Genomic DNA, 72,089 nt, shown 5'->3' with positions numbered 1-72,089 from the left:
GGGCTCTTCTTTCCTGTGAAGCCCCATGCCGACAGATCTGTATACGGCTGTGAGGGTGCTGGTCAACCCCCTGGACTGTGAGCTTACCAGTTGAGCCATCTCACCCACACAAGGGGGTTCCGCTTGTGTGGGGCCCCCAACTCTCCATGGTAAAAGATAGAACAGCATCTCTGCAACTTTCCCACCCTCATTCCTTGTGAAGACTTGCAGACACCCAAAGGAGATCTAGATGCTCCATATGCCATAGCCTGGCTGCATGCATTGCGTGGAGGGGGGGGGGGACACTGGGAGGGAGCTTTAAACCCATTCAGAATTCAAGGTCCCAGTCTGGCATTGTGCCTTATGCAGGTCTGCCTGTGCAGGGAATCACAGAAAAGGAGAGCCCCCATTTTTAGTGACCCGGGATATTGGGGTTGCTGTTTTGGGGTGCCAGAAAGGGTGCATGTGTCCACATGGGTGGAGGTGCCTGTAGTGGGCATGCTCTGACAGCTACTCAGTGACAAGACCAGGAAAGCAGTCTGCAGGGTACCTGTCCCCACGGCTTTCCTCCACACAGCAACCTGGCTCAGTATTGAACCCCATGAGGGAGCTATCTGTGGAAGAAGGGGATGTTTTGCCAACAGGCATCATTGGTCTCCCCAGAAGGCTGGCTCTCTCATGAGAGGGTGAGCCTGGCAGCTCCAGGATCTGGAACCCCCTGGAGTCATGCTTGTGCAAAGATTTTTGGGGCCCACCATTGCCATCGCTACCAGAAGAAGTACTGGCATGGCAGGGCATTTAAAGGGGTTTGGATGCCATTTCCCTGCCAAGGGCGGGTGGCATGCTCTGAAAATGTAGGATTGTGCTTGGCACACTCATTGCCATTTGCCAGTTGCAGCCACTCTGCTGACATGCCGGCACTTTGCTCACACTCTGGCCCTGGATTTTGCTGGGATCGGCCTTGGTGGCTGAGCAGCAGGGAGGGGCTACCCTCTCCTGCAACCAGAGTTTGTCTGGCTATGGTTTGACGAACATCTGTGGCATGATTTACAGTTCCAAACTGAAACTGCAGATTCGCCAATCGCCAACTTCCACTTTCATGTTACGTATGAACCGATTTGATATCTGCAAGATCGGGGATGCAGGCTCCTCTCTGATGGAGGACTGTTAAGTATCTACATCAGCTATATTGGAAATGTGGTATCAGAATGGAATACTTCAATTTTTCCAAGGTTGCAAATAGTGGACATTGCTTTAAGTGTTAAAAATCATACTGGTCTGCATGTCTAGACCAACCACAACTAAAGCTGTTTCTGTATATCTATGAATTAATCTCCATACACATTATTATTATAGTGCATAAGAAATCAGTAATACAAGCAACTTGTTGGCTATATAACAGCTTCATAACTTGGTTATGCCCAATTCATACATAAGGACCCAGAGAATAAAGGATAATATGTTCTCTGATTGTTTTCCTCTCTCCACTTTCCACTCATTTAGCAAACAAGACATTGGAAGAATGAAGAAAGAGTAGCACATATTAAAACTGCTGTGATTTACCACTCCCATTTGCTTCGCTCATATTCTGCCAGGTATTTATCTCCTAATGGAGCTAAAAACGTTAGCTATAGTCTGTTAAAGGTTTCACTGAGCTCCATCTGGGATTTGGTAAATGGACTCTTATTCTCACATATACAGAGCTTCTTCAGAGAACATATTGTGGGCTTAGCAAGCAATAGCACAACATTTAATAATATGAATGCAAAGAAATCCAAGAAGAAAAATTAATAATGGACATGTCATACTGGTTGTTCTATCATCTATTATTAATAAACCTTGAGAATACATATCAGGCATATATCATACTGCTCAGAGAGTGTTCAGCACTTCAACACAAAAACTCTCTGCACCAAACAATCTGACCTTTTAACCTACTATGATAGTCATGATGCCCATAGCACCAGAAGCATTTTCAGACAACAGGTGTAACCCCTGGTTTACTGTGAGGCTTTACTGTGAGTTCTCATTTGCCCAAAACACTCAACGCAAAAAGTGGATGTCTGGCTTCCTCCTCTATGGTGTTCAGGACCATCTCCATTGCACTGTGGACTGCAATACTGGGTGCTGTGCCTGCCTTGGCAAAACTATCCCTCTCTTGCTGGGAGGTCGGGTGATGGCACACACCCACATAGGAACTTAAATTGTGCATGCCACCCACTTGGGGCATCCAGGAGGTTGGCAGTGGGTGGGAGTGCCCTCACACAGCTGCCAGGAAAAAAGGATGATGTTTGTGAAAGGGAGGGAACTTCCATTCTTTGTGCCTTGTCCGGGCATGGTTAAAGCCAGCTATTTTTGGCACTGGTCCTCCCTTCCACTTCATAGCCACGAGGTGCATTGGCATGGCCTATTTATGGCCATCTTGCTGCATACTTGCCTAGGTTCTTGGACAACTTGAACCCAGCTGTGTTGGAAGTGTGTATGCACCCCCTCTCTCCCGCATGGCCTAAGTTCCCAGCCATCAATTCCCTCCTTGCCAAGGGAGCCTGTGCAACCTGGGCAGGAAGCAAGAGAAAGCCTGTCTGCCTTTTCTATTTCTGGCACATCCATGGTTTTGCTTCACACCTCAGAGAGGGCCCTCCCAGAATTTTAACGCAGCCATGTGCATGCTAACCTTGGATGTGTCAGCACCACCACCCCCCAATTCCAGCACAAAGAGAAACAACCCCCCTTTTCCTTGGTGGGCTGACAATGGATGCGTGGGCTGAAACAAAGTGTGCTAAATGTTTCTAAACAAAGAAAAGTACCTTATCTGAAGGAACAGACTAACAGCCTCTTGGCAAACCTCAAAGAGACAGCATCTAAAAGGGATGATTTGGAACAAACATATGTGCACATAAGATGTCAAGAAATGTGTGGGTTGGAATGTTTGTGGTTGGGGGGTTATGAACTTTTGTGGTGGTTTAAAACTCCCATAACATGCATTCTGTACATTGATCAAAGCAAGGTGGGGTGCAGCAATGCCCGTTAAGGCACATTCACCTGTGCTGGAGCACAGAGACTTGTATGGAGTGATGAATCTATGGGGTAGAGGAGGATGGGGGTGGCAGTTTGCTTGGCCTCCCCTCCTCTCTGCTATACAGAAGCAGGGGCTTGTGCATGGAAATCACCTAAAGCCTCCCCACTCTTATCCTTTGTCTCAGCGCAGCTCAAGTATGAATGTTCCTTTCTTTTTGTGAGGGTAGTGCTTGCACCCAGACTGACTTTGCAACCAAACTCATTTGGGGTGGTGTGCAGGGGAAAAACCTTGTTTTGTTCAGGGCTTTGTGTGGTGGCCTTTGTGGAAATGTACCAGAAGGCTGCACCAGAAGCCTGGTTACCCTGGCAACATCAGCTCTCAACTGCAATGTCTCATAGTGACCACTGGGGGCAGGCGGGTTAGCGTCATGGATAAAAGTGCTGGACTCCTCCCCTCTTTGTTCTTCCAGTGCTAATCTCCATTTTGTCTATCCAGAGATGGCTGTTTTGGTCTCTCTCTTCAGCCATGAGCTACAGCTGAAATAAGCTGCAAGCTTTTTCACATTTGTTTGTAACCTTTTCTTTAAATAAATCCTTGTAGTTCTTCAATACTAAAAAACTGTCTCAAGGCCTCTTGCTTTGCTGCTTTCTTACCAAACTGCTTTTGCTCTGCAATTTGGTGACTGAACTGCCATTCTTCCTCTACAAAGGGTTATGGGCCCAGGAGCCAGTAAATAAAAGAGAAAAGCATAGAGAGTTAAATAGAAAGTAAAGCAAAAAGAACAGCTTTGAAAATGGAGACAGCACGAGGATTCCAGCTGACTGAGAAGTTACAAGGTCCTGAGTACGAGCTCTGGTCTTTCAAGATGGAGATGCTACCCAAGAGTCATGGATTTGGCAGTGTTCTGCACACCCAGCATCCTGTAGATGAAGGAAAGGAGTAGAAAAAATGGGACAGAGCAAATGAAATGGTATCAGGAATGATTTAATCTTAGTGCATCTAAGAGGCAAAGAAAATGCAAAGAATATGTGGGAAATCCTGAAGGGATTCTATAAAAAGGTCTGTGGTTTCCAAAGTGCATCTAGTAAGAAAACTGAGCAATAAAAGATTTAGAGAAAGAGAAATTCTGTCCAAGCACATAAATGAAATGTTAGAAATATCTAGGCAACTGCAAGCTCAAGAAGTAATCATGCCAGATGCAGATTTGATAGGATTGCTGTTGAATAGTTTGCCACATTACTTTGATAGTGTGACTAGTGCCTTGGAAGTCAAGGAGGATGCAGACCTATAATTTGTAATTAACTGTCTAGAGAACTTTGATTTGCACAGAAGGGATGATAGGCAACCAAAGCAAAGTGAAGAAAATGCATTTAGAACCTTGCAAAGAAATAAGAAATGCTTTATTTATGGAAGCCCCAAACACTTGCAGAATAAGTGTCCCAAGAATAAAGAGGCTGCAGACAAAAGACAAGCAAAACAAAGTTGCAAAGAGAGTGAGTCATCCGGGAACACAGAGTACAGAACTTACAAGCAATCAGGGACTAAAGCTAATAAGCGAAGGATATACCTTGCAAGGACAGATAAAGTTTTGGAAGCTAAGTCTGAGAAATGCAGCAGTGGCATTTTCATTGCCTCAGATGCTACAAGCAAAAGGGAGAGATTTATAAACCTAGATACAAGTTGTAAAATCCTTATATACTTGGCAGATGGAAAACTGATGTATGCAGAAGGGAAATGATCTGCACAGTTGCTCTGCAAACTGGAGAGAGGAGAAACTATCGGATTAACAATTGAAGAAGCTTTGTATGTGCCTATTCTAGAAACAAGTCTGATGTCTGTAAAATATGCTACAGAAAGGGGCTAGTAAAATTCTTTGAAGTAAAATTCAAAGAAAGGCACTGTTTCATTACTCATAAACAGAGATTGCTTATGAAAGCAGTTTTACAAGATAATTGATTGTTTGAAGCAGAATGTGTGACTGAAAAGGCCCAAACTGTGAAAGATTGCACAACAGAGAATGTCTGAATTTGTGGCACAGAAGGTTAGACCATAGAGATGCCAAAATGATATGTCAGGCTGAAAAGTTGGATTTGGTAAAGGGTCTAAATATAGCCCTCAGCAGCACTGAATCAAAATGTACATGCTGTATAAGAGCAAAAGCAACACGGCCTTTTTTTCTTCCACACAAAGAAAGAGAAACACAGCATCCTTTGGATCTGATTCATAGTGATGTTTCTGGAGTTATGCAAGTTAATACACCAGAAAGGAATAAATATATTTTTACTTTCATTAATGACTGTTCTAGATACACATATGCATACCTGTTAAGTGAAAAGGGACAAGTACTAGAAAGACTAAAATAATATGTTCCAAGAGTGAGCAACAAGATTGGGAGAAAGCCACAGATCCTCTGCACTGACAGTGGTGGCATGCACACTGGGAATGGTGTCATAAGATTCCTAAAGGAGGAGAGCATTGAACACCAAAAGACTGTTCCTTATACTCTGATGCAAAATGGAGTGGTGGGATGAAAGAACCGTTCTCTTATGGAAATGACAAGATTCATGCTTGTAGATGCTGGTTTGGCTACTAAATTTTGGAGAGAGGCAGTGATGACTGCTACTTACCCGCAAAACAGATGGCCAACAAAGGCCACAGGAACAATGCCACATGAGTTATGGCATGGCAATAAGCGCACTTGGAGTCATATAAGAGTATTTGGATCTAAAGCATACACCTATATACCAAAAGCCAAAAGAACCAAACTCTGCTATAGATCTGAGGAAGGAATACTTGTTGGCTATTCCATAGGATGTAAAGGATATAGAATTTTAGATCTTGCCACAGAAACAATTAACATATGCAATGTAGCAAACTTCAGTGATAATGAAAAACCAACCAATAGTGAACTGCCAAACTTAGAGCCCAATTTTCAGTTGGAGAAAGAATCAAGGCAATATGACCAAAAGGAAGGATCTACTGTAAGTTTTACACCTGACAGTGATTCAGCAGAAGAAGATGCTGATGACGAATAAAGGGTGCAGAGTTCAACATGACAAAATAAAGGAGTTCCTTCTAAGAAACCTTCCTACATTGCAAAGGGAAAAATGTTTCAAGAACAAAGCATGTGGAAATAAATTGATATTTTATCTGCAACTGAAGCACAAAACTGGAAGGAAGCTGTGAAAGAAGAAATGGAATCATTGTACAAAAATAACATGGACACTCACAGAGCTGCCTGAGGGAAGAAAGACTGTGGGGTGCAAGTGGATTTTTAAAATTAAGCAAAATGCAGAAAGAGATGTCCAGCGTTACAAAGTGAGACTGGTGGCAAAGGGATTCTTACAAATATATGGGGAAGATTTTGATGAGACATTTGTTCCCATTGTAAAACACACCTACAGCAGCAAAGAAAATGAAGTGGATCACATAGACATGAAAACTGCATTTCTTCATGGAAACATCACAGAAGGTATTTATATGAAGCAGCGTCCAGGATTTGTGGAACCTGGTAAAGAAAAACTTGTATGTAAGCTGCAGAAAAGTATCTATGGACGAAAGTAGACTGCAAGAGCCTGGAATGTCACATGAAACCAGTTGCTAAGAATTTACCCAAGGAAAGGCTGACCCTTGCCTGTACTCAAGGCTCTAAGACAACAGATAGACCTATATACTTACTTGTGTTGATGATCTTATAATTCGTTATGAAAATAGAGAGGACAGCCTTGAAATAATAAAGCATCTGAATAGTGAGAAAGAAGCAAAAGAACTTGTGCTTATTTCACACTATCTTGCGATACACATAGAGAGAGAAGAGGATGGAAGCTAATTGCTTAACCAAAAACAGAAAATAAATGATTTACTAGAGTATTTGGGACTTACAGAGCCAAAAGAAATGAGTACACCTGTGGCAACAGGATACCTAAAAGAGAAGGAGGAGAGCAAACTTCTGCCAGACAACAGTGAGTACAGGACAGTAATGGGAAAACTTTTATATGTAGCTATGATAACAAAACTGGATATAGCTGCTTCTGTGATCTTGAGTAGGAAAGTCAGTACACCCAGAAAAGATGACTGGACTGTGGTAAAGAGACTAGGCAGGTACCTAAAAGGGACAATCCAACTAAAATTAAAGTTGCCTGCTAGTGGTGGACCCAAATTAGTAGGTTATATGGATGCAGACTGGGCTGAGGATCAAACAGTCAACCAGTGGTTATGTATTCTTTTATGGTGGTGAAGCAGTCAGTTGGCATAGCTGCAATTAATCAATAGTTGCTCTCTCATCTACTGAGGCAGAAGCATGTCAAGAGGTAGCAAGGCTGCACAAGCAAATGTCGGATTTCGACATAGACGAACCAAAACCCTACTGAGATTTTCGAGGATAATCAAAGTTGTATCCTGATCTTACAAACTGAGAAAATTAAATTTAGAACAAAACACACTGAAACCAAATATCATTATGTGTGGGAAGCACAAGAAAAGGAACATGTAAAATTGATATATTGTCCAAGTGAACAAATGATAGCAGATGTGCTAACTAAGCCATTGCCCAGGGATCATATCAAAACCTTGAGGAAAAAATTGGGATTTATAGACTGAAGCATGAGCTGATGAGGAGGAGTGTTGGAGCTAAGACGCTGGCAGCATCAGCTCTCAGCTGCAATGTTTCATAGGGATCATGGGGGTGGGGGCAGGTGGGTTAGGGTCATGGATAAAAGTGCTGGACTCCTCCCCTCTTTGTTCTTCCAGTGCTAATCTCCATTTTGTCTATCCAGAGATGGCTGTTTTGGTCTCTCTCTTCAGCCATGAGCTACAGCTGAAATAAGCTGCAAGCTTTTTCACGTTTGTTTGTAACTTTTTCTTTAAATAAATCCTTGTAGTTCTTCAATACTAAAAAACTGTCTCAAGGCCTCTTGCTTTGCTTCTTTCTCACCAAACTGCTTTTGCTTTGCAATTTGGTGACTGCACTGCCATTCTTCCCCTACACAGCCCAGGTTGGTAAAACAGCTGTTGTTGAGGGGGAAGGGTGGTGGCTGGTTGGCGATTCTAGATATAGAATCCACAATTCATTCTAGGTAAGGGGTATAGCACTCAAACCTCCTCTCAGCTGCTGCATCAGACCACTCCATAGCACTCGCCACTTCCCTCCCAGTTTGATCTGAGACCTGTTTGTAGACCCACACTTTGCAATCAGAGAGGAGAGCTGGTCTTGTGGTAGCAAGCATGACTTATCCCCTTAACTAAGCAGGGTCCACCCTGGTTGCATATGAATGGGAGACTTGATGTGTGAGCACTGTAAGACATTCCCCTTAAGGTGTGGAGCCGCTCTGGGAACAGCATCTAGGTTCCAAGTTCCCTCCCTGGCATCTCCAAGATAGGGCTGAGACAGATTCCTGCCTGCAACCTTGGAGAAGCCGCTGCCAGTCTGTATAGACAATACTGAGCTGACTGACTATGTCTGACTCAGTATATGGCAGCTTCCTGTGTTCCTATGATCAGAGACCTGTTTCTAGGACTGCACCATATGAGGTGAGACCTCCTGTAAGACCTGCCTGCCTTTCTCGCACCTTTCCCGCCTCTTTGGTACATTTCACTGAGCAGTGAGCAGGTGGCCTGTAGGCCCTCAGCATGCTGCATGATAATGTCCTTGGCAAGCTGGAGATGGTCCGCATGCCTCCCGTTGCATAGCTGGGCTGTTCACTCTGCATTGGTCAGTGGCCTGTTTGGTGCAGATTCTGGCTGTTCCTCGGGCATGGCAGTATTTTGCGGGTACTTCTGGAGGTAATGGTTGGCTAGGATCTTCTTGGAGTGGTAATGCTGCATAGTGGGGGTATGCAGAGGGAAAACAGCAGTAAGACTTAGCTTTAATCAATCCTTTGGCAGAACCTGTCTAAAGGCACAGGCATGCTAAAAAATATTTCCCCTCCTCCCAAGGGTTGGGCATTGTCACTGCAAGACTGTGTGCTGTCTTGTCTAGCACAGCACAACTGCTCCACAAGGAGCCACCAAGTGCTGGCCTACTTTTTGGGACTGTAGTTCTAGATCAGGTTATAGGGTCTACCTTGATGCTGTGCAGATCTAGGGGAATGTAGGATGTAAAATCAGCATAGCAGGCCGCGCAGAGAGGATGGGAGGGAGGGTTGCTTCGTAAAAGCTCTGCATTGCCTCCCCCTTCCCCCATGGACTGCACATAAATGAGATTTTTGAATGGGAGGATGTGTGCTGCTGTCTGGGTCAGAGTGGGCAGATGGCTATGGGTGCTTAGAGGCACGGTGTCCTGCATCCCACATTTTCAAGTGACGCTTTGCAGCATGCATTTCTGCCCTCCCACTGCCTTTGAACATGCTTTCCTCCACATGCTTTGAACATGCTTTCCTTGACTGCTATCCATCCATATTTTAGGGATGGGCCAAAACACGATTCAGCATTTGAATCGTGGGCACATCCCTTTAAAAATTAGAGCTTACACAACCCTTTTAAATGGTGTCCATACCTGCTCCTTCTCTGATTGCTGCCATTGCCACAATCCCTGCACTCCCCTCAGCTATGCCCATGCACTGGCAACGCATTTCCCAGCTGCCACTGTGTGACACTGGTATGCACATGCAGTGCACGTAGTGAAGCAGCTAAAGACCGAGGACAATTGGTGGTGTGATGGTGGGTAAATGGGGGCTTGATCCCCCATCATGGTCTTACCAGCCCCACCCAGTTACTCTCAAATGTAGAATGGTCCACAAGAGGGTTTTGAACGTTCAATGTCTATGCCCGGGGCAGTAACCCGCAGGAATTCAGCCTTCTCACATAAGCCAGGAGGCTGTTTGACTGTACTAAGCTAATTTTAATATGTTGTTGGGAGAGCACAACAATGCTGTGCTCCCTGCTTTTAATATCAACACAATTTTATGTACTGCATCCAAAGAAGAGTGCCCTTGCTGTGCGTAGATTGGCACCCCACGGCTCCTATCTTCCATCTGTCCGGGACTCACAAATGGGAATTGTGGGAGGTGCACACTTTTTGCGCAGGTAGCACCTTTCCTATGCTGGCCCGCCTATGTTGAGGTTGCATGGAGTAGGAGCACAAGTTATCCGGTGAGGGGCCTCAATGTGTAAGGGGCTGACTCCCCACAGAATGCCAGTATGGCTTAAATCATCTAACATGTGAAGTGGCATGCTTCAGGACTTCTCCAACCTTTGGGCTGCGCGGTGGACGAATGCCTAAAAGTATACAGATCCTCTCTTACAGAAGTGGGGGTTGGCTTTTGAAGGAATTGAGTGGGGCGTACCTGCCCATTCCTGAGCCAGGGTGTGTCGCCCAGTAGGGTGATGGCTAGGACTTCAGAGTTCTGACCTGCTTCTATTGGCCCGCACTGTTCTCTAAGGGTGATTAATCACCTGGTGTTCCAGTCTGCCATGCCTGTGTAATAGTTAATAAAGTTGTGGCCCTTTTCATCCATATTAACTCTACTTGTCTTCTTGAGCTGGGGTCTGGGGACAATGTTTAATTCTTGTTTTAAAATGTTTTAAAATTGTTAATTGTTGTGTTATTGCTTTTAATTTGTTTTAGCTTTTCATTGTTTTACAAGTTTGTTTTAATTGTAAACCGCCCTGAGCCATTTTTGGAAGGGCAGTATATAAATCAAATAAATAATAATAAATATGACTCCCCACTTTTCACCATCCCTGTGTTTCTTTCCTATATTTGTAGGGTGGCACCCAGTTCCTCTGGAAAGCAGCAGAAATCTGGCAAAACCAGAATAGGCAGTATCTCTTTAAATACTCCAAATATGGGGTCACTGTTGCCAGGCAGAAGTGGGAAGAGAAAGAAAGATGGAGGATGTGTTGTGCTTTTGCTGAGAGGCAGCCATCAAGAGCCATGGCATGCATAGAGCTACCTCATTCTTGGCGGCTCTGGGCCACCCTCTCTATTATTACAATTCCAAAAGTAGCATGAAACTGAAGTTATGGCAGTGTCCACATTTGGACGTAACACTGCCGCCACCAAATCTCAGGTTAGAGCAGTGAAATTTGCTACAAACTGAAGGTTGAAACAAGGAGTTTGGAAAGGCAAACTTCTGGTCTCTTTCGCCTCAAAACCACGGTTGCATGCATTCAGACGTAATGGAGTTCCAACCTGTGCCCTGTTTAACTGTGGTTTTGTGTTACGTGTGAATGCAGCCACTACCTGTTGACTTGTTAAGCTACCAGTTTTTGAGGTACTACAGAACATTCACACAAGGTTTATGTTTTTTAAAAATACATTGTGAGATAAAAATGAAACATTACTTTAATATCACTAGACCTAACCATTTAATGTGCATATAATTTTCAAAGACCCTAAGTAGTAAGCACTAAAAGCCAATATTGGATTGTGTTTTCTTATGTGAAATTACTTTGCATTTCCCCGGAGAGATGTTAGAGATTTACTTGTATTCCATTTCAATGGAATCATAGATGATTACATAATATCAACACACTAAAAAATCAGAACAACCAGCGACGTGATGTCTGCCAATATATTTTCTACTAATTTGTTGCCTGGCTTCTTAAGGTTTTTATTTCTGGTAAGACTCACTTTCCTGAAGCCCAAAAACTATTCTACCTTAATTAAAGAAAACTTTTAGCCTTAGAAGCCTTTTGCCTTTAGCCTCTTTGTTTTGAAATTTCTTTAGGTAAAGTGCTTGAAACAGCTTGCTGTCAGCAGCCCTAAAACATTATCTCACATTTTACAATACTTAAAACGACTGTTTACAAGAAATAGGAGCTCAATTAAAACCTGTTTCTTCATAAAAACTAACTTTTAAAAATGTACACCCAAGATTTTGATATTTAAGGTAACAACTACACATTAGCTGTCATTCCATGACAGTGTGAAGCTGCTGAGGCTACAGTGTGAAGCGGAAGACTGGTGGGAGGGACTTCTTATCCCTTTCTCCTCATGCTGTATATCCACAGGATGGGGAGACCACCACACACACACACACACACACACACACACACACACACACACAGCCTTAAAAAATAATAAATGTAAGGCAGCTGTCACAAACCCAGATTTGGGACTCATCCAATTGGAGGATCAGGCAGACAGTTCAGAGAATGAAATGGTAGGAAAACTCTATGATCCAAACCCAAGATAGCCTATACCTCCAGGAGCCCCACACGAGGAGAATCTGGGAAACCCAGAATAGCATCTCTATCACAAAGAGCCTCAGCACTGTTGGTCTACTTGGAAGAATAGGGAGGCAAGCTTAGGTGCCTCCCCTAGAGTAGGGTTGGCCTGGGGATCCAGCAAGGGACACAGGTCTTGTTGGCTATAAAACAGCTTCAGATGGCATCAGCCTTATTCTGGTTCAACAGGTACCTCTGTGAGTTTGTGCGTCCAGCCTGCTTTGCTTCAAAACATGAAGTAAGGCTTGCTGGCCCACTCACCCATGAGTATCTATATGGGATTAGCTGGCTGACTTTAGGGGAATGATTTGCTTCTCTGCCAGACTGGTGCGACCAGACTTTTTGCCACCTACCCTATACTGTTACTGAAGGGGTATGATAGTGTTAGGTAGGTCTGTATTGGTCACAACTAATAGGTACAGTACAGTATAGGGAATAAATTATGGGATAGGGATGCTGAACATTCTGAGGCCCTCTTTGGGTGAAGAGAGGATTCCCAAGATAATTCCTCAAGGCTGAACTGTTTTCATGCCTGCTTGGTCCCATTGCACGCCACTGTACCCCCAGATTGAATCTTGGTGTTCTGTAATGATTGTATTACTGTTCTACTGATGAGGAAGCCTCTGCCTGAGTGCATTCCTCTGGTTCAAGGAAAGGAAATAGGTCATTCTGGCCAGGTTCTTCTTAGTGCTCCCAGGTCATTAGTGTGATCAAAACAGACTAGAAGATATCACTCTGATAGCCACTGCCCTAAGCATGCACAGAAAGTGTCACAATAGACGAAGCATCAAAGTACTGAGTTTGGAATGGTCTCTCTTTCTTAATGAGCAAACTCCTAGACAAGTCAAGGAACCAAGGACAAATTCCCTCCCATAGGTAAGACTTTTAGATTCAATCAAGTGAGCCATGCTGAAAATGTGTCCACCTCCCTCCTCTAAATTGCCTCACTTGGGAGATTCAGCCTTCTGTTTTAAGGGAAATGTGACCATCGCCCACATCATCCACATCTGACCATTGTCCATATCAGAAAAATATTTTCCTGATCACAGAGCAATGGACACATCCAGTTTCATGCCCACATGCTACTATGAAGTTTTTTGTTTTTTAAAAAAACCACTTTGAGTTAGTACTTTGTTCAGTTCATGGATACAGGATTCACACCACTTCATATCATTTTGTTTCCAAGGTTTGAAGTTCCCCATATCTCACTAACCCAATCATCTACCCTGCTAGAAGCCCAAAGATTGAGAGAATGGACATTCTGTGGATAAGTTCTAGAGACTGCCAAGCCTGAGAATCTTTGAGCTGCAATCATTATTTGAAACCACTATTTTTGGGCCCCTCAATTCCTTGCAAGTTGAGAATTTAGCTGCCGTTCACTTCCCCTCATCCCCTTTGCTAAGAAGGATCTGCTCTGGTTTGCATTTGAATGGCAGACATGTGTGAGCACGGTAAGATATTCCCCTCAGGGGGTGGGGCTGCTCTGGGATACCTGTATGCAGATGGCTTCAAATTCTCTCCTTGGCATCTCCAAGATAGAGCTGAGAGAGATTCCTGCCTTCAACCTTGGAGAAGCCGCTGGCAGTCTGTGTAGACAATATTGAGCTAGATGGACCAATGGTCTGACTCAGTATAAGGCAGCTTCATATGTTCCTCCCATCTCACTGTTGCACCACAAGGCAAAGTTGCAAGATGGGTAGCTATAGAACTGTCCCCCTGTTCCCATTTTCTTTTTCCCTTTCTCTCACTCCCATTTCCTAGTGCCCACAACTGTGTCCTCTGCCCCTCAGCACTAACCTGTAAATGTGTATTAGGGGCAACTCTATGCCATTCTTTATGCCATTCTGCTTCCCAAACAGCTCTATATTGGGATGACACAAAAATCACCCCTCAATGCAGTTGGAACTGTGGGCTCACATTCTCCATTCTGGATAACATTTCCGCACTTTCTTCAGCAATTCAGATAAGAGTGAGCATTTCCCAACCCACCATCCATAGTTTAATTGACTGTCAATAACCTGAGCAGAGGCAGCCCATTAAAAGCCAAAAATATATATCTTTGCACCTGGAACATCATCTCTGTCTCAAGATAAGCCTTAAGCCTAGTTATTCACATTTCCATGTACATTTCCACACGCTACTCTTGCCTTTTGTTTGGCAAGTCACACCCAAGACTGACCAGTTCATGCAACTCTGAACTTCATTCTACCTGAGTTTCTGCCCCTCCAGGGAGTGGGCATGACTTATGAATTGCTTCCAGGCATGTTTTGGAGTATAAGTACTCCTGGCCAAGCCACATGGCTGCAGAATCAGAATCCAGATGGACCTTTACCCTGCAAGTTTTCAAGGGTGCGAGTGGTAGCCTTTTGCTCCTCACCCTTTCTTTTCCCTACTTTCCTGTCTTTTCCTGTGAGAAGACCAGTCAGTGCACCTGCAAGTACACCTAATGCACCACAGGATCAAGGATAGGTAAAACTAACCTTCTGCCCCTTTAAGTCTCCTTGCCCCCTTTCTCTTCCCTCTTCTCCTGTCTTTAAGTACTTTCTACTGCAAGCCTTAACCTGCAATTTGGACCCTAAGCTAAAATGATTGTCAGTGAGATTCTTGTTAGGACTATCAGTTAAGATTTCATTGCCTTGCCTAACTTCTGCCTTCATGTACTCCTTTCATCTGCAAATAAATCTGTTGTATTACATTTCTGCCTTCTCTCCATTTTCAAAATGCAAAACTTGCTTAAATTGATACTGTAACAGGACTGCTCCCTCCAGCCAAGCTAATTCCCCACACTAAGCCAAGGCATAGTTGGAGTGTCTAGCCAAGCACTCTGGAGCAGTTCTTCTAACAGTTCCCTAAGGGAAGTTCACTGCCAGCAAATCTGCTGAGTCGCTAACCACTTCTTTTCACTTGTAAACCCCTGTTCTTTAATAAAACTCAACTGCTTTTAAGAAGCATGCCTCTGCAGTACTGTAACTAGGGTGTATCCTGTCCACAGTCAGCTTTCCTGGTATATCTCAATGCATAATTTGGCTGTATGTGGGTTTGCACTAAGATGGGTTAAATGCTCCACATTAAGCCAAAGCATAGCAGAGCAAACCTGGTAATAGATTTCTGGTGAAGACGGTGCATGTAGCCATAAACAGAACATTGTGAAGAAATTGGGATTGGGACTGTTTTAAGGGGTGCCAGCATCACCAGCTTCAAAGCCTTGTGGCGGAGTGTTGCTGCCAGGAGCTTCCTTGAACCAGTAGAGGGTTGGCTGGAAGAAGTAGATCAGTTTGTGAATGACCTACTGCTTGGAAACACGATGGAGTCACCCAACAAAGTGGAGCGAAGGATGTTGCCATCTTGGCTGTCTTCTTGTGCTTAGTTGCCCACACTGTAGAGTAGAGGTGATGGGTGTTGGTGTGAGATGAACCTGCTGCAGACTTCAATATAGACTCTTTGAACCCAAGGTGACATCATGTCAACTGGTGTGAAGGCAATGCTACAAATACATTTGCAGCCACGTACATAATAAAGGCACATTTGTCAGGAAGCCAGGAGAATTGATTGAAGATTCTTGATCAGAATACAGCTAGTGGCATACTTGAATCTGCTGATGTATAATAAGTGGTCCATATATTCCACAAGTGGATACCTACAAAGAGTGGGTGGGGGAATTTCACATTTCAGATTAAAAATAATATAGAATGCCGCCATTTGTCATCAAGTGGGAATGGTCAAGATCACTTTTTTCCATCAGAGTCTATCATTTTGTGTGATTATTTGTATATTTTATTTTCTTATTACTCTTCTGATGTTACTGAAACTTCACAATTTTTACAACAGAAAGAGAAGTCCATTGCATGTAAACTGGAAAAAAAATTCCAAATCTCTCCCCCTCTTTTGAATGAAATCAACCTCTTCTGTAAATAGCATTATTTTGGATGGTAGAACTTTTGAAAGGTCTTACTAATTTTGCTCTCCATATTTTTATTTATTCAGAAAGTGGATTTCTGGTTTGCAAGTTTGTCATTCCTGCAAATAGTTCCTATGATAAGTCTCACAAATAAAAATGGAGATGTCTGGAAACAAAATTGTTGCCCACACAAAACAACCCCTTTCCTTCCATTAGTGAATCTACTCCCCAAATATAGACCAATCTGAACATGTTCCTGTTCACAAGTGTTTTAATCACATATTCCCGTGTAAAATATTAAGGCTCTCATTGGGCCATTTTGACTTGTGTATCAATTATCTTTCCAAATGAATGAGGAAAAACATTAGCATTGTAATAGTCTCAGGAGCATTTTATTTATACCTTCTAGAATACTTTAATTAAATATTATTTCCAGTTTCATTGAGAATATAGGAAAACTCATCCACCATTGAATTCCTATTAATAAGAAACTGGATGCGATACAGGTTAAATATTCTTTAGTCCTTTGATTTCAAAGGGGCCAGATTTTTGTGTGGCCTCTGATTATGGCAGCTTCCTAGTCCACCATCATCTATGTCTTTTAAATATATATATATTTAAAAACAACAACTCAAAACCAGCTCAGTATTGACAAGCTCATTTGTTTGAGCTGTCCTATTGCTAACCCCTGCTAACTGGGCAAAGAAGCACCTTGTTAACGTGGTGATTCTCTTTATTTAGCAGGGGGAGAGTAACTGGCCCTATCTACCCCCAGCACAGCATCCCTCCAGTGACTGTTGCTCGTGGCTGTCTTCTCTTTCTTTTTATATTGTGAGCACTTTGAGGACAAGGATACATCTTATTTATTTATTTATTATTTCTCTTTGTAAACCACTTTGGAAACTTTTGTTGAAAAGCGGTATATACATTGTTGTTGTTGTTGTTGTTGTTAGTAACTGTATTTTCCCAGCACCAGTCATGGCTGTGCTTGGAAATTTTAGTTCCCACCTTGACTACCAAAAGAAATACACCCAGCTAAAAAAGAGGGGGATCTTTTAGGTCTAGAGGGGCACAGTAACCAGATAAAGTAGATTTAGAGTGGGAAGCAGCCACATAAAATGTTTGCTCGAAATGACTGAGATAACTGGTCCAATGAGAAAGAAAATATTAAAGAAAAGGCAGCATTTCCCCGGCCTCCAGAATGCCACGCTGATTGCCACAGTGGCACAGCAATCATGTGCACAGTAGTGCAGCACAACACAGGGCTAAAGAAGATCATGTGGGGGAAGGTAGGTATACTCCTGCTTTCCCCACAGCCCTCTCTAGCCACCAGGGATTTTGGTCGTGTGAATTACCTTGTATTACACATCCTCCCCAGAAACTATGATAAAGAATACTATTAATTAGCTACGATAAGTGACAGCAAAGAAGTCTGCAGAATCCACTCTTGAAACTAGTTAACAAGCTAAAATCCCACTTTTAATAGAACTGGCTTCAGTGGAACGAACTGAAAGCACAGGCTCATAAATTGTTTTAGGTTTGAGGTCAGTCACAGTCTCAAAAACTCAGAGAAATTTTTCAAGAAAAGCATCTCCTAGGAGTGTTTTAAAATGGAATATCCTTACAATGCTGTGACTACATGATCTAGATGTTTTCTAATGGCTGCATATCCATCATGCTCTATTTTCTGTGTGCTTCTTACTATTCATCCACAATCGGAGTTTCATCCTTCCCCTGTTACTTACTGGACTCACTAAATAATGCAGTCCAGATCTGCACTATAGACTTTGCCATCTTTGACTGAAATATTAGTAGTAAGCACCATAAGGGCTCGAAGGCCAGAAGGCTGATCTAGCCCCCCCCAAAAAAGATATATTTCCAGCTCCCACTAAAGCCTTTCTCTGATTTTCATCTATTGGTTTTCAGGTAGGAGGATGGATTTTATTCATAAAAAGAGATTTCCTGCCTCCTCAGAGTTTGAGGAGTTGTTGAGCTACATGATTTAGGAACTAGAAGTCATACATCATACTGCAACTGGCGGTTGCAGCACTTCACGGCTTAATGAGTTAGGTTAATCATTACAACATTTTTTAATTGACAACAAAATGCTCCTTATTAACCAGGCAACAGATTTTTAAAAAGCACTTTTCATTTTTAACAGGTATAAAAACCTTTTACAGAACAAATTCTAATTCTGACTTCTACATGCCTACATCTAAACACTAAGAAAGAATATGCTTTTCTTCAGAACCACTGTGTTGTATGGCTGCTTCCCTTGTAAACACAAAGCAATCATGCTTATTTAAAAAACCTTAATTAGGAAACAACTCCCTTTTTAGCCTACTTTCCAGAAGGCTTATGAGATCAACCGGCATTCTGCGTTTGTGTCCATCTGTGTGTCCTCCCCATCAACTTTGCAACACCTGGACCAATATGAACCAAATCAGGTACAGTTGTAGGGTCACCTCAATGGAGTAGTTTGTGATGATGTCATCCACCCTGCTCCAAAATGGCAGACACATAAACTTTTGAGCTGCAAGTGGGCTAGCCTGTGAACTGCCTAACCGTTTTGAACCAAATTAGCTACAGCTGTAGGGACACATAGGGATGCCCAAATGGCATATTGTGTGATGATGTCATCCACTCCAGTTCAAGATGGCGGCTGTGTGAACATCTGAGGTGCTAGCGGGTTAATTTGTGGACTGCCTAAGGGACACCCCAATGGCATCATTTGTAATAATGTCATTCACACCAATTCAAGATGGAGGATGCATAAACATTTGAGGTGCAGGTGGGCTAACGTGAACCTCTAAACCAATTTGAACCAAATTTGGTACAGCTGTAGGGACACAAAGTGACACCTCAATGGCAAAGATTGAGATGATGTCATGCACCTGAATTCAAGATGGCAGACATGTAAATCTTTGAGGCGCAAGTGCAATAACTTTAGGACTGTCTAACCAATTTGAACCAAATTTGGAACAGTTGTAGTGAGTGATGCACAGGGACACCTCAATGGTGCAGTTTATAATGATGACATCCATCCCAACCCAAGATGGTGGACACATGAACATTTGAGGCACAAAAGATCTAACTTGTGGACCTCAATTTGCACCAAATTTAGTCCATAAGTAGAGACAGTGAAAGGAAAGTAGGCTGATTAGTTCTTACTAGAAGAATTTGTTTCTCCTCCTCCTTTTCCTTTCTGACTCTACCCCCACACACCACACACTACAGGATCCCCACAGGGACAAACGTCTAATTCACAAAATATAAAATATTGCTAGATAGAATACAACACACTGTTTTATTCATAAAACCACCACCACCACCATTCTCATCAATGCACTGATTTTCAGCCAAATAAATCTCAAAAGAATTTCATCCATGGTGGCACCTGAAAAAAAAGGGGGGGGACACACATGCATTTCTGGGTAGGCAAGCAATGTTTCTGAAACAAAAAAGAGGGACAGGTGGGGGGAGTTTTTGTCCGAAGAGGCACTTGCCCCCTTGCCTGCCCTCTGGAGCCACTCTTGCATTTTATATAGCAAAAAGAATAAGAAAAATACTTTTCCAAATGGGCTCACAATCTAGAAAGAAACACTAGAAAGAAACATCAACTGCTAGAGAAATGCTATGACGGATTGAATGATAGGAGTTGATCTCTCCCTGATCAGGAGTTGATAAGAGAGCCACCATTTTTAAATAGGTTTCTTTGCCCATTTAACAGGTACATATGTAAATTCAGGCTGATTTGATCAATTAATTATTACATTTTCTTTATCAGGATTACATTAAAACCTTTTTTGTTGAGAAAGTCAGCATGATACTGAGTACTGGAAAGTTAAAGACCTTTCTTTAGCTGTCATATAGAATGGTAGCAGAGCACTCAGATGTAGAAATGATGGCGACTGCTGAGAGACGCCTTACTCGCACAAACAGCTTGATAATGGTGGCCAAGATTTCACATCTCACAAAAGAATCTTCTGTGCTTGAATGAAATAGATTTATTCCATCACAGAAAATATGACTTGGAGAGAACACTATTGCTGGGCCACTGCTGCTTTGCTTGCTGGTATGTTGTCCTGGTGGTTGTTACAGTTCAAAGAGGCTGTTCATTCTGGTTTTCTTTTTAAAAACAATTTCCATCTCTGCCTTTCTCATTCCCCCAGCACTAAGCCTTCCCATCACAGACATGAACAAATAGGACGTGATTCTTTGTACAGTCCTACCTACTCCTTCCTTTGCTTTTTTTTGTCTCTAATCTCTGCATGGTGTGTCTGTATTCAGATAGAGAAAATATGAATCTACAATTTCTGCTAATGAAAAGTAGCTTTCAAATAAAATAACTAAAATGTCACTTGTCACTGACTCTTCACTGCTAGATATAAGTGCAGTGACTGCCATTTGCACACTAGTTCTTATATAATCCACTAGTTCCATGCATAGAAGCATAGCTGAGATAACTTTCCCTCCTTTGAGAAGAAGAGGAGGAGCAGCTAGAGAGAGGAGGGTGAGGCTTTATTTATTGTATGGATATAAAGTCATTCTTCGTCAACTGCGAGGGTTCTGTTCTGAGAAAACCTTGTGGTTGGCGAATTTGCAGTAGGCAAGCCAGGGGTTTAAGAGAATTGTGGTTGCAAAAAGATGAAAAAAAATCAGTTAAAATAGAAAACATCCCCCCAAATCACAAGGAATGAGTAAGAGGAGTAAAGGGGACCCCTGAAAATGACCCCCAGCCCCATAAAATGACCCCATACCCCATAAAATGACCTGACCCCAAAATGCCAAACAATTTTGCCAAGCCGCAGATACTCAGGTCGCGGTTGGCGAGACCTGCCACAATTTCCCGGTTGGGATACTCAAAACAGTGGTTGGGAAACCCGTGGTTGGCAAGGGATGACTCTATTGCCCTTGAATTCAGGTAATCTTCATTGTGATTCAGTCTGAATGACTTTAGCAGAAAAGTAGCCTAGAAATTTGAAAACCAACTAACTAATTGAACTAGCTAGCTAAACAAGCAAAATTAAATAGCTACATGTTTTGAAATTTCTTTAGGGTTTTCTTTCTTCTGCTTCTCAAAGCAAAGCAATCAAACTAAAAATTATCTATAGGTCAGATTTGCTTGAATTTCTGAAAATGTAATTTTTTTAATTGTAATCATATATTAAAAGTATCTTGAAATCATGAATCTTACTGCTGGATTGAAAGGAATTTGTTTTTTCTTTGTTTCCCCCCTTTACTTAATATGTAGACAGTATCACAATTTTTTTCTTGAATAAGGTGCTTTTCAGTTATAAGGTAAATGCAAAGTTTTTAGATATGCAGATAGAAGGAAATCTAAGTATCACTACTATTCATTTTAAAGAAAACAAAGATGAGAGATATAAAATGCCCTTTATGTTCATTTCTTCTCCAAGTAAGAATCCTGAAAAAACTGCTTGGAAAGGGATATAATTCCCACTAAGATCTGACCATTGACACCTGTTCTGCCCGGGACACGTGTGTGTGTGAGAGAGAAAATATGTTTGGGGTATTGAAGATATGGGTTATTAATTTGGTGGATGGGTAGCTATTAGTTTGGTGGGTGGAGTTCAGTAAAATGAGGGGGGATGCCTCAAATACTTGGGGAGGATCTGCACTCTTTGGAAATAGCAGAAATAGTAAAGTTGGTACATAAGAAGAAGGAACAATGAGTGTTTTATAACTGCTTCCCTCATAGACACAAAACAATCTTATGTGGATTTAACTGTGACATTATTCCAGAAGCAACTCTATTTTCTCCTTCTCTTTTTTCTCCTGTTTCTTCTGACTCCACCTCTCACACTCTCTAGAGGATCTGCACTGGGACAATCTTCCAAACAACAAAATACAAAAGATTACTAGATAGAATAACACAGTGTGTGGACTGGTTTCAAAAGGAAATGGCTACAGGAGAACCTCAATATTTGTGGGGGTTCCGTTCTGGGCTGCAGCCACGGATATGGAAACTGCAAATATTGAGTAATGGGATCCTATGGGATCACAGGGGTTAGGTTCCCAGTCAGCCAAAAATGCAGGAGGGCACTTCTTAATGTGCTCTGCTGCTCCTCGAGTCATTCTGTGCCCCCAAATTGGCCCCAAATCGGCATTTATTTTCTATTTTTTTACAAATAGAAGAGCCATTTTACAAAGACGGGAGCCATTTTGTGGCTCCGTCAAAGAAAATTGTAGCCGGAAATGACTTCTGTGGTCATTTCCAACCACCTATGACCTGTGGAGACGCGAGGTCGGCATGTTCCCCACCTCCTGCATATTCTGAGGTCGAGTGTCTTTTTCCCTACTGTGGATGCATGAACCTGCGGATAACAAGGTCCACCTCTATTTGGTTTTTGGAACACTGACAAGTAACATAGACAAGTAAGCCTGCAATTCTATGCACACTTACTTGGAAATAAGCCTCACTGAACACAGTCAGACCTACTTTCAAACTAACATTCATTGGATCAAGTTGTAAATGTACCTGCAGCTGTATCTGCAGCATCATAAATGTACTAAGATAGAAAGACCTAAATATATTCTTGCATAACTATGTATATAGTTTCCACCCTAAGACTAAATCGCTTTCTAAAACTTGGTATGCATCTGGAATCTTGCTTCCAAAAAGATCATCCAACATTTTGGTTCCAAGTTAGCAGCATGCATGACTCCATTGGGTTTATAGTCATCTGTTGACATTTAAAGTATTGAATATAATATTTCCTTTCCCTTTAATCACACAGATGGTTATACCAGAAGGCTAGAAGGTGAAACCTAAAACCTATTTTTGGAAACTGCATTTTCAACAAGATTGAGGATGGCAGATTTCCTGTTTGGTCATGTACTACTTCTAGAGAAGGATGTGGGTGCATGCATATAATATTTTTTTATTGGAAACTAGAAGGCAGCTCCCTTAGTGACAAACATTATCAAAGAGCATCTCACAGTATTGTTGCTGTTGACTATTTATAGGGGCTTTAGACCTAGGATTCAACAAAGCAACTAATGCATAGCCATATAATAGGATTTCCTTCAATGGAAACATTTCCATTACAAGAAGCAAAGAAAAGTGGATTTTCTTACTTTTAGTCACAAAAGGTCAGTAGAAACAGAAAGATGTGGCAGAGCTGAACATTGCACTTGCAATATTCTTAGTCTTTTCAAATCCTTTTGTGAGCACAAATAGCATAAGTGGTGAATTGTCAATGCAGTACACACTGTATATCCGTAACTTGTTTACCTTTTATCCATATCTCTTCAGTTTCTGGTGGTTTCGAGTTTTAGCAGAACTCATCTTAATAACTGTTATAGTTCTCTACTGTCATCTGCTTCAAGCACTTGAGTAAATCTCTATGCCTGCCCAATATATTTGGTTTGAAATAGGATATTGTTTAGTATACAGAATGTCATTGCAGTGCTGGTCCTGCAAGCGCTGCTTAAATTGTTGGGTGTGCTATTCCTATTCCTTGGCCTGGGCACGTCCTTGTCTAGCTGCTGCTCCAGATAGCCAGTAGAATCTTAATCCTGGTCACCATAGGCCTCTTCTGCAGTTATGAGTGTTGCGGGCATGCATGCTTACAAGGGCAAAAGCGGGGAGAAAGTGCTGCCACCCAACTGTCAATTACCCCCTCACACCCAACACACTGATGGTGCTGTTTGTCTGAAACAGAAGACACCATAAGTGTGTTCAACAGCGATTCCATGAGAAGCCCGATCGTGGCCCAGCAGTCCCAACCACTGGTGCCAGCTCTCATCCAGCCCACCAATGGTGATCCAATAAAAAGCATTACTTTGCCAATGTTGAGAAAGTAGGAGCAGATTCAATTCTGAAAGTTCATTCTGCCTTTGTTTTTACACTAGGTGAATTAATCTATTACTAGCCGACCCTGCACAGAGCATCTGTGCGCTCTTTGGGGCCGGCGGTTACCTCTCCCCCGCCTTCTGCCCCAGTCTCCGCTTCTGGGCCCAGCCGCCTCTCCTCCCCACCGCCACTCCCCTGCGGCAACTAATCCTCCTGGGTGCGCCTCAACCAATCAGGCACATCCGCCGCCCAGCCAATTAGCTGGGTGCTGGGACGCACATTCCAAGGCACACCCAGGAGAATTATATATATAGATGACTCAGGCACAAATAGAAATTCTATTTTCATTGTTTTTAGTAGACCTTTTATGAAAATTGGTAAAGCTCAGAAGTATTAAGAAAGCATTATAAAATTTATGCTTCATTACATTTGCTATACATATTCAATGGACAAAGATGAAGTCCTGATTTTATTATTTATTTATTTATTTGATTTCTATACCGCCCTTCCAAATATGGCTCAGGGTGGTTTACACAGAGAAATAATAAATAAATAATATACATTATATAAATAATATAATGTACAATAACTGGCAAAATAAATAGACAGCCTTTATTATACAGTTAAAGCATTTGAATTTTTCAAGATTTTGTCCTAAAATCAAGATAATGTGTTCTATAATTATTGAATTTGGCAAAAAGAGTCTACTTGTTGAGAGGTATAATCTGACTCTGTATCAGAAATAACAGTTTGAAAATGTTGCTTGCAGTCTCCTCTTTCCTACCATGTTCATGCTCACCAAAAATATACCTTAAACTTCTCCTTTTGGCAGTTGGAGAAACTGTAAAGGTCTTTTGGTGCTTTGAATAATAAAATAAAATCATAGAAGATTAGAGCTGAAAGGGACCTTGGAAGTCTTTTGGTCCAAACCTCTGCCCAGTGGGAAAATTACCTAGAGCATCCCTAACAGTTATCTTGGAACATACTTTGTAAAATATGTTGTGTATTTCTAAAATATGATGGATTGACATTGCCATTTTAATCACTTATGTCAAGACTCCCAGGGGATGAGGTGGGCTCCTAGCCCTTCTTAAACTCCAGAATGACTGGAGCAACCCCAAAAAGGTCAGCCTCAGGAACAGCCAGGGGAGGAGGTTAGCTTGTCACCCGAGTCCTCCTCCTGGCTTGCTGCATTCAGCCAGTTCCCTCTCCTGGTTAACTCCTGGCTCCCATACTCAGAAGCAGCTCCTCCTCATCAGCTGCCTTGTCTTTAAATACCCCAGTACAGAGCTGACAGGGCTTAAAGACTACTTCCAGCCCCGCCCCCTTCCTGACCTTGCTTCCTGTTTCCTGCCACACCCAACCTAGCTGTCTCCTGCAGCTCTCCCTGCCTTGTCCTCTCAACCCCACTGGGATCCGACCAGCCTGGGCCCTTCTCATCCCCACTGCCCCCTAAAGGGAATGAACGTCTCAGAGGAGGGATGCCACACCCTTCTCCAGACTCCACAGGGCCACCCAAGCGACCAGGTAACATGGCATCCCGACAACCTATTTAATGAAGAGCTATTTAATGAATCACCTATTTAATGAAGAGCATGTTAGACAGCACATGGTTAATGCCAGATTAATACTTCCAAGAAGGGGCCTGCATCTCAAAAACAAACAAACAAACAAAATAAAATGCTGTGTTTGTGTGTGTGAAGTACTGCCATATACTTGTGCATGAGATGCTGCTGTGATAAAGTGCTGCTACACGTGAAGTGCTGCTGCTGTGGGCACTTGTGTGTGATATACTGATGAACATATGTTTGTGTGGAGTGCTATGTGTGAGTCTGAGAGATAGGAGCTGCCTTGACTTCATTTGAGTGGCAGTGTCTGGACCGGCTTCCTACTTCTAGTGATCTGCTCTACATCTCTCTTGAGATCTTTGCTGTTTATTTGATTTGTAGTCTCAACTAGCCCAACAGTGGACTATATTCTGGGGCTGTTGTAAGCCACTCTGGCTCATTTAAGACCCATGCCCTCAACTGGGTTGGATTAAGCTTTTTGCTGCCCATAGGCAGCCAAAGATTTGCCGCCCCAGAAGCAAGGGTTTCCCTTTATAAGTAAAGGGTGGGGGGAATTAAATGGTTGGTTTTTTAAAAAACCTTTAAGACTGCTGCTGTGCGGTGGCAGCATAGCAGGGACCGTGGCGAGTTTGGGCCTCTGCATTGATGTGGGAAAAGTCCCACCTGTGATCAGTTCAATGTCTTTGCACCATTTTGCTGGAAATTCAGAGAAGAACTTTATTGTTTAACGACACGGCAGGCTCTCAAAATGGAGACACACTGAAAAGAAGGATACAGTAACTAATATAATAACACTAACTAATATAATAATAATAACAACACTAACTAATATAATAACACAATATAAAATAATAACTAATATAATAACACTGACGTCATAAGGCAAAAACAACATGAGGAGAGGTAGTTAGTCCAATCACAGAGCATAGCATCAGTGGCCAATCAGAGAACTAGTACACAGTTTATTAAGCGTGTGCAAAAGGAATAAGCCAAATATGGTTATTACATACAGCACTTCCCTAGTACATGCACAGGCCAGGATCTGCCAAAAACTGTTTTTCCTTCATCGGCACACACGTATGCAGAGGCTTGAAATCGGCCTGACCTGTGTCATTTGGGAGGAAAGTGGGCCCATGTGTGGAGCCTTCTCACTGCTGTCTATGCCATCATTCAGTACCTGACCTGTCATGATTTGGGAGGCAGGCAGGCCCTCTAGGAGGTCCTGCCACCATTCCCGCTGCCGCCGTGCAGTGGCAGTTTTAAAAGGTTTTTTTAAAAAAGATTTAACTTTCACCCACCCCTCAAGATTTGCCACAGTAGGCAATTGCCTCTATTGCCTATGCGGTAATCTGCCCCTGCCCTCAATTGGGGTAACATAAGGATAAAAACAATGGCTTACATTGAATGCTTTGAACACTTATTGAGCCTTTAGATAAAATAATAACAGAGACCATATGGGTATAATTGAAAATAATAGTATCAGAGACAAATACGGTTATAATTAAAAAAAATAACAGAGACAATATGGACGTAATTAAAAATAATAATAAGAGATAATATGGATATAAACATTTAAAAATCTTTACACCAACCCTCACAAGCTCAACCAGACTTTGGTACTCCTACCAAACGCTTCCCATTATGCACCATTTGCCTTTGTTTCCTGGAAACTAGATGTAAGCCAATAGCCACAAGGACTAAAAAAGAAAAGTGGTAAGCCATCAACATTGTCTGGGATGGGGCTGCAGCTCAATAGTGGAGGATTTGTTTTGCTTACAGAACTTCCCAGGTTTAATCCTTGGCTTTCCTGGGTAGAGCTGGGAAAGACTACTGCCAGAAATTTTGGAGAGCTGCTGCCATTCAGTTTTGACAATACTGAGCTAGATAGAACAATGATCTGTCTACGTATAAGGCAGAGCCCGAGTTCCTATGTTTAATTGTGACCTGCTTCAGTTGTGACCCACGGCAAAAGTCTTTTGCTAATGCAACAAGGAAGCATAAACTTCCTTGCCCAGGCCACACAGAGGCCAATCGCGCAGGTCCAAAATGGCCGACACGTTGAGCTGAGAAGGCCAAAACCCAGCTGAACAACTGAAGAGCCAGCCAAACCAGCTGGAGTGGACCATAAGGAGAGCCGGTGGGGGGAGGGGGAACCTCCGCAGGACCCCCCCAGCTTCCAGAAGCTCCCCCGATGGGGGATAAGGGTTTTTTAAAAACATAAAAAGGTCTGCGAATCCCCCCTGGACTGAGCCGAGCTGGAGGTGTTCTAGGTGGTGCTGGACCGAACTGGCCCAGTAGAGTTCGAGTCTGGTCTGGACTTGAACCTAATCGGGCCAGCCGGTTCCATATACATCCCTACAAAATCCTCTTTCTCACAGTGCTCAGCTACATGCTTCCAGAAAGCTCCAAAGAAGTACAGCAAGAAAATCACAGAAAGCATTCCCACCCAGTGCCAATAAACTATTGTGGTATAGACTATTTTTATCAGAAGAGGCGCTCTTACCTCTGGACATCTGGGCTGACTCCAAGGGCCTGCATGCCCCGTGGGCCCCCAAATCCTTTAAAAGTTTGTCCTGGGTGGTGTGGACATGTTAAAAATGTGTTAAAAATACTGTGGGGAGGAGGGGGCTCCAAAAGCCTTTAGGTCCAGGCTTCAAAATTACCTAGGTACACCTCTGCTTATCAGGTACCTGTGTTTAAAACCAGGAAGTCACTCACTAGAAATTGCCAGGATTTGCCCCTTCCAACTTTGGCTTCAGAATTCTCTGTGGGCAGAATCAAGTTATGCTCTTAGCTAACTTTCCCTTAGTTAAACTGCAGTATCTTGGCCATTTTGCAATGCATTTGCACCACATTTTGAGGAGTGTTGACTCATGTCCCCTAGTCGCTGTGCACACAATTCATGGGGATAGGATGGATACTATTGATTTTATAAGCAATAGAATGTTCTGGGCTTCTAATGGCAGAATGTTGAAAATACTCTTCATCTTAACTATTTTGGCATGACTGTGCCCATATAATAATGGCTCTGCAGGCCTGCTCTGCTTTTGTTTTGGACCAGCTCTCTCCCTTGCTTGTTACTGGCAAAACTCTCTGAGAGTCTACTGGGCATGCTCCAATGTTAGTTAAAGGAGATGGGTAGAGGAATTAACTGCACAATTTAACAACAACCTCAACATGGAATTCTGTACCCTTATTTACCATTGCTGTTGATAAAAGTGATAGTAACACATGAGCTACACTTGTATTTAACTATACTATCTGAAAGAAAAGAATTCAATAGATTGTGTGTGTGCCCCTCCATACATCATTTGAAAGCAAATACAGGTCAGGAAGCAATTTCTTCTGCTAGTTCTTATTCAATTTTCATTTGAATAAGATTTTGTCCACTAGAGCATTAACAGGTAAATCTAATTTTAGTGTGAGCACAATGGTTATTTCTATTGAGAATTAAGCTAAAACAAAGAAAATTCCAATTGCAGTTGGTATTGTTTGATAGGATTTTTTTTTTTTTTTTGCAAATAAAACAAATCTAATTTAGAGATGCAAAGTTACTGGCATTCTCATTTATACCCCTAAGTACAGGCAAAGAACTCATACACACCAATTCCTAATACAATTAGGATTGGGATGTTTATCTGCAAGGTGGATCCCAGGGCTCCTCTCTCCGCGGCAACGTACCATCTCCCTCTGACATTTCAAAACGTTTTCATGACCATGCATACAGAAATAGCATAAAACAGACAACATATACACTACTCGAACTAAACGCTTTTGCAGTTCCTTCTGATTTTGTATCAATTACAAATGTGGAGATGAGCTTGCATTTTACTTGGTTAGCAATCACATTCATGAAAGTGGTACATTAACTGCTAGCCTGCTCTTATATTGCTAATGGTGTAAAAAGCGGATTCTATTGCTAAAAATAAAACTGCATTTAGAACTAGGCAGGTGGGGCAATTACGCAGTTTTCCCAACTGCTTATTAAAGCCCTCTAAGACTCTTCCTGTTTTGTTCATGCAGCATTGCACCGGTGCATAGGAGGTTGTACTGTAAGTGATGCATTAGGGCGTACAAGTATGCATGGCTCCCTGGGATTATCGACACACCTTCCAAACATTTCATCAATGAAAAAGGGTCATGCCAATGAATGTCTTGGGGATGTAGCCAAGTAACTTGGAGGCACAATTCTGAATAAAAGCAAGCCACAAATGGAAGGCAGGTAATACAGGCATGCAGAACACATTCCAGATTACCAAAGTAGATAAGCCAGGTCCATTTCCAGATGAAAATAGGGACATACAGTTGTAACATCCAGTTCTTATACCAAGGATTATTGCCCAAGTCCCTGACCCACTAGTACATATTGCTCAGCAGACTGGATCCCATCTCCTCCATACTGTGCTCTGCTTAGTGTTGTGCACTCATTTACATGCAGGTGCCCTTATGGCATTGGAGGTTTAATTTTTTTAGGAGATTCTGAGGATAGAGCTGAATCCTGGAGAATAACAACTCCAGTAACTCACATGGGAAAAACCAAGGCATTATCAAGAGACAAAAACAGCAATTTATCAGGGACAGATTCCAGCAAATAGAGATTGTCCCTGGTAAACAGGGGCAATTGAAACCTATGTATTTGTCCCTTCCATGAGGCTGGGAAGACAAATTCCCAGAGGGTAGGGGTAGGAAATGATAGGAAGGAACACACATTTCAGCAGATGAAAGGGGGAAGAGGAAGAAGACGTGAAAGTGATGGTAGTGGCAATGGATAATTCTCTGGATCTTTTCAGGAGCTATGTGAGTAGTATTTGCTTTACAGTTCCTAAGTAGTAGTAGGTCTAGATAGTTAAAATAAATTCAGATGTTTAGCCTTTTGGGTACCACTGAAGACAGATTACTCACATGTGAGAACAAAGTGGTTTCATTTCTTCATCAGACCATTAGGTTATACTGGAGCTAGTCTCTGTAGTATCTTCCCCTAGATAAGGTTGTTAGGCATATTTACAACCAGTCACTTTGTTGGCCTGACCCTGGGCCTGAAGGAGAACACAAAGTAGTTTTAGAAGTCTTCTTTATTCATACAAGACTGCAACAAACTCTGGGCAGCATGCACTTAGAAAACAGAAAGCTAAACCACAGCCAACCAAACACAACTTAATCTTAAAGAGACAAGACATACATACTACAGCCTCCCGGGTAAATCAGAGAGTTTGTTTTTGCTCAGTGTTGGGTTTTGGGTTTTTTTAATTGTACAAGATGTACCTTGAGGAATCTTTGGGTGCTGTACTTTTTTTCTCTGTGGGAAACATATTTCTTTCAGTTATTGAAGCTCCTATATTCTTTAATATGATACCTCATCCAAAAAGAAGGCGCCTGTGCTCCCCCCCACACACTTTTTTTAGTGTGATCTTGCTGGTTATTTCAAGGGTGGAGTCAAGAGCAGAGTGAGCTGATCAGAAACAGTTTTGCAAAGTGTTAAGAGCGCTCTAACATGGTCTTAATCTGGATTGGCCCTTGCATGTGTATCGTTATACTCCAAACCAGGAACTAAAAATCATGTGTATTTTAAGCCTCACTTAAGAAAAATGAGAAAGCACTATCTCAGAGAAATGGCAGGGATATTCACCCAGACAACATTCTTACTAATCTTAAACAAACTTCTTTCAACGGGCACATTTACATGACAAGCATTTGTGGCAATGCTGATACGTCCTAGGAAAGAGGTGAGGAAGATGTGTATATGCTCACCTCTCTTGCTTCCTCATCTCTGCTTTCACCTTTGGGCAGGGGTGTCTTCTACATTTAGATCTGGGAAATAATGGAACAAAGTGCTGTCTTATTCTTCAGGATCAGGTGAGGCAAAATTCCACACAATTATTATTATTATTATTATTATTTTTACATTTATATCCCGCTCTTCCTCCAAGGAGCCCAGAGCGGTGTACTACATACTTGAGTTTCTGCTCACAACAACCCTGTGAAGCAAGTTAGGCTGAGAGATACAATTAATATTAATGAATTGGAAATATACATTCGATTTAATCTTAAGACTTTGTAAAAGTGAACAAAAGAAAAGCTGGTTAAAATCTGTGGTGAGAAGTTTGAGTTTGGCAAGCTACAGTTTCTGAAGTGAGACAATTTTTGTTTCATTTCCTTTTGAATGAATTATAATAATGTAGCACAGAAAACAAAATGGTATTGTTTAAATCCACCCAAATAAATGTGGGTGGAATGCTGACGCCTATCTAACAGCATGTTCCTCAATTGTTTAAATATTTTTTCTTGTCATCTTTCCTTTGTTCATCAAGTTGTAACATTATCACTCAGATCACATCATGCCTTTGCTATTCATAATCTGTGGCCTCACTTGTAATGGCTTTATTAGCTTTTTTTGATTTGTTTCACCTACATGGGCTGCCTTTGTTAGTAGCCAATTTTTATTAGGTGTCACTGTACTTATATGTTTTGCCTTTTGTCTCCTGAAATTATTTTTTTGCACTTTTCTTGACAATATTTGTTTCAGAGGAAACAAATTTCAGCCAATGTATCTGGTTTAATTTTGCATGGCTGCCATTTTGTTTTGTGTGAACATATTTCAAGCCTCCCTATCTGTAAACACTTGAGCACTGTAGACTGAAAGTTGAGTGCTTTTATCATGAATAGCACGATACATACAACAATCTGCCCTGTGCCATGAAACTAACTTTGCATGGCTGTCATTTTGTCTTGTTTCAGGCCTCTCTATCTGTAAATACTTAGGATGATAAACTGCACAGTCCCTGTAAGTTTCATAGTTTTATCCCCAAAAGCATAACTATCTAACACAAAAAATTGAGAATTTCCTTTAAAACCTAATATTTTGCTATACTAACATTGGTTGACTTTTAACATTTGTTAAAAGTGTTGTTAAAATGTATACAATAGGACACTTTTTGATTGATCATTTTGTTTGAGCAACTTATTCTGTAACTATGGCAAATCAGATGGGTGACAGTGTGCATTCTCATCATGTAACCTCTAGAGAGATCAGTTGGGTTTTTGTGTTTGGTTTTAGTGTTGTTATTGGTACATACATTTTGTAATAAGAGAACTAACATCCAAGTTTGAATTCTGGGGCCCAGTCCAAAGGCATCTAATGTACCTTTTCAGAAGTTGCCAACTAACACTAAAGTACCCAGAATGATGGGGGCAATATGCTAAATCATTGTAAACCGCTTAGAGAGCTCCGACTATAAAGCGGTATATAAATGTAAGTGCTATTGCTATTGCTAAAAAAAAAAAAAAAGCCTCTTCTGCAACTGATGATAAAAACAAATGAGCTTCATTACATGATTCTGCCAACAATAATGTGCCTTTACATTTAAAGCATTCTAATGCAGTATTAACCGTGTATACAAAACTTTTGTCATGCAAAGTTCCTCAGAGTTTTAATCCATTTTCTCCTCAGAACTAGGGGTGTGCACGAACTAAGGTACTGCACAGAGAGGCAAGTGGGAGCGTTAAGAAAGAAGAGAGCAGGTCCTTATCTGCTCTTGGCCACCCCACGCATCTTCCTGCTGGGGTGGCACTCGGCCTAGGTACCCTTGCACGGCGCCAGCACACCCATGGCATCCACACATGTGTGGTCGCCATTTGTGTGTGCTCAGCATGGTGTTGTTGACCGTGCAAATGGCACCTGTGCATGTGCGGATGCCATGTGCATGTTGGCGCCATGTAGGGGTACTTAGGCCAAACTCTACCCTAGCACAAAGCTACATGGGGTGGCAGAGAGCAGGTAAAAATCTGTTCTCCTTTTTCTTAAAGCTCCTGCTCCTGACTCCCTTCCCCATCCTGAACTGGTGCTCAAGCTGCAGTTCATGAACACCCCTACTCAGTACACCAGTGTGAAATACAGGACTGAACAACTGGGCTGCACAACTATATTGCCACACAACTGTAGTCATCCTGCAAACGTTGGCCTACAAGCCCCATAATTCCTGACTATTGGCCACTGTGGCTCAGTATGATGGGAGTTGTAGTCCAAAAACAGCAGGAAAGTCAAAGTTGTGCAGCCCTATGTTATTACAAGAAGCTGAACAAATGTTTATTTTAAATTTAGACCTCTTCACTCTTTCTCTTGAACATCATAGGCAGTGGAATTCTATTGCCATATGAAGCTGCCGCCTTCTGAGTCAGACCATTAGTCCATCTAGCTCAGCACTGTCTACTGAATGTTAGTAACCCTCCAGGGTCTCAGACATGGGTCTTTCATAATCCTATCTGAGAGTCCCAAAACCTCTCTTGCCATATACAATTTGAGTCAATGTTGGCTCATTGCCTTTTGCCATTTGAGGCAAATGGCAACAAGCCACCTGGCCCCTTGCTGGCCTCACCCCCCTGGGCCAGAGCCAGTGTTGACATGCCCCTGCCTCTTTCACTGCCTCACCCTGCCATCTTCACTGGGTCCTCCCCAAAGGGGATAAGTTTGTTGCTGGAGGGAAACAAGAAACCAATGGGCTTCTATTGCAGGTGCTACAGCTGTGATGGCGAGAGGCCAGTGGGTGAAATTGCTGTGGATGCATGCAAGCTCCATCCACACTGCTTCTTTACTGGCAAGCAGCAGCAGATCCCTGAAGGAAGTTGTGGCCAATGAGGGGAAAGAGGGGTATCATTGGGGTCAGTGAGGAAGGGGCAGAGCAAGTAAAGGGTGGGTTCAGTGAAAAGCCGAGACTTGAGGTGGCAACAGCGGAGGTTAGATGAGGCAGAGACAGCAAGCAGGTGGGGTGACATCTGGGGCAGTGCACTCACATTTGCCACGCTGTGGCACATTTGCTGTCTGAGGCAGTCATCTCACCTTGTTGGGAAGGAATGACTCTTTCCCTACATGTTTTTAAAATTACTTTCTTTGTATTGGTTTGTTCTATGTTCCCTCTTGTTCTGTAAAGCTCTGCAGGGGTTAAAAGGTTGCAGCCTCTGATTGACAACTAAGACTTATGAGGTAAAAATTTGTGTTGCTGCTGGGTTTTGGAGGGAATGTATCTAAGTGATCTGGTTGGTTGTCTCCAGGCAGAGACAGAAGGTTCTGGTTGCCTGAGATAGGAATCATCCTGATTGGTTGGTGTACACCTCTTGTGGCGGGGCGGGGGAGTGGGAGGGGAGAATAAAAAGAGATAGTTGGGGAAGAGAGAGCAGCAGTTGGCTTGGCTGTGTGAGCTGAGAAGCGCCACTGCCTGCCCCCCTAGATACGCCCCTGCTGCTAGGCCTTTGCTTAGAAGGCAAGCAAGCTTGTTTGCTCTATGTTTTAATGATGCTCCTACTTCACTGAATTTTCCCCTGTTTGTTCCTGCACTGGGTTTTTTTGTGTTTTTTGGTTTTTTGAAGATTTTATTCCTGTAAACACCAGTGCGTGTTTAGACTGAGGGCCAGCTGAGGCTAAGCCCTCAGACTTGGCCTTATGGAGAAGCCACCTCTAAGTACCGTCACATTGGAAGATTGTTCCCTGCATCCATGTTCAGAATCAGAAGCAGGGCAGCAGATGTACTTTTCAAATATAGCAACAACACTTGAGCTTTTGTTCAGTGCTGCATTTTTATCACCAGAATAGCTATCAGTTTTCAAGGAAGAAGATGAATGACTGTGTCTCCCTTTGTAAGCCAGAAGGATCTAAGAGTGCAGCTCAGAACCTTCATATGTCTTGTATTTTGATGCACGTGTATGCATTAGCCTGCTCCAGCATGGCTTAAGGGATTTACTGTGTTCTATCTGTTTGACAGTTCAACACTACCATAGAATTTCTAATATCTTGTGTTAAAGCTCTACTTTAATACACTTTCTTTGACATCTGTGGCCTCATCCAGAAATCACAAAAAATGATGAGCCTCACAGTAAGCAAGCACAATATAGGTATTCCTTACTGGATTCCCACCACTGAAAGTTTTGAAATGTGCATATTCCTCATATTTTACTTTAAGTTGTTGTAGTTGTCAATAAATTTTGATATTTTTCATCTAGGAATATCAGGAGCCCGATTCACATGTTGTGTTCATTGTATGCACAATCTGTATACAGTGTATGTACAAGTTATTCACAGGTTATGTAGAATGCATGTATAGCAGAACGCTTCCTATCTGAATTCTGCATTTTAAGGGCCCTGTACTCAGATCCACTTTTAAAATGAATGCATGTATAGTCATTCACACAAAAACATATACTTGTATACAGATAGCTGAATGCATGTACAGCATAGCCTGAATAGAGCTATGGGACAAAACAGAAAAATAAAAATAAAAATTCAGTCAATATTAATAATAATAAAGATGGCCTCCACAAGGTATCCAAAATAATTTTAGATAAATTAATTTTAGATGGATTTTTAAAATTAAAATGCCTTTTTTCCTTCTCTGGTGCAGCCAGCTTTTGTCTTTGCTTCCTAGTAGATAGAGACGTATTTGAAGCTTCAGTTCAGTTACATCCAAAAGCTTGTCAAAAATATGCATGGTTTCACTGCTATTTTTAGTTAATCCTTGGAGCTGCAGTTGTGAATTTTAGAGCAGCCAAATCAGAAAGGCTGCAAGTGGGTTGTTGTTTTTTTACTGTTTGCGGCGGGCGGGGGGGGGAGTCTAATAGCCCTTTATACCCAAATACATTTTGATATAGTGTGTGTGTGTTGCGGGAAGAGAATGTGTGTTTCCTTCACCAAAGGAGTCCCCAAATTTGCAGATTAACATTCAATTGCCTTAGGCTGCAATCCAACACATACTTTCCTGGAAGTATGTCCCATTGAAGATGATGGGATTTACTTCTGTGTAAAAAAGCATAGGCTTGTGCGGTCAGTCATGCAAATTTTGAAATATTCCCGACAGTGTTCAAATTACATGGGAAAAGGCAGGGCCCTTAATGAAACCCATAACTTCCTCTCCTCCCAGTTTTAGCCAAGCACCTCTCCCTAGCCTTTTAAAACAGTAGTTTAGAAAGACATAAAAGGAGGACTGGAATGCTCTCTATTCCCTTTGTAATTTAAGCACTGACTTTCATCAAGCAACCTTTTTTTCTTTATCTAGGAGAAGTGATCTTCCTTACTGAGTCTCTCTCCCCACCACAACTCTGTTGTTTCATTTGTTGCTTAGAAACGCTCCAAATCCATAGCAACTGTAGAATATTATTTCTGGAGTCTGTCTATCCCACTGACAATCTCTCAAGTTGCCAATGCCCTGGGAAAAGTTATGGAATCCGGAAGTTATGTATGTCTCTGCTGCATCAATGGGACTTATGTGCTTGATTGTATACAATGAAGCTATTCACATGCACATGCAAAACCGGGCCAAGGGGAGCTGCCAGGATTGGGCCTGATCCTGGTGGCACCATGGCGGCAACCCTACCGATGGAGCTCCCTTCAAAATGGGGTTAGGAGTGCAAGTGCTCTCCTAACCCCTTTTTATTGAGTGGCTGGCAGAATCAGGGAGGGGAGATCCCCATAATGCACCCCACACTCATGCTGTGCATTATTGGAGCTCTGGGAGGTGGGGTAACGTGTCCCAGCCCTCGGAGGTACCAGCAGCAGCCACTGCTCATGTGGGCAGGTGATCCGCCTGCAAAGGAACGTCAGCTTGATTGTCTGTGGGGAGGTAAGCACTTTCAGGCTTTCTCCTTGCAAACCGGGTAGCCCTTCCTCACTGCTTGTGAGAAAGGGCTCAATGTGTAAGTATCAAGGACTTCACTGGGACATGTTGAGGGGTGTGAGGAGAAACATTAAAGTCCTCACACAGCAGAGTATGTTCTGGTGGTAAACTCAAGAGATTATGTGGAGATATTAGGTTGAGTTCCATAAACAAAGATTTATTAAGAAACTAAACATCACATACAGAGAGAGAGACATTGAACAACATACCCAAACAGGCACTAACTGATCAAGAAAGACCTATTAACATCTCATCATGCCTTTAATGGCCAGAAACTATTACTGCTGGCTAAGAGCAATGCTTTAGAATTCTCACTTCTAACAGGATAGGCATCCATTGTCTTGCACTGTGCCCACAGTTGTTGAGTGTGGGTTGGTCATGCTTTATTTTGGTCTGCCATAACCCATCCTTTTGTTAGTAACTGTTTTTCTAAAATACATTCCCTTTCTGCGTACTGGTTTATTTTCAGCTTTAGATTTAGAGTGAGAAGTCATGGGATTTTCTGATTTAAATTGTCTGTGATGGAGCCTTAATGGTTTGACTATTTTATATAATGCCACTCATATACTGGCTTCTTATAAGAGGGCAAGTTTTGCCCTGAGGGGACTTATGATCTCGAAACTGATATATGTATATATATACATGGCAAAGAGGCACCTTTTAATGTGGTGGTTCTCTTCATTTAGCAGGGGAAGAGTAACTGGCCCTATCCAACCCCAGCACAGTACTTCCAGTGACTGTTGCTGGTGTCTTTCTTATGTTTCTTTTTAGATTGTGAGCCCTTTGGGGACAGGGATCCATCTTATTTATTATTTATTTGTTATTTCTCTGTGTAAACCACCCTGAGCCATTTTTGGAAGGGCGGTATAGAAATCAAATAAATTAATTAATAAAATAACAAAGGAAGGGAAGAGGAATGGAGGCAGGGGTAATCAGTGGAAGAATATGTGATTGTTTCTGTTATCCATACTTAGTTATAGGAGTGCATAGACTAAGGTGTTGTGCCAAAGTCTTCATGGAAAAGGTAGTTTTGAAGAAGGGATTTGAAGGAACTAAGAAAGGATATTCATGCAGGTTTTGGGAGTCTGTTCCAAGCATAAGGGGCAGTGAGGGAGAAAGAGCAGAGTTGTCCTAAGGAACAGGAGAACTGTGTGTTGGGACTGCAATAGCAATGGATGATTTCCACTAGGAAAGTAAAAGGATAATTTTACCTTTTTGATGTCATTAACTCCTGAAAGGAGTGTGTGTGTGTGTGTCGGGGGGGAATGATATGCTAATCAGTTTTTGCAGACTTCCTCTTGCCTTAGGTTTGAACATACACGTCCCAGCTTTTGCATTCAGCATGATTAGTTATTACTAAGTTATCCTTTATAATTTTTTCATGTAAATTTAAAAATAAAATATGTAGTTACGGTTGTGGCTCTGTCTTAGTTTTTCAGACAGGAGAGAAGGAGAGCTGGTCTGTGGAAGGTCTTGTGGTGGCAAGCACTTTGTATTTTGTTGTCTTGCGGTCTGTGGAAGAGAGCTGATCTGTGGCTGGTCTTGTGGTAAAAGTGTGTCATCGAGTCGGTGTCGACTCCTGGCGACCACAGAGCCATGTGGTTTTCTTTGGTAGAATACAGGAGGGGTTTACCATTGCCTCCTCCAGCGCAGTATGAGGTGATGCCTTTCAGCATTTTCCTATATTGCTGCTGCCCGATATAAATGTTTCCCATTGTCTGGGAAACATGCCACCGGTGATTCATGTTGGGAATTCTCTCTGGTAAGAGAAATTCTTTTTCATTATAGCAGAGTGCACAGAGGCACAATGCAGCGGAATTTAGTTAGGCATGCGGGTATGCTGAGAGTAAAATTACTTGGAGCCAGTTCATACTTTCAAATCAATATAAGGAGTGTTTATTAGAGAACTCTTCTAGATAGGAAAGTGAAGAGATAGGATCTCTAATCTATCTATCTATCTGGATGCAGATGGATTCTGCATCTCTGCACACATGGTGCAGGGAGAGAGGAGCTTGCATGTTGCAAGGGAGAAGGAAGGGAAGAGAAAGGTGAGGAGGAAGTGGCAGGAAGGAAGGAAGTCCCTGAGATTAGCAATCTGCATATCAAAGGAATAGTGTCAGAGCAGCAGAGAAGGGATGACCAATGTCTTGACCTCTCTAGCCTTCTGACTCACTAGTCTTTCCCCCTCTGTCACTGAGGCATGAGTCAGTGCAGAGTCCTTCACTTCCAACAATTCGAACCAGCAACCTCTTACTCGCTAGGCAAGTCATTTCCCCGCTGCACCACTTTTTTTGCCATGCCAATATCTCATGTACAGGATTGCAGAGAAAGTGCAGCATGAAGTGGACTGTTCACAGAAGCAGTCCTCAACCATTTTATTTATTTATTTATTTATTTATTTATTTAACTAACATATTTTATACCACCCAAAACTTAGGTCTCTGAGTGGTTTACAACAAAAACAGAAAAGTTAAAACAATAGTTAAAACAGATAAATGATGAACAAAGAAATTAAAACATTGGTTAAAATTAATGACAGCAAAAAGTTAAAACATAACAATTTAAAACCTTAAAACACTATTTTAAAACAATGTTAAAACTATTAAAATGATATTTAATTAAAAGCCTGGGTGAACAAATGTCTTTAAAGTTTTTTTTTAATTGTCAAAAATTATCAGTACACGTACACATAGACCAGTTCACTAGACCATTGCATGATCCAAAATGTTAGACTCCAACCCAACATGATACAATATGACAATGCCATTATTCCATGTCAGCCCCTCCTGTCGTGTTGTGTCATGTCAGAGATGTGTAGGAAGAGAGATGTTCTTGTGGTAGCAAGCATGAATTGTCCCCTTTGCTAAGCAGGGTCTACCCTAATTTGCATTTGAATGAGATACTACATGTGAGCACAGTAAGATATTCCCCTTAGGGAATGGGGCCTCTCTAGGAAGAGCATCTGCATGCTTGCATGCAGAAGGTTCCAAGTTCCCTTCCTGGCATCTCCAGATAGGGCTGAGAGACTCCTCTCTGTAATCTCGGAGAAGCCACTGCCAGTCTACGTAGACAATACTGAGCTAATGGACCAATGGTCTGACACAGTAGAAGGCAGTTTCCTATGTTCTATACTCAGAACCAAACATCTTTGGATTGTTGAGGGTGATGAAGTTGGAGGAGCAAGGGTCATGGGAGTGTATCAGGGGATGAGAGAACCCAGGAACTGTTGTAATATATCAGTTCAATTCAATTCCTTTATTATGTTCACAGACAATCACATTGTAATATATCTGTATCTATTCATACATTTAGCTCCTTCAGAAAAGTTTCCCATCACTGGAAACAAGATGATTAAGTAAGAATGTAAGAATAGCCCTGCTGGATCAGGCCCAAGGCCTATCTAGTCAAGTATCCTGTTTCCTACAGTGGTCCACCAGATGCCTCTCAGAAGCCCACAGGCAAGAAGTGAGGGCATGCCCTCTCTGCTGCTGTTGCTCCCCAGCAACTGGTGGAGCTGGCTTAAAGCCATCAAACTAGTAGACATTGATAAGCCTGTTCTCTGTGAATTTGTCCAAGCCCCTTTTCAAACCATCCAAACTAGTGGCCATCAAATCCCGTGGCAGATAATTCCAGAGATTAATTATGCACGGTGTGAAAAAGTATATCCTTTTGTCAGTCCTAAATTTCCTGGTCATCAGTTTCATGGGATGACCCCTGGTTCTAGTGTTGTGAGAGAGGGAGAAATTTTTTTTCTCCGTCTACTCCTAATCCATGCATAAATTAATACGCCGCTATCATGTCTCCATGTAGTTGCCTCTTTTCCAAACTAAAAAGCAACTGATGTAACTGAACTTCAGGACCCGAAGGGATGGGGTCACACTTCCCCAAAAGGAACAGGTTCGCAGTCTGGGTGTACTTCTGGATTCACACCTCTCCCTGGTTTCTCAGGTTGAGGCGGTGGCCAGGGGTGCTTTCTATCCGCTCTGGCTGATATGCCAGCTGGGCCCGTTTCTCGAGATCAATGACCTCAAAACAGTGGTACATCTGCTGGTAACCTCCAGACTTGACTTTTGTAATGCGCTCTACGTGGGGCTGCCTTTGTACATTGTCTGGAAACTTCAGTTGGTTCAGAATGCGGCAGCCAGGTTGGTCTTTGGGTCATCTCGGAGAGACCATGTTACTCTTTTACTGATGGAGTTACACTGGCTGCCAATAGGTTTCCAGACAAAATACAAAGTCTTAGTTATAACTTACAAAGCCCTAAATGGCTTAGGCCCTGGGTACCTAAGAGAGCGTCTTCTTCATTATGAGCCCCACCGCCCATTGAGGTCATTTGAGGAGGTCCGTCTCTAGTTACCGCCGACTCTTTTGGTGGCTGCACAGAGATGGGCCTTCTCGGTCGCTGCCCCGAGATTGTGGAATGAGCTCCCTGCTGAGATACGATCCTCCCCATCTCTGGCAATTTTCAAAAAACACCTGAAAACCCTTCTTTTCACCCAAGCTTTCTCAGCTTCCTAAATTGTGGGGGTTTTAATTTCTGGTTTATTTTAAAATTCAAAACCTGATTTTGGGGGTTTTAATCACTGCAATTGTTTAATTGTTTTAAATTGTTTAAAAATTGTTAATTGTTACATTGTTTTTTAATTTGTTTTAGCTCTTTACTGTTTTAGTGGTATGTTTTAATTGTAAAACGCCCTGAGCCATTTTGGAAGGGTGGTATACAAATCAAATAAATAAATAAAATAAATAAATAAATCAAGCCCAGATCCTTTCTGTTTCCCATCCCACCAAACTGACGTGCCTTCCATTACCTGTTTGGCCTTCAGTGTGATAACTAATTTCACACCTGATTGATTTTGTTCAGTAGATCAGGCCCCTAACTATTCAATAGACAGAAAGTAGTAATTGGCGTGATAACAAGCAAAGCAATATCACAGCTTGCTTGTTGTGCTGGGGGTCTCAGAGCAGACAACATGAGGCCTTGAGCATCCTGGGGAAGTTTCAGTAGGCCTCTCTATCTTCAGAGTGGATTGTTGAATCCATTCTGGATAGTAAATCTTCCCTAAAGTTTGGGTGAAACAGTTGTGCGCATGGTTCTACATAGTCAAGGAAGACAAAAGCACAGGTGATACTTATCATCTGGACATGTGGTAAATATGAAACATATGCCAAATTAATTTAGTAATAATATTTTATGAATCTAGAAATACTATTGCATCCATACATGAACTGGATATGTATTCACAATAATGATTTACTATAATGTGTACAATAAAATCTGTTTGACACTTTTCAATCTGTTTCCCACCTTGGACAATGGGTATAGAGATTGAGCTGGTCTTCAGAACTGGAACACATAATATTGTCATGAAGATCTATATTGACTTCCATCCCAATGCCTTATATCCAGTGGAAGATACCACATTGTGTGCATTTTCCTTTCCTCTTTGAGAATTGTGATGTTTCTGGGAGTGGGGTGGTGGTGGTCTAAAGTGGTGTTTGAACATGAAATGTGGGATTGTCCTGTGGCATTCTGTTATCTCAGTTTTAATTTGCATACCAGACAAATGGAAAGGCAAAAAATTAATTTAACCAAAGCTCTCATTCCTATTGGCTGGTGGAGTGGAGTGGTAAGAAATTGAGCTATCAATCAGGACAAATCTTGCAGACTTGTTGTCTTACAAGATTCCTTGTCTTGCAAGATTTGGACCAGGACTTCCCTGGTCCAGATCTTGCCTTGCTATAAACTCATTAGGTCAGCCTTAGGCCAGCCTTAGCTGCAACATAGGGAATATAATACTCACTGCCTTACATGGCTATTGTAAGGATTACATCAAGATAACACATGTGAATCACACGTCATGTCATCAAGGCTGTTTCCATACTATGTCCTTTATCTTACAATCTGTAAACAGAGGGTCATTGTAATCAGCCGTTTAGTTCTTTTACTCTTCACAGATGACCACCACCAACTTTTTCTTAAATATATAACAGTTTTATTTTAACAACTAAAGAAAGTTTTATTTTAACAACTAACGAAATACATACTCAAGGAGCTTCAGAAACCCAACAGCCATCTTAGGGTTTCTCACAGACCACACTGCTAGGAGTTTCTTCTTCCCAGAGGCCCCCTGGTAGTAGAAGCCCTTCCTACAACTATTAACCTTTTCTGTACCCACAGTTCTGTACATGCACTTCACTACAAGGGATTCTAGTAATCAAGATGTACAGTAACCCAGAGGTCCAGATTCAGAATAATGGACAAATCTGAGTGTCCAAAACCAGCCAGTATTATTGTATACTAGTGGTTCCTCTAATTTTTTCCATCTGTGTGCAGAAAGAGTTTTATCCTGGGTGGCAGTATCCAGACAGTGTGTGCACATGTGCATTCAGAATGGGGCCTTCCTTATTCAACCTGAGCGGGATCTAAAATTAACTGAGCGGACATAAAAAAACTTGTGAGCACACACATGTGTGCGTGCCTTAGAGGGAACAGTGCTGTATACTGAATATACAATCAGGGGAACCAGTGAAATGATAAGTTTTGATTTAGGAGAACTGTGCTGAAGTCCCACTACTACCAGTGATTCTTGGTGGTCTTAAGAAAGCCATGTTTTCAAACTTAGATCCTATACATAAAATGGGCATAAAAGTGAACCTATGTCACAGATTAGTGAGGACACACATATTCAAGATAGTAAGGCATATTGAACATGAAATCAGAGGAAGAAAGGAGCAGGGTGGAAGTTTGGGCTATGGAGTAAGCTGTTCAAGGGTTCTCAAACTTGAGTCCCAGAAGTTTTTGTACTAAAGCTTCCATCATCCCCAGCCATAATGGCTTTTAGCCATTGTGGCTGGGGATGTTGGGAGTTGTATTCCAACAACATCTGGGGACCCAAGTTTGAGAACCCCTGGATTGAAGCAATGTCAGCATATTGGAAATGTGGGAAACTATGAGCTTAGATAATCTTATTTTTGCAGCAAATGATTACAATGAAATATTTAAAGAATGTATTTGTAATGAATATTCAGGGAATCAGGTAACATAGTGGTGCAATTCTCTTCCCGCTCCCCCAGTATTAAAAAAAATACTGACTGACACCCAGATTAAGTTACTCAATAGTGCTACTCAGGAGTTAGTCTAAAGGATTACTTAATTTCAATGGGACTTTCATCGAGTAATTTAGTCAGGATATCATCCATTATTTTTTTGTTAATATATTTTATTGTGTGCAAGTTCATTGTGCCTTGTTCATATTCTCAAAACTAAAATTCTGCTGCAAAAGTGTAGAATTCCTAAAGCCCTCACTATGATTAATGTAGAAGACAAGAGCCTTTCTTTGAATAGCTTTTGTAAAGCCTGAAGAAGACATTTCATAACTCTTGAAATGTATTTCTTCTCTATGTATTGAGTCTTCAGAAAGACTGGTGCATTGCAAGCCAAACCTGTGAACACAGTCAAGGGAAAAGACAGCTACTGATAAAGACAGACCCAGAATGCTTCTAAAAATCCAACTTTCTCCTCCAAAATCTTTAGTAAGACTGTAGAGAAAATGGGGCATAATATAATAACCAAAACATACATTTATTGTCATTAATAATTGTTATTCTTTTAAAACATTTTAAATGAACAAACTACTTTGCCATCCTTATATCAGAATTTTACACATGATTATTTAAAAATATCACAACATGTTAAATGGGCTAGCTAATCCTATAGTTTCAAAATGTTGGGGACTGCTGAACCACAGTTACAGGAGTGTTGCACTAGTAAAATGTAGTTGAGATCATATCCTATCTACTCCCAGAAGCAATGCAGGATACAGAGACAGAGGGGGGAAATAGGGGGGAAAAGGCATGGGGGACTCCTTTTTTTTTTTTGCAAAACAAGTTCTCTTGGGAAAGGGCAAAGACCCTTGTCCCTTTTGGATCTTCGTGAGGGCAATTGTACAGGTGCAAAAGTGGCAATTGTATTGTGCTGTACATGTGTAATAATCATGTGTGAAACGTTCTCTGAAAGAGTGGCACTCCCCTGCCGGGCAGGGGAATATCACCTTTTAGTGTACAGTCAGGATTCCTCCCCCTCTCTTGGCAAAATACTTGCCAAGATACGAGAAATAATTGCCCTGGGCATTGTGCTGTGCCTTATTGAAGTGATTATAAGGAGGGCTGCTACAGTGCTGTACATGGTGCAGCCCTCTCTGTTTCTTGGTCAAGCAGCCGAGCGTGACCTCTGCTTTAGAGATGAGGGGAGTGGGGAAGACATATGTGGAATGGGAATATCTTAAATCTCATGTTGAAATGTTTCTGCTAATGCATATTTGCATAAATATATCAGTTTTATATTCTTACGTTCTTGTGAGTTCTGTTGTTGTGTGTACCCTCAAGAACCCATGTGTTAAATATACTGCGTGTGTCATGGTGTTTTTCTGTATCGGGTGATGATGCTTAACTGGTAGGGCGGTGGGTGGGGAGAGGCTCCAAAGACTTTTAGGTCCAGTCTCTAAAATTACCTAGGTGCACCTCTAGTTACAAGGGGTACCTTTGGACCCCTCTTTGGGACCTTGTAGGCTAGGTTGTAAAACAGGCAGTTTCTCAGAAAGTAACAACCACAGGTTTAAAAGTCAGAATAAAAATATATTTTATTCAATACAGATTAGAGACATGCAGGTGATAGAACACACGGGTATTCTCACGTTTCACAGACTTTTGGGCTCTAATACTTGGCAGTTGCTATACTGGTTATTTAAATGTACATCCTATACTGAAGAGTAGGGGAGAGAAGAGGATGGAAGGTATTGGGGATGAGAAGGAGAGAAATGGATCTGGGCAAGATCAGATAATGAAGGAAGGTAGGACCAATGAAGAGATCCAGGGAAGGAAAAGAGGAGAGAGAAGGACAGACTGAAACCAGGGATCTGGGAAGGAAGTGGAGGAAAGTGGGAGAGAGACCCAAATAGCAATAGCAATAGCACTTACATTTATATACTGCTCTATAGCTGGAAGCTCTCTAAGCGGTTTACAATGATTTAGCATATTGCCCCCAACATTCTGGGTACTCATTTTACCGACCTCGGAAGGATGGAAGGCTGAGTCAACCTTGAGCCCCTGGTCAGGATCGAACTTGTAACCTTCTGGTTACAGGGCGGCAGTTTTACCACTGCACCACCAGGGCTCAAATGCATTTGTATAGATGAAATAGATAGCATTGGTTCTGAGATCCAAGAAGGGAGTAGAGAGAATAGAAGCACAGATCCAACTGAGTTGGAGGAGTAAGTTGAGTCAGTCTTGAGGACAGAGAAAGAGGGGAGAGGGAGAAAGAGACACAAACAAGTTTGAGTAAAGAAAGTAGGTTGAGTTGGTCCAGAGGACCAGAGAAGGAAGCAGAAAAGAAGGGGCGGGGGAACCCAAACAAGTTCAGGTAAAGAAAGTAGGCTGAATTGGTCCAGAGGACTGGAGATTGCAACAGCTGCCACAGCAGCATCCTTAGCAGCAAGCATAGCCATACATTCAACTAGAGCAACTTCAGCCACATTTTGACTGAGTATACCCTGCAATGCAGATTGCAAAGTAGAGCAGAGCGGTGAGTGAAGCACAACTTAGTCTCAAGGCCAGACATGGTGCTCATCACAACAATCATCAATAAATATTATATACACACACAGACACACACTGTCCATTTCTCGCCGCAACACTATCTCACAAATAAAACAAACCACAACTCAAGAAAGGCAGACAAGCACCCAAGTTCTACCTCTGTCAATCTGAGATCCAGCAAAGCCAGATAGTTATAGCAGCAATAGCACAGCAAGCATGTTATTCTCAGTGCTGAGAAAAGAAAACCACAAGATCAAACCTTCCTTGATTCCTTCCTCCTCTTGTGATATAAGGGCTCTCCTCTCTCTGCTTCTCATTTAGCCTCCAGTCACTTTGAATACATTTTGAAATTGCCTCCAAAAGTGTTTCCCCATTGCCAGCCAATGGGGGCACAGTTGCCCATGACAACACTAGATTTGGATGATCACAAGCCAACTCAGAACAAAGAGATCACAAGCCAACCAGAAGCCATTGCCAGAAAACCAATCAGCAAGGGAAAAACAGCCTGCCAAAGTGGTGTTCGAAACACTCGAAATGCCGCTTCTCGCCTCCGTGCCCGAGCGGGTGAGGCGGGAGGCGGGGTTGTGCACCCGGCACCAGGAAGCAGACGCGGAAGCGCCATCTTGGCCCCCTCCACGTGACCAGGGATAGCCCAGTCAGGAGAGGGGGCCGGGGGGAAAACAGCATAGCCCGGCAGCCATCCCACGAGCAGTCTCTCTGCTGCCGGGCAAGGAAGAGGAGCGATCGCTGCTTGCTCTGAGCGATCACGGCTTGCTCTGAGCCATCGCTGTCTGCTCTGAGCGATCGCTGATTGCTCATCTCGGCGGTAGAGCGGCAGCTGAAAAGGAGCTCCTTTTTGCTGAGGCTTGCGGGCGAGCAGGGGGCTGGGAGGAGGAGCGATCGCTGCCCAGCCACGTGCATGCAGGCCGGGACGAGGGCTCTTCCTCTCGGCGGTTAGCGGGAGCGGCAGCCGTGATCAGCCACAGCCAGGTTGATCGCAAACGTGCTCCCTTTTTGCTGGGGCTTGCCGGCCAGGGGACCAGGGGAGCAAAACAGCGCGGGGGCGGCAGCGGAGATCGGCCGCGTGCGCAGGCCGATCACGTGACACCCCCCCCACCAGGAAGGAATCAACAGGTTCCAACAGGAAGGAATCAACGGCTTTCCCACACGTTGCAGCAGGAAGGGAGCAGCTGTGAACAACGGGAGACCGAGCAGACAAAGGCCTTTCTCAAAGGCCTAGGGTGATATACGGGGCTTGGGTCTTTATTTCATCTTCATTGCTTGGGGAAGGCGGAAGGGGGGCTTCTTTCAGGGAGTTCTGAGGGAGTTGATGTGGAAGGATTATTATGTTGGATTGATTGTTTGATTATTGGGGGGCTAACAGATGGTTAAGTTGTGGTGGGAGCATCAGGGGATTGTATTGTTTAATTGGGGAGCTGTGTGATAAGTACCTTGCAGAAGGACTGAAGCAGTAAATCTACGACATTCTAAGTCAGTCGAACAGTTGATATTAAATTTAATTTAAAAAACAAACAAACAAACAAACAAACAAACAAACAAACAAACAAACAAAAAACTACTGTTCTGGGGGAGCTAGCATTGATTGTCCTCTTTGCTAAGCAGGGTCCCCCTGGTTTGTATTTGGATGGGTGACTACATGTGGGCACTCCGAGGCAAGGTTTTTCCCCTTTAATGGTCCTTCAGTTGGTGCTATATATGGGCTCCCATCAGGATAAAACAAAAATAAAATTAGAATAAAATAAAAGGATTGAGAGGGAGAGGCCTTAATAGCGTGTCTACTTTGCCCAGAGGGTGCTAGGTATCCTAGACCAGTGGAACATTTAGAAGAACTGGTATTGTGGTAGCAAGCAGGAATCGCCCCCTTGGCTAAGCAGGGTCTGCCCTGGTTTGGGATTTGAAGGGGCGACTACAAATCAGGGTTTTCCCTTTTAGGGTTGCAATATATCAGCTCTCAATTGCTTATTTAAGAATAAGCACTCATTTAATGATAATAAAATAATAAGCGCTTATTTAATTACAATAATAATAGCAAAAGTTACAGCGATCTCACCCCCCCCCCTTTTTGTGTGTGTGTGTGCTGGGCATCAGTGCCAGCCTCTTTAAGGGATTCGGCAAGGCCTGCTAAGTCATGCCAACAAGGAAAGGGCCCGGCAAGGAGAAGGGAAAGGGAAAGGCCCCGGCCCCTAAGCGGCCTCCAGCACGGCCCAGGGAGCCCGACCCCTCCTCTGGATCAGAGGATGAAGGGCAGCTGATAATGGCGAGGATCTTGTCTCGCTTAGATGCGTTGGAGTCCAGGAAAAAAGCCAATCGAGGGGAGGGGTCCAAGGCGGTTGGAAAGCAGGGGGCAAAGAAAGCAGGGAACCAACCTAATAAGCAGCTGCAACTTTTACAGTCCATTGAGGCGAGGCTGGACGCGCTGGAGAGTGGTGAAGGGGAGGCAACTGGATCAACAGAGAATGCCAGCCGGAACACCTTGGATGCAGATGTTGGGTCCTTTGGTGAGTCCGATTGGGGATGGGGCTATCCACCTTGGGCTGGGCACCTGGCGAGCGTGTGGGGGGGGATGCCGGCATGGCCCGTAGGGCTAGGTTACTCAGCACCCCCAGTTTCAGGGACAGCGGTGGTGCCGGAGAAGAAGGCAGAACCAGAACCACCTGCACGACAGTATCAGCTCACACCCTGGGAGCAGAGGTGGCAGAGCGGTAAGGCGGCCAGTGCAGACCCAGGGCAGGTATCTGAGGGCAAGGAAACAGCAGCCACGAATGATAAGATTGAGCATTACCCACAGGGGGAGGTGTCCCTGCCCCTGGGCGATCACTTGTTGCTCGCCACCAAAGAAAAGATATGGAGGAACGAATATGTCGATATGTTCTCATTACTGTTTCGAGAAACAGAACCCAGAGAGGGGGAGAAGGGGGATCGGAGGGACAGAGAAAGAATCAGATACAAAACAGTTGATCGTAACTGGTCTAACTGGCTGGCCGGTTACATGGTGTACATGGGGGTGGTGCTGCAGAAACAGCCAGCACGGGGAGCATCCATGGTGAAATATTTGGACATAATATATCACGCTTTCTCGGAGTATAGTGGGCCCGCTTGGGCTCGCTACGACGAGGCCTTTAGACGACACTCAGCCATGAACCCAGAGCTCCCATGGGATTGTCAGCACCAACAACTCTGGATGAGGATCATGGGCCCCAACCGGCCCGGGGGTGGGGAATTCTCTGACAGTGGACACTTCATAGTGAAATCTGCTGCCACACCCACCAGGGGCCAGATGCCAGGTGCAGCGGGCCAGTTTCGTCAGCCTTGCTGGGAATTTGCATCAACAGGGACTTGCTCGCGCCGCCCGTGTCGTTTTCGGCACGCATGCACTATCTGCGGAGGCACTCACTCATCTAACTTCTGTCCAAAGGGCCGCTGGCCCCGGCCCGCCCCCAAAGATGGGCCTGCCGCCAGGAAAGGTGGTAGTCCCGCTCCGGCAAAAGGGACCTAGCCCCATAAAGCTGGGTCCGCTGTTGCAGCTGTTGCAACAATACCCAGTAGTACAGGATAGGGCCTATCTGGGGGAAGGGTTTCAAAGGGGTTTTCGGATACCTTATCAGGGTCCAAGGGTTAGTTCCTGGGCAAAAAATTTGCGTTCAGTTAAAGGATTGGAGCAGGTTGTGAGGGCAAAAATTGATAAAGAAGTACAGGAAGGGCGGGTGCTGGGCCCCTTTCCTCACCCGCCCTTACCCAGCTTTAGGGTTTCCCCTCTGGGGGTGGTGCCTAAGAAGGCAAAAGGGGAATACCGTTTGATCCATCACCTTTCCTTCCCTGCTGGCGGATCAGTTAATGATGCCATACCTCACCAGCTGTGTTCTGTTAAGTACACGACTTTTGAGGCGGCAGTGGAGATGGTTCGAGAGCAGGGGAAGGGCGCGTTGATGGGGAAGTGTGATATCAAGTCAGCCTTCCGGCTCCTTCCAGTCCATCCAGATGACTTTGACCTCCTGGGTTTTTCTTTTGAGGGCAGCTACTATATTGACAGGGCCCTGCCCATGGGCTGTTCCATCTCTTGTTCTGCCTTTGAGCGTTTCAGTTCCTTTTTGGAATGGGCAGTCCGGGAGAGGGCAGGGCTTACCTCGGTAGTGCATTACCTAGATGACTTTCTTTTTTGTTGCCCTGGGCCTCTATCAACCTGCAAATATCTAATGGATACGTTTCATGAGCTGGCAAAGGAACTGGGCGTGCCATTGGCGCCGGAAAAAACTGAGGGTCCAACCACTCGGCTGGCCTTCCTTGGAATCGAAATAGATACAGTGGCTCAGTGCTGCCGCTTGCCACCAGAGAAGGTCCTTGCTCTCGAACAGCGCCTGAGGCAGCTGCTTGACGCCAGGAAGGTCACCTTGAGGGACTTACAGGTTATAGTGGGACACTTGAACTTCGCGTGCAGGGTGATTGCACCCGGCCGCGCCTTCCTTCGGAGGCTCTGTGATGCCACTAAGGGGCTTCGGGCCCCGCATCACCGGGTGCGGGTAACACACGAGCTTAGGGAGGACGCCAGGATGTGGGTGGAGTTCTTAAGGGATTTCAATGGCATCTCCCTGTGGCGGTCCAAATTCCTGCTAGAAGCAGAACTCCAAATCCAGTCCGATGCAGCAGGGGGGCACGGTTTTGGGCTTTTCTTCCGGGGGCGGTGGTGCGCATCCAGGTGGCCCCCAGCCTGGATAGAAATGGGAGTGACAAGGGATATGACATTCCTTGAGTTCTTCCCAATAGTGGTTGCGGTGCACATCTGGGCTAGGGATTTTGAAGATAGGGCTGTCCAGTTCTGGTGTGATAACATGGCCACAGTGCAGGTGATCAACTCGGGGACTTCCAGGAGTCCTCGGGTGATGCGCTTGGTTCGCTGCTTCACGCTGCAATGCCTGCGCCACAACATTCTTTTCGCCGCACGGCACGTGCCGGGGCTGGATAACAGCATTGCGGATGCGCTCTCTCGGATGCAGGAGGAGCGCTTCCGAACTCTCGCCCCAGCAGCCAGGGAGCTTCCCGAAGTTTTTCCACCCCATCTATGGAACCTTGGATTCTAGAGGCAGAGGAGGCCATTCGCCTATCCCTAGCACCTAGCACAAGAGCGCGCTATGCGTCAGCTGTCCGTGAGTTTCATGCATTTAGAGTTGACACAGGGCTGAAGGACCTATGGCCCATCCCGGTTGAGCACATAATGCGCTATAGCACACATTTACATGGGAAGGGCTTGGCCGTGGGGTCCATTGGGGGTAGGTTGGCAGCACTGGCTTTCCAGGCAAAAATGAAGGGGTTTGCGGACAACACGGCTGACTTCCGGGTGCGCAGGATGCTCGAGGGATGGGCGCGAGAACACCCCTCTCAACCAGATACAAGGGTCCCTCTGGCACCAACAACACTGCAACAGGTGCTCCCATTTTTTAACGATATTTGTTTTTCCAACTTCGAGGTACGGTTGCTCAGGGCTTCCTGCCTTGTGGCCTTCTTTGGTGCGTTGCGAATCAGTGAGCTGGTCGCCTCTTCCAGGTCTGATACATCAGCGCGGGCCCTGCAGTGTGGGGATGCCCGGGTGGGGAGGGATAAGGTGGTGTTGCGCCTGAGGTGGTCTAAAACCGACCAGAAGGGCAAGGGAGCCACTATCACCCTGGCAGAGGGGACTGATAAGAGCCTGTGCCCAGTGAGGGCCATGAGGGATTACATGGCCTTGCGTGGGGAGGGAGAAGGCCAGTTGTTCCGTCATGCGGACGGTACACCCTTGACGCGATTCCAGTTCTGGGCCCTGGTTAAAGAGGCTTTGAGGAGAGCAGGCCTGGACCCGCGGGTTTATGGGACCCACTCCTTTCGGATAGGGGCAGCATCTTCGGCGGCGGCGGTGGGGCTGCCGGAAAACCGGATCCAGGACCTGGGGAGGTGGCGTTCATCCGCATGTCGCCGCTACATACGCCCACTGCCAAAGTGACGGCCCACGGAAGTAACATCCAATTTTGTCTTACAGACGGTCAAGCGCTTCCCTTCCCTTTGCGGATACTCATCTACGGGCACAGCTATGTGTTCTGGGCTGGTCGGCGAGCTCGGCAGACCAGCTTGGGTACCCAGTTGGGCCTGGCAGGAGCGGCCGAAGTGGAGTGGATGGGGCGCCGAGGAATGCTGTGGAACCTTTTCCTTCCACTTCTAGATGAGTACATCGCAGCAAAGGGGGCACCGCACATCTTGGTTGTACACCTGGGAGGCAACGACTTGGGTTTGTTGCAAGGCAGGGCCCTGAGCCTGCAGGCAATCAGGGATTTTCAGGACCTGGCGGCCCGGTGGCCTGAGATGCGGTTGGTCTGGTCTAACCTACTCCCACGGACATGCTGGAGGGGCCAAGGGGGCCCCCTGTGCTTCAATAGGGCACGTAAAAAAGTCAATAAGGCAGTTGGAAGATCTATCACCGCCTTAGGGGGGGCAGTAATACAGCACCCTGACATACGAGTACAGGATGCGGCCCTGTATAGAGGGGATGGAGTGCATCTCTCTGACCAGGGGAATGAGGTGTTCCTCCGGGACTTGCAACGTGGTCTCCAAGAGGTGATAGCGGGGTGGGGGAAGCGGGGCTAAACAGAGGTTTGCCCCACTTCTGTGGCAGGAGAGTGCGGGTGTTGGGTAGGCAGATTCAGGGATCGGTGCTTGGCTGGAGGGCCAGTTGGGTGAGGGGGGGTCAAGGAACAGCCTTTCAGGGCTTTGACGGCCCGTAAGGTTGGGAATGGCCCCCACTCGGGGGGTGGGCGCGACTCACCGGCTCAGAGCTTTGACGGCTTGGGTTGAGGGTGTGTCGGACCACCCCCCCCTCGGCGGGGTGGAGCCCCGCGGTGAGAGGAGGCCAGGACTTAGAGCCTGGCCAAATCAGGACCCGGCCCTTCGCCCTGGCGTGGGGTGCTCTTCACTAGGAAGGGCCACCACGCGAGACTAGTACCCGCACTCTAGTGTATTGGGACCTCGTTGCAAGTGTCGCTACCTCTGTACAATAATAAAAGTGGCCCTTATTTACTCCAACTAAGAGTGTCCTGTCTTCATTGGGGGGCCTGGGGGTGCAATGCCGCTTCTCGCCTCCGTGCCCGAGCGGGTGAGGCGGGAGGCGGGGTTGTGCACCCGGCACCAGGAAGCAGACGCGGAAGCGCCATCTTGGCCCCCTCCACGTGACCAGGGATAGCCCAGTCAGGAGAGGGGGCCGGGGGGAAAACAGCATAGCCCGGCAGCCATCCCACGAGCAGTCTCTCTGCTGCCGGGCACCCACCCACCCTCCCGGTACTCAGTGAGGGATAGCCGGTCGCCTACGGGGGCCAAGTAGGAATTTTTTGGGTCGTGCCAGATTGGCTGGGGGCACGGCCTTTTTTCGCCTACTTCTCACTGAGGCTTAGGAGCTGTGCCAGGGGTAGCCATCGTTACCTATGGGCGCTGGGTGGCAGGTAGGCATTGAGAATTGATCGGTCACTTGGCAGGAGAGTGCGGGTGTTGGGTAGGCAGATTCAGGGATCGGTGCTTGGCTGGAGGGCCAGTTGGGTGAGGGGGGGTCAAGGAACAGCCTTTCAGGGCTTTGACGGCCCGTAAGGTTGGGAATGGCCCCCACTCGGGGGGTGGGCGCGACTCACCGGCTCAGAGCTTTGACGGCTTGGGTTGAGGGTGTGTCGGACCACCCCCCCCTCGGCGGGGTGGAGCCCCGCGGTGAGAGGAGGCCAGGACTTAGAGCCTGGCCAAATCAGGACCCGGCCCTTCGCCCTGGCGTGGGGTGCTCTTCACTAGGAAGGGCCACCACGCGAGACTAGTACCCGCACTCTAGTGTATTGGGACCTCGTTGCAAGTGTCGCTACCTCTGTACAATAATAAAAGTGGCCCTTATTTACTCCAACTAAGAGTGTCCTGTCTTCATTGGGGGGCCTGGGGGTGCAATGTTTTGAGTGTTTCAAGCACCATTTTGGTGGGCTGTTTGGTGAGCTCAAAACAGGTCCTTTATTTTAAGGATGTTTTGAGCTTAAAACACACAAAATGGATCATTTTGAGCTCGAAACATTTCAAACTCAAAATGCCTTGCACATCCCTATCATAGGCTACTAAAGCCTCATGAATAGGGTTCTGTTTTGCAATCCAGACACTGACATGGACCTTTAAATCTCTCACTGAAGGAGCAGAGAAAGACAATGCAGCTGTGTGGTTCCTCTTGCTCATTCTTGATCTCATCTCCAGACAAAAGTATTACTGTCTTAGGGGCTATGAGAACCAGTTCTTAATTTTAACCTCATGCCATCATTACAAAGATGAAGACTAGTGCAGATAATTAATGAGCCAGTTTCTTAATAATGCTTTACCTTGACCGTGCCATGAATTATCTCAGGCATAGCTCCTGTTGTCCATAGTGTGAAAGCCACAAACAAACCAATAACAGGGCATGCATGCATGTATACGTTAATTGAACATTAATGAGTTCTCAGATATTTCTAATAAACCTTATGAAGTGTTTTTAAAATGCGTTTAGAGATTTAATAAGCAGGTTGAGAAAAAGAAATGTGAGCAGAAGAAAGTGAAGTTGACTTTTTGTCTTCTGTTTTCCTTTTGTGTGCAGTCCCTATTACCTGCAATCCAGTAATTAGTGGTGAAAATTTTACTTCCATTAGGAGGCAGTGAGATTGCTGAAGAAAACATATTTGTGAATTTAGCCTCTCTCACACAGATCAAAGATCATATATATTCATGCTGGTAATGAGTAGGTGATGCACTAATGTTCTGCAGCAGTCTGAACTTTGTTTTTGCAAATCCTTTTGATTTTTCACTAATTGGTTTTAGCACCACTGAAAAGGTGCTGAAATCAGAAGGCAAGAAATTGTCAGTAGTAGGTGGAGAAAGGAAAATTTTGATTCTCACCATATGCTAGAAACCTTAAATCGTTACAACACAAGAGGGGGAATCAGGACTTGTTGCTTTTTTATCTTTAAAACAGACTCATTACGAATTATCTATAACATCCAAAAATATGCTTAACTCTAATCATTAAAAGTCTCAGCTTCACGGCTTTTATTTTTATTTTTGTGGTAACAACTTTCCACCCTGCTTGTTTGCAATGTGCTGTGTATCCTTCTACAAAATGTGTGGGGAAGAATGTAGTAACAGGGAAAATAGATCCTGAATAGCATATGCTAAGTGCCAGTTTTCTAATTTACTTCAGATGCTTCTTCAAAAGACAGCAAAGCAGTAAACTGTAGTCAACCATCCCAATTCATCCAGTGAGAACAGGGTTCTACACTTGTGTCCTTAGCTGGCTGGGGAAATGCATGCACAAATAGGTACTTTGTTGGGATTCCTCCACCTGAACCAATAGCCAGGATTATGCACACATCACTGTTCTTACAAAAGACATCATCTGTCTGTGCTAGAGTCCCATGGGGCAAAACAGCAAGCCTGGAACCAGTGACTCAGTGTAGGAACTGTTGACCCAATGATGTCAGGGGATATATAAGAGCCAGAAGCCAAACGTCATTTCCTTTTCCTGGAGCTCAGGCCAGCCCTGATCTGAATCAGGTGCTTGAGCTAGTCGCCTGCTCCTTCCGAGTAAGCTTCCTGGGAGGGAGGCCTGAAGTAGCTATATGAGCACTTCAGCTCCAGTGCTGGAGTTTGGCCCAGGCATGGAACTCTGATGCTGAGGTCCTAGGAGTGACAGGGGGTTTCAGGATCAGAACATAAGCCTTGAAGTGGGGCATTGAGGACTCCGCCACTGAGAAAACTGCATAGTTGCTCTGGCTGCTCGGGGATATAGGGGTGTTTTTTTGGTCAGGGCTGGAAATCTCAGCTGAGTTATGCTCCTCCTCCAAGAAGGTCATCTCATGGTCAGAGTCTATGTGGGTCTATCAACAGTTTGAGAAGAGGAGCAAGGGGCTAGATACTTAGCCCCTCTCCTGAAGCTGATTAGTGGAATTTTAGTTTTTCAAGAAGGGCAACCTAGCTGCTCCCTGGACAGAGTTGGTTGGAATGGACCCAATTATATACAACTCCATCATTATCTATGGTTACAATGGCCACATTCACACCTATCGTGAATCTGGAGATTGCAAACATTTGGTTAATTTTTCTAATTGTGAATTGCATCGTAGACGTTCGTCCAACTACAGGCTGCCTGCCTCTGTTTTCTTCCTGGTCTGCTGAGTCCACATCCCAGCAAGTGCCATAGTGCTCACATCGCCAGAATGTGGGCAAGGCATCAGAATGCCTGCAGAGCGGCCACCATTGGCCACAATCTTCAAGGGGGCACGCCGAGCGCACTTGTGCCTTTTCAGAATAGGCCACCTGTGCTCAGCAGGGAAATCCGTTTAAATGCCATGCAAGCCCTTCATCTGACAGGGATAGCACCTCCACCCTTGCAACAAATTTTGCACAAGCAAGATTTCTGGCAGTCAGGGTATGTGAAGGAATGAGGCCTGAACTACTCCTTTTTGTCGATAAGATTTCTGTACTGCAATTGCTTTACTGACTCCCTATGTTAAAAAGCTGTGCAGTGGTCAAATGTTCACAGCTCCTGTTCTACAGTTTGGTTCTGGATGGAGAAGAATTATACTGGTTTCATTTTGGATGTGTTTTAAAATAATGGAGGGAACTTGAGTTTTGATTGGGTTTTTTGGAAAAAAAACTGGAGGGGGGGAAGAGAATATAAGGAGGTTGCCTTCAGCAGTGTTTTAGTGTAAGTTGAAGAGTTCAAGTGAAAGAGTGCAAGGAGTGCAAGTTGCTGTCAGAGTTGGCACGGAGCAACTGCCAAACACCAGTTTGAACCCTCAGTTTGTAGTGATTTTCACTGCTTCAAACTAAGGTTTTGCAGTGCCAGCGTTGTATTAGAATACGGACACCACCTAACCGCAGTTTTGTGCTGTTTCTGGAACCGTAACCATAGAGAGTGCAGCCCAGACCTGCCAGGGATCATGCCTGCTCCATACTTGCGGCACTTCTCACTGACTGCCATTCTGAGCACTTGCCCCGCCCCATCTTCAATCTAATAAAGCAGTTGCTCAGCATCAGGGATGCCACCACGTCCCATCCCAAGCTTGTAAGCCTGTCAAAGAGGAAGGTCACATGGGAGCATGCCCTCTTCCCACTCTGTCTCTTGTTCCCCCCTCGTGGCAATCAGGAGGGAAAGGGGATGGGATGGCAAGACGAGCATTATTTAGTTAGTTAGTTAGTTAATTAATTAATTAATTGTTGCATTTATATACCGCCTTTCATTAAAAACAACCTCAAGGCGTGCTCTGCTCTCCTAAAATGAAACAAATATATTTTCACAAGCACAGGCAGCCAAAGTGGCAAAATAAACAAGGCATCCCCAATAGGATGGCAACATATGGCAGGGCGGCGATACCTGGGGTTGGGTTTCAAAGGAAGCTGCACCCAGGAATTCTTCAATGGCTCAGGTCTACAATGGTGTTGGGGAAGGGGGGCCCAGCCTCTTACCCTTGTGTTAACACATGCAGTCTCTAGGCTTAGTCATGAGAAGTTCTGTGCAGCAGGATCAGCACTACCTCCAGTGAAATGAGAGATTCCTCATATGTTATGAGGATGGATGCTGCTCCTGAGCGGACCACTTTCTCATGAGAATGGAAGGACATGGGGATACCCCTTCACAACTCATGAGATGAACCATCCAGGGGGATCAGACAGAAACACTAATAATGTGTGACAAAAGCCCTTCTCCAATGGACCGCTCACTGATAAGAGTGTTAGGCCATGGAGACACGCATACATGCCGGATGGATGGGCAGATGCCAAACCAGTTTGTTTCAATCTGAGGTGGTTCGGCTGCTCAGTCATGAACCAAACCAGGGGGTAGTTCAGTCAGCAATCGAGCCAAACCAAGCCCAGTTCGGATTGACAAGTTTGTCGTTGAACAGGTGGCGGGGGTGAAGAGAGAAAGAGAGGTAGTTAAGTGTCTTACCAGCCAGAGCCACCACTTACTTACTTACCACTTACTCCCCGCAAGACAGCCCATAGCAAAGTGCATACCACGATGCCTCCTCTAACAACCCACCCACATGGCAGTGGTGTGGTTCTGGCCTCAATTCATTTGCAGAGGCCCGGAAGTGCACCACCACTTCACAGGCGGCTTGTTAGGAGACATCGCAGCACAAGCTTTGCTATGGGTTGTGCCATGGGGGCAAGTGGTAGCAGCAGTGGCTGGGTAAGTCACTTAACTACCTCTCTGACCGCCCCCTGCCACCCCTTCCAGGCCTTCCAGGAACCCTACCCCTTTACTTGTAAAGGGGAATTCTCACTGGATTCCCCTTTACAAGTATAGTCATGCTTGAACATGGAGCACCGGCTCCGTTTACCTTAAAGAAGCCGCCCACCGCACCCCCGGAGGCACGTTTACTAGCCGCGCCTGGGTGAAGGACTTCTAGGAGCACACTATGTTTGTATGCAGACAGTGACAGTCATTTGTGTACAGCTGACACATGCATAATAAACAGGGACATCTTTCTCCTTTTTTCAGTCAGCTAGCTGGGCAAAGAGGCACCTTTTAAAGTGCTCCTACTATTTCTGACAGTATAGAAATGTGGTAGATGATAAAAGTGTGGCATAGAATAATATTATACTGTCTTAAGGGCCACAAGTCATTGACTTCAGTGGAACTTTGGCATGCATAAACAGCATGCATTGGGTTCCAGTGCCTGATATTAATAGCATTTTAACTAGTGCCTGAGTTAATAGCATTTTAACTAGTATGTGATATCTAATAGATTTGAATATGTTTTATATACTTCTACATTTCAATAATTTTAAGGGTTGACACCAAGCACAGTGTTACGTGTCCATAATTTTGTTCAATGGAGCTGCTGCGCCCTTCAAAGGCTGTGCTGGGGTTGCATAAAATGGGTAGCTGCACAAGATTTCTCCAGATTTCCACATTCAGGACACTGAATTGTCCTTGTGCAGCTGCCCATTTTGTGCAGTCCCACTACAAAGCATTATGAACATGTGGCATTGCACTGGATGTTGGCCATTGTCTTTATTGCTTTGCATAGCTAGCCTCAAGCTCTAGGAACATAGGAACACAGGAAGCTGCCATATACTGAGTCAGACCATAGGTCCATCTAGCTCAGTATTGTCTACACAGACTGGCAGTGGCTTCTCCAAGGTTGCAGGCAGGAGTCTCTCCCAACCCTGTCTTGGAGATGCCAGGGAGGGAACTTGGAACCTAGATGCTGTTCCCAGGGGAATGTCTTACAGTGCTCACACATCAAGTCTCCCATTCATATGCAACCAGGATGGACCCTGCTTAGCTAAGGGGACAAGTCATACTTGCTACCACAAGACCAGCTCTCCTCTCCTTAACTTCCACTACTTCAACTGGAATGGCAATGAATACATGAATGAATGAATGCTCTAAGAGTGTATTAATGACCACTAGGGATACCTGAAATATTCCCAGTGTCTGCTCTTTAGTCTTCTACTGGTTCTCCTAATTTGGGCAAGACAACCCTGAAAATTACTAGCGCATATTGGGCCTCTGTTAACGGACCTGCCCCGGGGTGACTGGTGAACTCCCCTAACTGCATCCTGTGGAGGAATTAGCAAACTAGAATGGAACAGTCCCATGTCAGAATAAATTTATGCAAAGTTCTGATCCTGGGGGAATGAACTGACAGAGATTAGGTTGAGATTCACAAATACAATTGATTTATTGAATGGTTTAGGGTTACAGTGTAAAAAGAGTTGATTAAGCAATATTATTACTAAAAATATGTCACAGAGAATAACCAGGTCTCTTGCAAAGATGCAATTTAGCTTGGTGTCCAAATTAGATTACACCAGGCTGGCTAGAGCAAGAAGGTTTTCGAGACACAGGTGTTTGGATTTAGGAAAGAACGGGGATAGGGAGAAGCCCAGAAAGGTGCAGTGGTTATTATACGACCTTACTCCTTCCTTATGGTTCAGATGCAACTGAAGGAACTCTTTGAAGATCCTTCGAAGGAATAGGCCGGGAGCTGGGATGCAGCACCAGAGAACCGAAAGCCATTTGGTGTTTATGCAGCAGGGGTTAATCCAAGTGTGGTCTGGTCTTGTGTGGCCAGCTTCTTGTAGCAGCAAGGCATGTTGTGCAGATCGAGCCAGCGAAAAAGGCTGATCTGGAGGCTGAGAGCAGGGATGGCACGAAGAGCAAGACACGGCCTGGTGTTATGGCTGGTGTCAGTTCAGTCCCCAAACAGCGGATGGCTCCAAGGTGTAGAGACCAAGGGAAGCACACTGGTTTATGAAACTAGGGCCAGTTGCAGCCCAAAACATGCCCTGGGGCAAAATGCTGACTGTTCCTCCTGCCTGAGGAGGGGAAATCCTGTGGATCTCAAAAGAATATATTGTCTTTGTTGGTTGTGCTAGAGTAAGCACAATGGTGTGAAAAGGTCTGGATGGACGTGCAAGGGCTTAGTTGTCAGTTCGAAAAGACCCAGGGCCAGTAAACCAATCAGGTTTTCTTAATGAGTGCATCTCCTGAGTTTCTGTGGCCATCATCCTCGTTTGTTGGGAAGGGGGGTGGCATTCGCAGTACCTTATCTGCTTTCCTGCTGAGGTGATTAGTTTAGCTTATTTGAGGCGACCAAAAATGGGGGAGAAACAGGGTCAGTCTTTGGACAGAGAGACCTTGAAGTTAACTTGGAAGCAAACTTGGGTCTGCTTAGACATTCCCAATAGAGGGAAAGGCACTAATCCCCTTTTGATTTGCATGATAGCTGGTGAACCTGGGGGCAATTGTCCCACTGCCTGCTAAGTGACCCATCCCCATGTACCAACAAATGGTGAGCCCACAATCCTGTGAGGCTCTGAGCATGTTAAGAGTGGGAACTACAAGCCTGTAGTCCCAAACATGAGCAGAGAGGCTCCTGGGAGCCCTCAGAAAGGCCGTGCTGGCAACACCATCATTGTATAAAGTAGGAAATGCAACATACAGATATACAGAAAAAGAAGTCTATAGTAGTGCTTCCCACAGAGAGCTGGTATGCTGTAGGTCAAGATGACTGACACTGACACTGAAGCCCTCTCTACATAAAATATTTACTTGTGTTGGAAAGAAGAGTTATTTGTTCACTGTAACCCAAGCATTACTGTAGAAGACTGGAGCAAAGTTGTAAAAAAGATTCGACACATTCAGTGACATATATGTGGAACTTGGAACTGATTTTCCCATCTGAAACAATATTAGACATTGGGGCTTGGTTCCTTAACCAAGGCCAGATACTGTACCTTATTTTTACCAAAATGGCCCAGAATGTTTTACTAAACCAATTATAGGAAGCTCACTGCATGCAAGGGCCCTCTGCTGCTCTCAAAGCAAGTGCCGTGTCAGTCATAGACATACATCAGAGGATGGTGGAGAATCAGAAGTTGCTCATCCTTGGCACTCACTCCCTTCCCAGTCTCTTCCCCCTACTGCCAGCCTTGTCCCTTCTGGTAGAGAGATGCTGTGTGCATCTGTATGGCTGTTGGGGATGCCACCCACAGCTCTTCCCATTTAACTCTGCTTCAGTATGAGGGAGGGAGGAAGAGAAAGAGACTGTGCCCAGCCCACCTGCACTCTCTGCCTGCCCTCCTCCATCCCCCATCTAACTGTTGCTCAAGGGGAGGAGGGATGGAGGCAAGATACCCAGATCATGTGAGCCTCCCACCTACAGTTTGAAGTGGCATAACGCAGACACAGGTTTATCACGTAAGGGAGAGAACTAGACCGTAGAAACTACTGATCCGTAGTAGATGCTGTACTGTACATCACTGTGACCCAGCTGGCACAGTGGAGATTTTATCACAGAGATAACCCACAAGGGAAACACCCTTGGATTGCATTTTCATGATGGCCTTCCTTGGCATATTATTTCTTTTATTTACATTTAAAAGTACAAAGAGTAAATAACTTTCCTATTACTCTTTCCCTTTCTAATTTGATTTGTTCTATAGCAGGTGAATATGGCACAGACAGCACATCATTTATCAGTAACCAACTTATATGTTTTCTTTAGTTATCTAAAATTTATTTGTGTTGCCTTAGACAGCCAGTTCTCCCGTTTAATGAAGGAAAAACTCCCCTTATTGTAGCATTCCTGTCTGAAGGGGAGAAGAGGGAGAACAGCAGCTTAGCTTTTGAAATCAATGATTTTGCAAGTGAGGTGTTTGGAGAGTTGCCCCAACCTATGACTTATGGCCAGTTCAATCATTATGCAGAACCATGGTTAAATCTTAGTTCTCAGCAATGTCTTCTAGCCTCAGGAGCATCTGCTAAGCAGGGTCCACCCTAGTTTGCATTTGAATCAGAGACTACATGTGTGAGGACTGTAAGATATTCCCCTCAGAGGATGGGGCTGCTCTGGATGGGAAGAGCACCTGCACGCTTGCATGCAAAAGGTTCCAAGTTCCCTCCCTGACATTTCCAAGATAGGGCTGAGAGAGACTTCTGCCTGAAACCTTGGAGAAACTACTGTCAGTCTGTGTAGACAATACTGAACTAGATGGACCAATGGTCAGTGAGGCTATTCCCACAATCACTGGAAAGAGGGCTAAGGGAGCTTAGCCCACTTTCCAGGGATCGTGGGAACCACTGGGCTCGCAGGTGAGCCCGGTGCTTCGAAGGTGACTAGTCCGCCTAATTCCCCTTCCCCTGTGCTCCATTAACCATTGTGCTCCATTAAGTGCTCCATTAAGTGCTCCATTAACCTCATTTTTTTTGTTCATGTGTCGCCACGGCACGCAGTGGCACATGAGAGCCAGTGTGGTGTAGTGGTTAGAATGCTGGACTAGGACCGGGGAGACCCGAGTTCAAATCCCCATTCAGCCATGATACTAGCTGGGTAGCTCTGGGCCAGTCACTTCTCTCTCAGCCTAGCGTACTTCACAGGGTTGTTGTGAAAGAGAAACTTAAGTATGTAGTACACCGCTCTGGGCTCCTTGAAGGAAGAGCAGGATATAAATGTAGTAATAATAATAAGAAGAAGAAGAAGGAGAAGAAGTAGACCCCCGGAGTTGGGGGTCTCTCCAGGATGCCCTGCACATATGCGTGGGACACCCTGGAACTTCAAGCGGCCGCATGGCCGCCGTTCCCCACAGCTCCTGCCAGCTCCATGACGGAGCTGGCAGCCGTGTGGGTGGCTGATCCGGCTGCCCAGCTATGAGCGGCTGCTTGTCCGTGGGGAGAGTGGGCTAAGCCCACTCTCCCCACAGACCGCATTGAGGCACTTCACAGCAGTTGTGTGAAGTGCCTCAGTGTAAGTCAGGTTCCTATATCCCTATGATCCTAAATAAACCAAGATTGATTGTGATGTCTGAATTGACCAATCTTTGTTTATTCTAACCAACTTGTTTGAAATAAACAGATCTGAAACCCACTTCAAACTTTGGGTTCAAAACTTGATTTATTTCAATTAGGCTGGTTAGAATAAACCAAGATTGGTTGGTTTGGATGGCACAGCCAGTCTTGGTTTGATTCTAACCACATTGGAAGTGGAATTGTTTTGATTCACACACATACAGAAGAGGGGGAAGCACAGGCTTTGAAGGCTTGGAGATGTCACATGGAACCAAGATTTAACCATGGTTCCATGTGACATCTGAACTGGTGCTCAAAGTAGGGCCCTCTGTTCCTTTAATTTAGTCCTAATGTAAAGCATTTTACTTTACCCTTTTCAAATATGTAGTTTATTTCAATAACTTCTGGGGATCTCTTTGATGACAGGGTGAAGGCTAAAGACAGCAGTGAGCTCACATCTGTATGCCCTTGATTCAAATACTTCCCCACTTCCTACTGTTATCAGTAGTGCTTTATAAGTGTGATCTCCCCTTTGGTGTATTTCAGTAATTTAAGTAGGGTCTTCATACATTTTTTACATAATTTCTTCCCAGTTGATCATGATCCCTTTTATCTCAATATCCATGCAGGGCGCTCTTACATCAAACAAATCTTAGCAGATGCATATTCTGTGATCACTCCCCAATGTGAATGTAGGCATTTAAAAATAATCATCAACCTTTACTCTTCATGCTCTCTTGCCTACACTAGTTCTTCTAATTTAAATACACCTTTATCAGAAACTGCTATTTATAGCTTGTTTGCAGTCTTTTGTTCTATTGCTAGGCATGGTCTCTGCTAAGTTCCATGTGGCTACAAAGCTGATGGAAAACTCATAGGTTGTTCTTAACACAAGTATTGGTGGTTTGCAGTTGCCATGGATAGAGTTGCCTTGGGATAAGGCTTCCACATCTGAATATTTGCAGATATATTTGCATGGTATGCAAATCAGATTTATAGTTATGCAACAGTGATTCACTGTATTAATATACATAAACTGTAAAATTTTCATTGTGCTTCACCTCTACTTCTGCAGCTATAAAGCCCTGTGTTCCACTGTGCATTTATTTAAATTCTTTACAATATTTAGATTCCACTGTTCTCTGCACAAATGCAGAAAAAGAGATGGGAGAGGCTAAATCTGGGTAAGACAGGGTTACGAATGAGCTTCCTTGCTGAGTGGGAATTTGAACTCAAGCCTCCCAGCCCTAATCCAACAATCTAGCCACATATCACACTGGCTCTTGGAAGTCCATACACACATGGCACAGCGAATCAAAGCATGTTTCTACCTTTTGATTTATTGTGAAACATCCCTACATCCTATCCCTAGTAGGATGTATGAGTAAAAAAAAAAAGACCTGTAGTTGTATTAATTAATTAAAAATATTTGTATCCCACCCCTCCAGTGCAATACTGTTTGGGGTAGTTCACAATGACAATAAAATGAGAAAACAATATAAAAACTACACCCAGTTAAAACCTTATTTACAGATTAAAAACCCAGTGGAGACAGAGAATAAAATCTAAAATACCTCTTTAAAAAGATGGGTCTTTAAATATTTCCTAAAAACCCGGAGAGAAGGAGCATGGTGAAGCTCATCCAGGAGGACATTCCAAAGCTGAGGGCTACAGCCAAAAAGGCCCTGTCTCTAGTTCCTGCCAACCGGATCTCAGTCAATAGTGATGCTACAAGCAAGGTCTGAGATGAAGAATGGAGAGCCTTTGCATATTCGTATAGGTGAATGCAGATACCCCAGTCCCAACCTTTGCAAGGCTTAAAGGTCAAAATCAGCACTTTGAATCAAGATCGGAAGCAAATTGGTAACCAATGAAGCTGCCACAGAGTGGTTGTAATGCTTGTGAGGCAATAAGCTCCTACAAGCATCTTTGCAGCAGCATTCTGGACCAGCTGAAGCTTCCAAACTGTCTTCAAGGGCAGCCCCAGATAAAGCACACTGCAGTAATCCAATCCAGATGTCAGCAATGTGTGAGTGACTATTGTCAGATCTGACTTTCCCCAGGTAGGGTCACAGCCTGCATATCAGCTGTAGCTGGTAAAAGAGTATGCTATACACTGCATACGACCTGTGGAGGCACTACCTGTGCCTCCAAGGACAGCATCAGGTTCAGTACTCTCAAGCTGTGAACTTTTGTCTATTGGGAATGTGATTGTATCTAAGACCAGACGTACCTCACTGCCTGGATAATTGGACCAATGGTCTGACTTGGTATAAGGCAGCTTCCTGTGTAAATAAATAGTACAAAACATAAAAATATAAAATATACACTAGCAGTCAACAAGGATCAGGATCAGCAAATTCCTGTCTGAGCAAAAAGGTCTAAGTCAGACAGTTGGGTGGGGGGGGGGGGTGGAACACAGACACACACTGCTTGAGGGGTCTATATGAATCTCTCCTTAGGAGAGGGCGCTACCACTGAAAAGGCTACCAACCAGGTGTCCAAAAGAGGTGGACACAGATCTTTTATAACTGCACAGTAGCTCACAGAATGGTACAAAGGACTAAATACAGGATTAGGATTCTGAATTTGCCTGGTGGTATTTTAAAAAGGAGAGGTTTGATTGATGGACATTTCTTAAGAGGACAAAACACAGTTAATCTGCCTTGCCCATATGGCAAACTTTGCAATTACATGGTTTGGAATATGAAATTTTGTAGCTTGTGATATTCAAATAGACTGTATTTTCTTGAACTTTGTACTCATGATGAGGTCAAAAGTATTCCTCCTAGAGGAAAATGGAAGAGGAGAAATCCAAGTTTTTGACACTCTCCTGGCTCCCACTCATCAAACAAAACATCTTATGGGAACTCTGAAAGTTCTTCTTTACCTTATCTATGTTATATAACTATTTATCCATACAGGCACTCAAGGTTCTCTCTCCCTATCTTCTTGACTTGATTAGAATGAAGTACTAAAAAAGTAGAAAAGATTTGAATTAGTTACATTTTTATTCAGGCTACACAGTTTTTCAGAGTATATTATAGCTAAGGGTTGGGTAAATAGAATTAATATCCCAATGCCTCCAGCGGTATATGTACTTTGCACATGGAAGCCAACTCAGAATGTAGTTCACTCCCAGAATTACAGGTAATTCCTGGCAAGTCTGTGCTGCAGTTCACAGCTCCAGTCCTAAATTTCCTGGGAGTACTGTGGGATAGTACTGGTGCCAGTTCATATGTTTTATATATGGAAAGACACCCCTTTCTCCTAAACAATCTGTAGACATATATTTGAGAGCCTCAGAACCCAGCCATGCCCAGATTCACAGGGGATCTCCTTGCTCCGGAGAGGAGGAGGATCTGGCCCCTTCAGAAGCCTCTGGCACTAACTAGGATCTCACAGGGATCACAGCTCCCTTCCCATGGAGGTTCCTTCTGAAGAGCTTGAGATCTTGGGAGATTTCACATCCCTCAATCTGTACTGGTCCTATTCTAGGGAGCTATTCACACATGCAGGCAAAACTGGGCTAAGGAAACCTAGCCTGGTCTTGCCTGCATGTGTGTACCACCGAGATCGGGCCCAATCCTGGTGGCAAACCCACCTCTGTAGTCACCCTCTAAAACAAGGTTAGGAGAGTGGGCGCTATCCTAACCCCATTCTTGTGATTGTCTGCACCCCCCAGCTGCTTGTAGCCAGGGCTGGAAGAATACAGGTTTCCTGGTCAGCTCTGGGGAGGGGGGATCCCCATAATGCACTGCGTGCTCGCACAGTTCATTATGGGACCTCCAGGGACAGGGCGGGGTGACGCGTCTTGGCATCCCAATCCTACCTGCAGCAGCTGATAATCATCTGCGGGGAGGAATCCGCCCACTGAAGTGGGAGCCCTTGGTCATCTCAGGGAAGTAAGCTTTTTAAGGCTTCCACTCCGCTAGCCCTCTTACCCTTTCTCGCTGCTTGTGAGAAAGGGATCTCTATCTTCTTTCATCTCCCCAAGGTCTCCAAGATCAAGGGCGGTGTTGGATTAGGGCTGGGGCAATTATTCTCACAAGCCTACCTGGGAGTAGGAGGAAGCAAGTCCCAGCACAAGCCCTGGACTGGGGCCCAACTAAGCCCACCTCTCTAGTTGTTGAATAAATAAATAACCTCCTCATTTGAGCTGGTCAGTTTATCTTATTTTAAAACTGACTTAGCAGCAGCAGCCTATTCTTGTCTCAGGCAAGGAAAATTCTCATCTTTAATTCTTTCCGGTACACCATTCCTTTCTGTGAATGGAGCATCTAAAGCTGTCTGAACATCAGCATTCTCATTGTGAGCTCCCTTCATGGGTTCATGCTGAGAAGTACAATTTTCCCTTCTGGTTCCCCCCCCACCCCCACACACACCTGTCAAGAAAGCAAAGTCAGCCTTACAAAAATGCAAAGTAGCTCCCAACCATAAATCTACAGGCATAGTAAAATCAATACATTTCCCAGGAAGTATAAGTTCAGGTAACTTAGGCCATAACCTCACAGTATCCATACCTCACGGCTGAGTTTTAGCCATAGATACATGTCTGTCAATAGGATATGAGAACAGGATGAAGGATTCTTCTCTCCAGGAAAAGAGGTATGCTTCCAAGACAATTATGCTTTGCACTGTAGGTAAACATTAAATCAGTGTCAAGATCATCTGCCAAAATTCAGCCTCCAGCCCTCACTTTACCAAGATGTATGGGAGAGAGTATCTTTGATTCAGTCTTTGCTCGCTGCTATTACTAGTTGAGGTCACAGTTTTCTTGTCATGGCTTATGGCTAAATACAGTAACAATGACTTGACTTGATTCACTCTTCAGAATATTGATACAGGACTAAAGAAATATCTACGAACCTATATCTGCTGTATGCCTATTTAACTTTCATAGCTTCAAACAGGAACTCAAATCCTTCACATGGCCAGACTTTGTAAATCCCCCTTTCACACATTATGTTATTATGCAGATGTGTTTTTTTAAAAAAAGTTCTATATAAATTTATTTATTTATCTATCCATCATATTGATATACCACCTGGTATGTATATCTCTAGGTGGTGTAAACAATAATGTGATACATGCACAGGCCATAAGAAGGGGAATCTGGAGAGGCATCTCTCAAGGATGCTCTAAATCAGGGCAGATTGAAGTTAGGTTGGGATCTACTGGTAGATCTCTGAATTGGGATGTTCAGAATGTTTCAGCGTTAAAATGTTTTGACTCAAAACAGGCCGTTTTGAGCTCGGAACAAAACAACCCTGTTTTGATTCAAAATGTTTCGACATTTTGAGTTACATTTTGGAGGCCTGTTTTTCCTTTGCTGATGAGTTTTCTGGCATTGTCTTCCAACTGGCTTGCGATCTCCTTAAAAATTTGTTTAAAATCACCTGCATGCTCATTCCTTTTGTGGACTGGGTGGTAGGTAGAACCCATCATGCCCTACCACCCAACCCACTTGGGTGTCCCTAGAAGCTACCCATGGGGAACAATGGAGTGTTCAAAACCCTCAAAACATTTCAAGTTTTGCTTCGTTGAAACAACTGGGTTGACTGCTGTTTCAACAAAATGGCTGTCTGCATTTTGTTTTGAGCTTGAAACAAAATGCAAAATCCATTTTGTGTACATCCCTTTTCTGAATAATTTGTGGTTGATCAGCAAGTCTTTTGGACTCCTACTGGTAGTAGTTTAGCATTAGGAAGTAAAACATATTTTCTGCCATGGCTGTCCCTCGATGACTCACTTGTATCTCAGTCTCAGTGTTCCTTACCTGTAAATCAGGAAAGTTAATTGGTTGTTTTTTAAAAGGTCTTTGTGCGGCTCTGTTGGTCAGTTTAGAGTTTTGTGTTAGAATCTGATCTACATACATGCAAATGAACATTAGTAGTTGTATAGGCAGTTTATCCCAATGTATGGCTCACAGGGTGCAGTAGAGAATTTGATCTTATCCCTGAACCACCATTCTGTGCCAGCTCTGGTGGGTGAATCTTGATTGATTGATTAAGTGTATTCAAGTTGGTGTCAGTTCTTAGCGACCACATAGATAGATTTTCTCCAGGATGATCTTTAAAGTGTCTTAAGGTTCTAATAAAAACAGAATAGTCCCAAAAGCCTGAAATCTGCCAATTTCCTGCTTTGGACACAGGGTGATCTATCTATCTATCTATCAAATTTGTATACCGCCCAAAACTTTCATCTCTGGGCGGTTTACAATAACATAAAACCAGTTAAAAACATATACAAAATGCCCTAGGGCAGCAGATTAGACTACAATATTCATCTGGTCTAATCCAATCTTATGTTTATATGACTACTTTAGGCAGTGTGGTGCAATGGTCAGAGTGCCAGTTTTGGATATGGTTGATATCCCCACTCAGCCATCAAGCTCACTGGACAGCCCTGGGCAAGTTATTCTTTCTTATTGTAGCTAGCCTAATTTATAAGGTTATCGTGCAGCTAAAAATATCCAGATACTTTAAAAAGTTAATCCCCTGACGCTATGCTGAGAAGAAGATTAATTCTAGAAGAGAACACAAATATGTCTAAATCATTTCTTTTCTTGTAAATTTTCATCTTCAGCTATGACAACCGGACTATAGAACTTCTTATATTGACAGAGATATGAGCTGAAAGGTGCAGAGGTACAGCTTGGTTGCCTGGCAACGTGAACATAGGAGACATTTGGTGGGTCTGAGCATTTAAAAATGAAGATTTGTTCAAGATAAAGTTGGATAAATGACAGCAAAGATACTTGAGGCCATATAACCAAGATGTGTTTCCCTTACCCTCAAATGAGTAAGGGTTAAGAATCTGAGTATTTCTTGAGCTCAATGAAGGTATAAGAGGCTTTTGTAAAAGGTAGATGCAGGTTTAGGTTTGAAATGGAAATGCAGATGGTGCCAGTTTGGACAATATGTTCAATTGGCCTCACCCACCACCTAGTTGGGGCTGCATGCATGAGCATGTCACACCTGCCTTCCCAGTGCTCTCTACCTCCTTACAAGCAATTTTTCACATGCAGTTCATCTGAACCACCTCCTCACACTCAGATATATATAGTATATCGTATAGAATGGTATAGTATCTGCTGCATTAAATGTCATTCCAGAAGGTGCTGGCTCCTGAAAGGGGCTTTTCAGGAGCACACGGAGAAGTAAGAGGAAGGAAATCCCATTACATGAGCAGAAATCTGCTTGTGGTTTTTAGGATCAAAGTTGTGACTGTGTGAAATGTAGGTTTGACCCACATTTTAAGTAAAGAGGGCTCTAAATCAGTTACAGTGCTTCAACTTAGACCTCTCCAACATATACTTTAACTTTCACCTGAATTTAACTTTGGAACATACAGTCTCAAAAGAAGAAGAAGATTATATTGTTATTGTTAATAATAATAGAGGACGACATAATGGACAGCCATCTGTCAGAGGAAGGGACCTGCTGGTGCTGCTGCACAAGTGAAAAGGCAGCCCCATCAGTGTAGTGACAGGGTGCAAACGGATGACATTAAGCCACTTCTGGGCTGCAGTTCAGTGCTTTTTTTATTGGAAACGTGTAAGTTGCTCAGCAGACCTGGCAGATCTCAACCATCGATGGAGGGCTGCCCATCATGTCAGTCAACAGTAATAATGTTTCTATATCATTTTTTAAAAACAACACCAGTGAATGATCCATCTTTTTAGAGAGGCTTTTGAATATTTTATCTGGAGCCCATATCTAGTGGGTTTTAATTTTAACTTTCTAACTTGTAACTTTTAAATTTGGTTTTAATTGGGTCTTGTTTTTAGTTAATTTCTATTGATTTTATATTGTTTTTATATTTTTTCCGTATTACTAATTTCATGAGCCATCCGAAGCAGCAGTGCACTAGAGGGGCAGGGTATACCTATTTTAAATACTTAAATAATTTCAACAAAAAAAGTACTAAAAGCAGTTTACAGTACAAAATGAACATTATCTGTACAAGCTACAGATGAGGTTCATGTGAACATTAGAGTGGAGACAACATTCACTTTATTTTAACAAACATTGCAGTATCAACAAAGGGAGA

At 43.9% G+C, this 72,089-nt stretch overlaps 1 protein-coding gene and 1 long non-coding RNA gene across 6 annotated transcripts; one reads left to right on the top strand and one right to left on the bottom strand.

Moving 5' to 3' along the window:
• Positions 1 to 14,202: 14,202 nt before the first annotated feature.
• LOC128324665 (uncharacterized) lies at positions 14,203 to 34,454 on the bottom strand. Of its 2 annotated transcripts, none has more exons than XR_008307021.1 (4): positions 34,285 to 34,454; positions 31,200 to 31,259; positions 30,354 to 30,487; positions 14,203 to 15,803 (listed from the first exon to the last, which is right to left on the bottom strand). It is a non-coding gene; the product is annotated as an uncharacterized LOC128324665 (long non-coding RNA). The 2 variants fall into 2 exon arrangements; XR_008307022.1 differs by lacking the exon at positions 14,203 to 15,803 and adding an exon at positions 26,043 to 26,210.
• LOC128324664 (uncharacterized) lies at positions 25,137 to 54,651 on the top strand. 4 transcript variants are annotated; one of them, XR_008307020.1, is made up of 3 exons: positions 34,168 to 34,208; positions 49,119 to 49,224; positions 52,734 to 54,651. XR_008307020.1 is itself a non-coding variant. In XM_053249474.1 (2 exons), the coding sequence occupies exons 1-2, from the start codon at positions 25,345 to 25,347 to the stop codon at positions 50,220 to 50,222; spliced, it is 1,170 nt and encodes a 389-aa protein (XP_053105449.1). In that variant the 5' UTR covers positions 25,137 to 25,344; the 3' UTR covers positions 50,223 to 54,651. The 4 variants fall into 4 exon arrangements, 3 of the variants coding, with proteins under 3 accessions (XP_053105449.1, XP_053105446.1, XP_053105447.1); XM_053249474.1 differs by lacking the exon at positions 34,168 to 34,208 and adding an exon at positions 25,137 to 25,410 and having other exon boundaries at positions 49,119 to 54,651; XM_053249471.1 differs by having other exon boundaries at positions 49,119 to 54,651.
• Positions 54,652 to 72,089: the final 17,438 nt, after the last annotated feature.

The sequence above is a fragment of the Hemicordylus capensis genome, chromosome 4 (assembly GCF_027244095.1).
Source record: "Hemicordylus capensis ecotype Gifberg chromosome 4, rHemCap1.1.pri, whole genome shotgun sequence".
NCBI classification, from domain to species: domain Eukaryota; kingdom Metazoa; phylum Chordata; class Lepidosauria; order Squamata; family Cordylidae; genus Hemicordylus; species Hemicordylus capensis.
This window is presented reverse-complemented; position numbering and strand designations above follow the sequence as displayed.

What these genes read in the sequence shown, in the direction of transcription:
- LOC128324664 (XM_053249471.1), top strand. Translation starts at nt 50,170, where the DNA reads ATGGGCCTGCCGCCAGGAAAGGTGGTAGTCCCGCTCCGGCAAAAGGGA.